General features: G+C 32.8%; 4 protein-coding genes across 8 annotated transcripts in view; 1 reads left to right on the forward strand and 3 right to left on the reverse strand.

Annotated features, from left to right (window-relative positions):
* The window catches only part of LOC133704076 (BTB/POZ domain-containing protein At1g67900-like), a 3,697-nt gene extending 1,353 nt beyond the window's left edge, over window positions 1-2,344 (reverse strand). Inside the window, exons 1-4 of one of the 2 annotated variants that reach the window (XM_062128817.1) lie at window positions 2,155-2,344; window positions 1,348-1,612; window positions 1,183-1,252; window positions 1-1,060 (exon numbers count right to left, since the gene is read on the reverse strand). The exon at window positions 1-1,060 is cut by the window's left edge and continues 203 nt beyond it. In XM_062128817.1, the coding sequence (XP_061984801.1) occupies window positions 1-1,060; window positions 1,183-1,252; window positions 1,348-1,406 (1,189 nt within the window). In that variant the 5' untranslated portion in view covers window positions 1,407-1,612; window positions 2,155-2,344. Of the gene's footprint in view, window positions 1,061-1,178; window positions 1,253-1,347; window positions 1,613-2,154 lie in introns of those variants that run through there. The other variant, XM_062128818.1, reaches the window with a different exon arrangement.
* A 28,546-nt stretch (window positions 2,345-30,890) lies between these two features.
* On the forward strand, window positions 30,891-33,501 carry LOC133705867 (uncharacterized). The gene is made up of 2 exons (XM_062131274.1): window positions 30,891-31,318; window positions 31,930-33,501. The coding sequence occupies exons 1-2, from the start codon at window positions 31,238-31,240 to the stop codon at window positions 33,025-33,027; spliced, it is 1,179 nt and encodes a 392-aa protein (XP_061987258.1). The 5' UTR covers window positions 30,891-31,237; the 3' UTR covers window positions 33,028-33,501.
* Window positions 33,502-54,183: 20,682 nt separating this feature from the next.
* LOC133704071 (probable E3 ubiquitin-protein ligase XERICO) lies at window positions 54,184-54,766 on the reverse strand. Its single transcript, XM_062128812.1, has one exon. It carries the CDS (start codon window positions 54,607-54,609, stop codon window positions 54,193-54,195), a length of 417 nt encoding a protein of 138 aa, XP_061984796.1. The 5' UTR covers window positions 54,610-54,766; the 3' UTR covers window positions 54,184-54,192.
* A 3,445-nt stretch (window positions 54,767-58,211) lies between these two features.
* LOC133705978 (uncharacterized) overlaps window positions 58,212-63,286 on the reverse strand; it is a 7,156-nt gene continuing 2,081 nt past the window's right edge. For all 4 annotated transcript variants that reach the window (XM_062131450.1, XM_062131448.1, XM_062131451.1 and 1 more), the window contains exons 5-15: window positions 61,180-61,284; window positions 60,315-60,398; window positions 60,115-60,230; window positions 59,874-59,975; window positions 59,667-59,780; window positions 59,428-59,484; window positions 59,248-59,314; window positions 59,080-59,133; window positions 58,900-58,974; window positions 58,757-58,792; window positions 58,212-58,526 (exon numbers count right to left, since the gene is read on the reverse strand). In XM_062131450.1, coding sequence (XP_061987434.1) covers window positions 58,413-58,526; window positions 58,757-58,792; window positions 58,900-58,974; window positions 59,080-59,133; window positions 59,248-59,314; window positions 59,428-59,484; window positions 59,667-59,780; window positions 59,874-59,975; window positions 60,115-60,230; window positions 60,315-60,398; window positions 61,180-61,284 — 924 coding nt within the window. In that variant the 3' untranslated portion in view covers window positions 58,212-58,412. The remainder of the gene's footprint in view (window positions 58,527-58,756; window positions 58,793-58,899; window positions 58,975-59,079; window positions 59,134-59,247; window positions 59,315-59,427; window positions 59,485-59,666; window positions 59,781-59,873; window positions 59,976-60,114; window positions 60,231-60,314; window positions 60,399-61,179; window positions 61,285-63,286) is intronic.

The raw sequence follows: 63,286 nt of genomic DNA on the forward strand, positions 1-63,286 counted from the left end.
CCAAGACAATATTCTCTGCAGACCGCGACCTTCTCCTTTCAAACCCCAGCTTGGATCTCGGAGGGCTAGTGGGAGGACTCTGCCCTTGTAACATGAACTGCTCCAATATGGTGATGACTAAGTCTACATCATGCACTGTACTGTTTGCATATGAGATAGAGGGTATTAACAGATCCCTAACTGTTGCTTCCTCCATTTGAAGTGCCACTCTTCTGGCCAATTCCATCTTTGAAGATGAGGAGGCATTAAGAATATTGGCTGCTTTCAAAAGTTTGAGAAGGAAACTGCAAGATACAGCACCTTTCTCAGCCGGGAGTAAGCTTACTATTGATTCTAGAAGCACCCTATGCTTTGAAGTTATCTCATTTGTTGAATCTGAATCCGAGTCAGATGCTACTTGCTTCTTAACATTTCTTTCTCTTGATATGTTAGGTAGCCATCGAGCTGCGTAAATTTTCAAGGCCTCCCCTATGAGACTAGATGGCATCTTTCCACCGGACTTGACTGCTATCATGGTTCTCCAATATAGGTCTATGCCTAATTCTGCCATATCTTCAGCCCACCACCCTTTGCTTGGCGGTTTATGTCTCTGGCTCTCTGCTCCATTACAAGACTCATCATCTCTTTCCCTTTTAGAGTAAATGTGCGACAAACTCACCTTTGATGGATGAGTTAAGACTTTAGAGGCAATCGCTTCAATGCATCTGCTTGTTATTCCAAGGTCTTCTGACCACGAAGGAAATTCTTTGGTGCTCTGTAGAGTGACAATAGAATCTTTCCACCCATGAAGTATGCAGGAATTGAAGAAAACTTCAAGCTTGTATGTTAGGTTTCCCTTCTCTACATCCTCTGTCATCTGCAGGTATTCCGCAGCACATCTCACAGCAACTATGTTGAAGGCACTAAGAGTGATTGTAATACCATAACAGAACTTTGCGCAAAGTTCAAATGCCTCAACCCCACCAGGAAAATCAGGGAGTTGGACTATATGGTGTTGTGAGGTTTCAGGGGATTCAGAGCACAGTCTCTGTAGGCGCAAACACTTGGAAAGCAGAGGAAACTGCAAAAATCAGCATCAGGAATACTGAAATTATAATCCAGATGAATCGGAGGAATAGATGCCACGATCAATATCCTATATTCCAAATCTTTTGTAAAAGAAAACTTATGGACTTTACCTACCTTGTGAAGCAAATATCTACTCCCTTTCACTTGAACTATAAGGTCACTGGAAACTTCAGAGGAGACAGACCTGCATTGCGAAATTAAATTACTGACATCTTTCCTTCAGGATATACGTCATCTGACATTATCTGCAGCCTATTGAATGATTCATAAGTTTTTTACCTGACAGCCTGAGCAGTGTAGAACGTGTCCGGCCGGGATCCGAGTTTCATGAACTTCATGACTAATCCTTTTGATTTTCTTCTTGATTATGTTTTCATCAAATTGCTTTTTAAATATAGTTGAATCAGATAGACCTGACTTCTTCACTTCTTCACCAACGTAAGCTTCCCATTCAATGCATGAGAAGCCCCAAAAGGTCCCTTCTTCAGCAGCAAGCGAAAGATGATCTCAGAAGAAGACAGAACTCAATAAGACAACCTGCTTCCTGTACACAGTTTCACTACTACTTAGGAAACCAGCAAGTTGTTATTCCAGGCAATCAAAACCTTTAATTTTCATCAATTCAAGAAGAGAGAGAGAGAGAGAGAGAGAGAGAGAGAGAGAGAGAGAGAGAGAGGAAACAGATAGAAATTCTTGGAGGAGAAGAGATATACTAGAACAAAGGAATGGATACCAAGAGCTTTTATTGTGGGTGTGATAACAATATCTGAGTGTTATATATATAGAATTACTTGCGAAAATCATCAATAATGAAGCAAACCCAGAAGATCAAACACTCCAATGTCCATGTCCCTTCCGTCAAATTCTATACCCCATATGATTTGGACATGCAAACAAAGAACCAAAGTGCTGCAATGCCGTCAAGCTCAATCAACCCTCAAACAAAAGCTCGGTAAAAAAATATCAAACCCAAGATTGTAGAATTAGAAATTAAGAGTAAGAATGTACATTAGTAGCTTTACTTTAACTAGAAGGAAGACACATGCTAATAAATAAAGAATGGAAGTAAAATATAAAGATTGCAACCTCAAATCTAAGGTTCTTCTTGATATGCTCAAACAAGTATAAACTGCCAATCACTCACAGCAAGACAGGACCTGAAATATTGAAATCTGTGAACTAAAGCACTGCTAATGTATTTTTTTGTTTTGTTTTTGTAACTAGGACTAGAATGTAGAGAGTTTGAGGCATATTTTCCATGGACATGCCAGCGAGCAATGAGAAAAGGCGATGCCCACGTGCTTATCCTGCACCCGCTAGTGCCCCTCGCTCTCATCATTGCCACAACATTTTTTTTTTACTGTACCTCCTCTTTGATTATTTTAGTCAAACACTATTTCAGACGCAGCATCGTACGCCTCTCAAATTCCTTTTTTAATACCCAAAAAGGGAATTATTCCAAAAAAAAATAAAAGTAAAGGAGCAAGAAATGTATTGTGCTTACATTTTTCATACAAGAGCCAAAGAAAACAGGGGCGGGGGTTTTTGCTAAAAGAAAAAAAAAAGATTATGTTCATCACTATCAGTGTTGGGATTAACCATTTTCTCTTCTGTTGGGATTAATTTTTGCATTAAATCATTCGTGCCATGATTGGGACATCCATAAGAAAATAATTCTATACAATCCAAAGACAAATGCCCTTTTGTTTCTAATTTTGAACATTTTTCTAGCATTTATTATGGTCCATGACCATGAAAGATCTGTACATCATTGGTGAAATGAAAAAAAAAAAATTTACTTCATGTATGCAGAGTTATGTTAATGCTACGAGGCGAGGGAAGGCCTTCCGGGTCGTCAAGGTTTCATAAATGAAACGCGAAAATGTTGTCTTTGTGCAGCTAAGGGTCATTTTCAAACCAGTCTTTGCATTGGATTCTAACAGGTTTCCATTTCTTCCTTCCCATCTTTCTTTTATGTTTTGAGTACTCTGATTATTACAAGCGCTGATATTTATGGGAATATGGGCCATCCATAGTTGATTGATCTACAAGCCTACGAATGATGATCAGCATATGATGTTATTAGCATGTCAGACTTCAACACTTGCACTGGTTTGTGTTTCGCAATGTAGTTTTGATGTTGTGGTTAAAAAAAAGAAGTCATAAATTATAGTTTTTTTTTTAAAATTAAGATAGAACTATGGTAGTGTTTATTAATTAATCAAATATTTTTTAAATATACCAACATGCAAAAATACACACACCTTAGTGCAAGTCAATGCAGCAGAAGTAGTGATATTGCTTATCTAAAGTTAGCAACCTAGGAATCATATGAATAAATAATATTGTGATTAATTTTGAGAAATGGGTTAGATTCTAAGCACCCCCATCAATTCTTGGCTAGGCTATGTATAGGCATTAGCAGCATGACTTCGTGAGCTAAGCTAATTAACCTTGATTTCCAGCTAAACTGGTGTACTTGCAATGCTAATCCATGAAATTAATGGAGGGATTTCTTTTCTTTTTTTATTGACTTTATTGTCTTACAATGAGGAGATAGGCATCATCAGTGTTTGAAAATTATAAAAGCAAAAGTAAAATATAGAGAGCAAATCTAAGTCTCTTAAGCACTGCTGCACAAAGCTGATTGATTATAAGATGATCTTCGCAAAGATAATCTAGAATCCTTATCTTTTTTTTAAAAAGCTCACTTGGACAAGAATATCTCTCATCTTGGAAATGCGCACCTAATTTTTTTAAAAAAATGGAAAAGGAAAGAGGGAGTACACACACCTAGGAATCCCAGTAAGCACATTTTCCTCGGACCTTGATTCAATTGCTGGAAGAAGGGTGTCGACTTTTGCATACCGTCCAAGTCTTCTGGTCCTTCCCTCCTTTTCTTTTGGCATTGAGACAATATATAAGTTAGTTAAGTTATGGTCTTGGAGAAATGGACGTGTCATGTAATTGTAGTGTCTTAAAACTTGTCTACAAGATGTAACACAAAATTTGGGCAGGATGGCTAGGGAAATAGGACTCGAATCTGTGCTGGCTTAATCAGTGTCTGCAAGAGGCCTATGTGAAGCGGAAATCTTGATATTTCACAAGGGAGTGAAGGGTGAAGTTTTGGAATTATGTGGCGTTGGATACAGTAAGAAGGCAGTGGGCATAAATTGATGGCAACCCATCGTGACAAACGGGGTGATTCACAAATGCTGCCTGTAATGGTCCTTCTCCGTGCTGCCCAACGGGGTGGCCAGCCGACAGTGGTCTCTTTTATGGGACCCAGCCTCGGGCCCATGATTCTTTTTTTCCACCTCGGTGGACCCTCCCTGCCTCTTGAATACTGGTCGGGACACTTTACAGTTTGCATCCAGACTTGACCTTATGCCCGTCTCAAGTCTCCACCAAGCTAATTATTTTCACCTTTCATTAGAGAAAATTGGTGTCTTGACTGAGATTACATGCGTTTGATCAATAGGAGTAAGAGTTTTTTCCACCCACTCAAAAGATCCAAGTAAAAATCGATAAAAGAAATGGAGAAAATAAATTTGTTAATACTTCTTGATGACTTTTAAAATCCAAGATGTTTAGTAATAAAGTTGACGTGTTGAGTAATTATCTGACCTTCTAGTTCAAGCAATCTGATCCATTCTTTATATTCAAGGTATTAGGTGACTTGATATGAAAAGCCTAGAGGGTTGGTAAGTGGTAGGATATGATGTCTGCTAAGTCAGGTGACCGGTAGCTGTACTAGTAGCAGGCGGTGCCTAAATAGTCAAGGTGACCGATAGCTATGCTAGTAACAAGTGGAAGTGTCTGGTAAGCCACGTGACCTGTAGCTGTGGTAGTAACAAGTGTTGGTGTCTAGTTAGCCACGTGACTGGTACCTGTTGTTTGCAAAAGGTCTTCTTTGATGGACGTGGGGACTCTCTAGTGGTAAAGTCAGTAACTTTGTAGAGAGGTAGACTCTGCAAATATGTTTAGTAAAAATGTTGAGAATAAAGAGAATGTAAACCTTTGACTTGAAGGATTCATGGTGTATTTATAGCCCATGAATCTTATTATTTTGTAGAGAGGAGAGGCCGAAGTGTAATTTTACTCTTATGATATTTTGAGTTGTATTCTACTCAAAATAATATGTATTGAATCAATAAAAAATACCGAGAGACTTGTGTAGGGTCTAAAAAAAATTCCATGGCGACACCTAGTGCATTGCATGGGCATACATGTACTGGGCAAACACCCAGTGCACTGTATGGTGCCCATGTACCCATGTAGGGAGCATGGGCTCAGGCTACCATGCCTAAGCCTAAGTTTCTTGAGTGTTTTTTTTTAGGCTTTTTCCACTTTTAAAGGATTTCTTTAGGTTTATTTTGGGGGATTTTATAGGTCCATTTTATTTGGATCCATCAGTAGCTCCTTATGTCTTTATGGTATTAATTTGTAAATACTTATAAAAATACCTGGTTACCATAATGAGTTCGTTGAATTTCCTTCATATAAGAAGAGAGGTAAAAACCATGAGTAATAAACCAGAGAGCTTGTGTGTAAGATTGTGCACCATGTTTGAAAAAAATTATAAGTATATAAAGGGGAACCATGAATATAAAAGAGGTTATGAGAAATTTAGATTTCATATTTAGAATATTTTTTTGAGAGGTTATGGGAAATTTATGGAGAAAAACCTCATACTTAGAAAAATTTCTAAGTGACTAGTGGAAACCCATAGAGGATAATCCTATACTTAGAAAATATTCTAAAGGGCTGAGGGGAACCTAAGAAGGGTGACCCCTGACGACACCTATATTTAGAAAAATTTATGAAGTGCCAAGGAGAACCTAAAAGAGATGATCCCTGGTGATACCCATATTTAGAAATATTTCTAAAGGACGAAGGGAACATATATATGAAAGGTGGTTTTGTTGCACTAGGAAAACAAATTCATTCCTTGAAGAGTGGTTGCACTGAGTGTGAGAGGTATGTGATCTTTTTAGAATGAAATGAGGCATGAAAGCCTTCAATTAAAGAAAGATTTCACTAAAAAGTAGGAGGTTTGTAGCTCTAGAAGGTCTGTAACCTTATTTGTGAATGTATAAAGGCTTGGGAGCCCCTCATTGAAGAATGGTTAATGATGCGTGAGAGATATATGACCTTTTTATGATGACATGAGACATGAGAGCCCCTACTACAGAGTGGTGCTAATCTAAGACTGCATTGAACAATGAGGATTTAAGATCAACCCATGATAAATTGGTGAGAGGCTCTTTGGCATCACTTGAAAAATATGTCATTCCGATATTGGAATGCAGAGTGATGGATCCGAGATCAACCCCTCATGAATTAGTGGAAAAACCTTTGGCATCATCTGTAAAATGTGCCAATTTAAGACTAGATTAGAGAGTAGGGGATCTAAGATCAACCCATCGTGAATTGGTGATAGGCTCTTTGGCATCACCTAGAGAATATGCCAATTCAAGATTGCACTTGAGAATGGAGAATCTGAGATCAACTTCTGATGATTGTAGGGATATTGCTTTAAGGAGACCAAGTTAATTCCTTTCAGTGAGAGTGGTCAGAAGCCCCCATTAGAGATCTGTAGTTAGGGAATGTATGTCAGAGATACATTATTTTTATTTCAAAAATAAACTTACATTTCATTTGAGGATCATGCATTCTAAGGTTGTTTGAGTGATAGGTACAATGAAGGTTTTTAGGAGTAACATATATTAGAGGTGGCATTAAGGTGTTTTCTTTGACAACCTTGATAACTTCAAATGAGTGATCCTTAAGATACACCAAATGACCATAGGTTGATCCCTCAGAGTTCTTCTTCGAGCTTTCATTCCTACTAGGAGAATGATTTCACTTAAAAGGTCATTGGTTGTCCATGTAATAAGAAAGGGGCCCATGTCATAACAAATTCGCTTATTTTATTCGTATATGATTTTGTATGACTTATCTCACTTTAAGCAAACTTCTATCTAGTAAGTATAAAGTTTTCTCTAGATGGCATATTTCATTACCTCTCTTATCGAAGCCTTTAAAGCTACTGACCTAAATAATTCTTTCACTTTGAGTTTCTCCTTATTGAACCTTTTTAAATATGCCTATATAGACTTACCCTCTTGTTAGGTAACACCGAATAGTTCTATAGAGCTTAACACATAAGTCACTAAACTTATCAAAGCCTTTAAAGCTACTGACTTAAATAATTATTTCACCTTGAGTTTCTCCTTATTGAACCTTTTCAAATATGCATATATAGACTTACCCTCTTGTTGGGTAACACCGAATAGTTCTATAAACCCATCAATGGATCTTAGCTCCAAATTATTGTAATATACACGAGAAAGATTTTGCACATTGTGTCATTGTCCTGAATGACCAAGTCTAAGCAACTAAGTACATTCTATACATGCTCCCTTGGATGGGCCAGGTCATTATAGTTATCTAGACATTTTTTAAAAAATATAGTCTATAGGGAGTCGATTGTTCAATACTCATTTGGATAAGGGAGAACCCTTCCACTGATAAGGGTTGTAGTCATTCTCCTGGGTATGCTCATGTATACATGTTCCCTTGGGTAGGCTAGGCCATTATAGTTATCTAGACTCATTTTTGTGAAAATATAGTCCATAGAGAATCAATTGTTCAATACTTATTTGGATAAGGGAGAACCTTTCCACTAATAAGGATTGTAATCATTCTCTTGAGTATGCTCATGTATCGATCTTCTTTGAGTCCTTTTGTCTAATATGCTATTGGGAGCCTAAAAAGTTTGACATGGAACAATGGTTACGGTAACCGGTGTCCATCTCACGATAGCTAAGGGAGGAAGTTCGGAGTACCAATTTTATACATGAGTATCGCAATGGTGCAAGCGACCCCTTAATGGACTCTCAAGATTGTCATTATGTTTAGTCTCCCTTGAGTAGTGTAATTGTCTACAAGCATTTAGTGCGGCCGATGGACATGGCATCGGGGTGTTGTATATTATTAAAAGAGTTAAGATTTGTAGGGGTGGTAATGTCTGATTTTAACCTTGGGTTGCGAACATGGTCTGAATGAGGAGTTGCACCTGATTGGTGAGTTGTTGAAAGTCTAGCTGGGTAGAAGTGTTCGTGGTAACGGGTAGATTTGTCTTATGTCCTGACTCATGTGTGTCTTGGTCGTGTGCTAAAACAAGTTTTAGAAACTTATGGTATTTTTATCAGTTCCCATAGATGGTGCCAATTGATGAATCCTAAAATCCAAGATGTTTAGGAATAAGATTGATGTCTTAGATAATTGGTTGATCTCTTAGTTCAAGTAATCTGATCCATTCTCCATAGTTAAGGTATTTGATGACTTTATATAGAAAGCTTAGATGATTGGTAAGTGGTAGTGGGTGATGCTTGGTAAGCCAGATGACCAGTAACTATGGTAGTAGCAGGTGATGCCCGGTAAGCCAGGTGACCGGTAGTTGTGGTAGTAGCAGGTGATGTCTGATAAGCCAAATGACCAGTAGTTGTAGCAGTAGCAAGTGATGCTTAGTAAGTCAATCTGATTGGTAGCACGTGATGCTTGTAAGCCAGGAGACCGGAAGCTGTGGTAGTAGTAGGTGGTGCTTGGTAAGCCAAGTGATCGGTACCTAGTACCTGCAAAAGATCCTCTTTGATGAACATATGGATTCTTGAATGGTAAAGTAAGTAACTTTATAGAGAGAGAAAATACAATGATATTTTAGAGAGATAGACTCTGAAAATATGTATACTAAAAATATAGAGAATAAAGAGATTGTGAACCTTTAACTTGAAGAATTCATGATGTATTTATATCTTATGAATCTTATCCTTTTATGAAAAGAAGTGATCAAAGTTTAATTTTACCCTTGTGATATTTTGAGTTATATTATACTCAAAATAATATGTATTGAATTAATATAAAATACTGAAAAATTTGAATGGAGTCCAAATAAATTCCCTTGCAACTATTAGAATAAAAAAATATAACTTATTAGAGATAGCATGTAAGACAAATTATTGCATTAAGAATATGTTGACAATGGGACAAGACCCATCATAGTGAACGACTATTAGAGTCAAAATATCTATCTTCTGCCATGGCCTGCCATAATGGAATTCTTCTTCCCATTTGAAATTAAAAGGTATATGTATTAAAAAAATACATGTTAAAGATGACAAAATTAACTAACTCAAAACAATCACAATCTAAAGATGAAAGGACACAATTGTAAATTAGATGGGCTAAAAATGCCAATTGGACCGTGGTTGGAGCTCATACATTATGATTTAAATGAATTTATCATTCGATATCATTGTTTGTATTCTTTTCTAAGGGTTTTTTGAATTAAACCTGGATTGAATTTTTAAAGTTTTAATGATTTTAATACAAGAATGCCAATAAAATTGAAAAGCATTTTAAAAGAAAAGGAAGTGTCTATTCTTTACCATTTCAAACGATAAACATTTTGTAAAATCAATTACAACTATGTTAGCAAAAAGACATTGTACATACATAAGGATATATAGAGTAAGAAAATGTCTTTTCTTAGGGCTACACATGATACCTTATGATCACTATATATATATCTCATATGTTTAGAGATGGGAATTTTGTACGTATTGGGCCATGCATTTATAGCACATATATACAGTTTAACAACACACAAACCCCACAGCTAGGCTACGCCAAATGGGTCGATTCTGCATGCTTGTTATGTTCTGTGAACTGTATCTTTCACATTTACTGGGACCTCAAACCTCCCCACGAACGATCAGTACCACTGGCCATGAATGATTTAGAACTCACTTTCAGCTTTCCAATGTGGTACCCCTTCTCATTTATTCATACATCTTGTGGGGTCTTTGTGTTGTCTAATGAGTCTAAACTTTGAAAAAAAAAACTAGATAGATGGATGCCATATGCTTTGAGTTTATCTATTTTTTTATTGTAAAATAAAAAATATCAAAAACGATGCAAATGTTTTTTTTATAAAAAATATAAGATCTTGGTTATTGAGTTAGATGAGATTAATAAACTTGATTAATTTAATAATATGATTAAAAAATAAGATATCAACTATAAATAAAGGGAAAAATGATTCAATGCAAAACATGAGCGCTTAACAATATTATAAAAATATATTCATATAATATTTCAATGATCTTATTTGTACATTATTCCTTAAAAATATGAGATCAATTTTTTTTTAATTGGAATGAAAAAAGTTCAGGAAACGCTTATGTTTTAAAAAAAAAGTAAGAGAAATTCAATAACTTAGTTAAATCTTGATTAATTTAATAATATGATAAAAAATATAAGGCAACAAAAAAAACTAAAAAACAATGTCGAATCATGAAAATAAAAAAAAAATAAGATAAAAAAATTCCAATCCCCGTTAACTTTTCAAATTGCATGAATAAAATAAAATAAATACTATACAAGATTGCACATATTAAAAATATTATAAAAAATCAATTTTTTTAAAAAAAATCAATATATATAAAGCTTTAAAAAAAAACTCGCAGGTGAATCATACCAATCTCTTTAAAAACTAAATACATCCACTATAAAAAAATAATCATAATCTAAAAAAAGCTAAATAAGCAAAAAAAAATCACAGAGAAATGGTATTAATTAAATCATATGTCAAAAAATTATTTTAAAAATTCATATAAAATAAGACATCAATTAAAAAAATATCATTTTATTTTTTCTCTAAAAAAAAATTGGGACAGGCGCTGCTGAGCCTGACCCATGAAGTTGCGGCCCTCGTGCGAGCCTGTAAAGCCAGGGACACGCGTGCATGCCCTTTTTTTTGTAAGTATAATAGGGTGGACAATGCATCATCCACCCCAACCATTTTTTAAAAAATGATGTGTTGTCCGCTAAGCTTAGAATCCGGCCACTGGTGTGGCAAAAAAAAAAAACGAGGTTTTTTTTAATCAAAAACTCATCTCAACTCATTTTGACCCAAAATACTTAGAAAACACACTAGGAACCTTGTTAAACAAATCAATGGCCTCTAAAAACAAAAAAAAAACCGGTCCAAAACTTGAAATCAACCCGAAACCCAAAAATCATCCAAAGTCCAGATCAATTTTTTTATGTCTTTTCAAGGTAAAAAAAACACATAATAGTAACCCCCTCATCATATGAAACCATTTGACATAAAAAAAAATGACTATTTTAATGGCTAAAATCATCACCAATAACAATTTCTCTCTCTACAGTAAAATATGATAATTCCCTCTTTCCTCCAATAAAAAAAACTGAAAAATAAAAAAAATAAAGTTCAATATCAAAATGAAATTTTTGAAAATTACAAGGATCGGTAACCTAATATCTCAAAAAGATGGGGGATGAAAATGAACTACCTTAACAAACTTCAAACATGCCCCTTATTCTACTTGCCTTTTTCACTTTAGTCATAAGTTTTTCAATTCAACACTCCTTCCTTAAAAAAATATACAATTAAGAGCTAATTTGAGCTAAACAAGACTAAATTGTACAAAATAAAAGCTTAAAGACCAAATTGAAACAAAAAAAAACACTACTCTAATCCACTGTGTTTTGTGAGAGAGTGAACAATAAAAATAAAAAAACATATCTCTCTTAGTATATTATACTAGATAAATAGCTTATGCTACACTGCAACTCGAGTTAATTTTTTATAAATGTAAAAATGAATGTTTATGTGATATCAATGTTTTAAAAGGAATAAGAAAAATCTAAGAATTTAGTCACTAGAAAAGGTTGCTTGTGCTGTCAGAGTAGTGACCCAAAAAGCAAACAAAAACAAAACATCATGAATCGAACATCTTATGCTTACTTTCACAAAATTAATTTAATTTAATTTAATTTAATCAAAAAATAAAATTCCTTTTAGAGAAGCTAGATTCAACAAAGGTAGAAAAAAAAATCCAAGTTAACACTTGTTGCTTTCAAAACCATAGAAAAATCCCATAAAATGAATAAAAAAGTAACAAAATGTTTGCAGATGAAATTAAAAAAAAACTTCAAAAAAAAGAAAAAAACAAGTAAGCCTAAGTGAACTCTGTAAACCCGAGTTAATCTCTTAAATTTATAACCCGTTAAATTATAGATCTAGGCTAAATTAAATAGCTCAACACATGCCAAATTAAATGCTAGAGAATGAAATCAATGAATTTAATTTAATTAAAAAATAAAATTCCTTTTAAAAAAGCTAAATTTAACTAAGACAAAAAAAAAACCCAAGGTAACTCTTATTATTTTAAAAGTAAAGATAAATCTCATAGAAAGAGAATAAAAAGAATGTTAGAGGATATTGAAATCTAAAAAAAAACAGAGCTTAAAAAAGAAAAAAAACCAAGCAAGCCCGATTGAACCTTGTAAACCCGGGTTAAACTCTCAAACCCACAATCCGTTAAATTCTTGACCCGGGATAAAAATATATTAAATATTGGAGGATGAAATTAATTAATTTAATTCAATTTAAATATAAAATTCTTGCAAAAAAACTAAATTTAACAAAGACAAAAAAAAAAGCCAAGGCAATCCGTGTTATTTTCAAAACAATTAAAAAATAACATAGAAAATGAATTAAAAAATGACAAAATATTGGAGGATAAAAAAAAGCTAAAAAAAGGGGGAAAAAACAAGAAAACCCATATCAACTTTGTAAATCAGGATTAATCTCTTAAACCCCCAAACCGTTAAATTCTAGACTTGAACTTAATTAAGAAGATAAACACTCGGCTAATTAAATGTTGAAAAATGAAAAAATAAAAAAAAATCAATCTAAAAGAATATCACAAGGTAAAAAAAATACAATAATAAAAAAGGACAAGATTTTACAGGAAAAAAAACTAAAGAATGATGAAATTTAAAAAAAAACAATTACAAAAATCATCTAGAAAAATAGTAATCAAAAGATTATGAATTAAATATGATAGACAAAAATATCTTTTGGGGATGGAATTGAAAAAAATAATAATTTAATGTAATAAATTATTCTATAAACAAAAATTACAAAAAAAAATAAGGATGAAATTGAAAAAACCCTTCATTTCATAAATTATTCTAAATTTTAAAAATTATAATAAAAAAATAGAGATGAAATCTTAAGTATAACAAATCTTAAGAGCTAATTTGATTTTTTTAAGATCAATATGAAAATCGAGTACGAGATAGAGAAAAAATAAATAAATAAAATGCCACAGTGTCATCCTAATCACCATTAAACTACACGCGCTATTTATTTATGAAAGCAGTGGATATTATTCATATGTTTTTTATTTTTTTATTTTTTATTTATCAAATTATCCTACTAGTTCTAATGACATTCAATAACTACAAAATCATCACATCTAAATAACAAAAAAAATCCTAAGTCAAAGATAAATTTTTATTATTATTTTCAAGAGCAATAAAGTAAACGTATTTATTTAAAAATTAAGTCAAAGACTAAAAAATCTATTCTCCCAAGTTATTTTATTTTTGTATTTCAAGGGCAATTAGATAATTACATTGGAAAAAAAATACCGTATAACCTCTTCTTTTCTAATAATAATCAATGTGTACTGTGTAAAATACTCTTTCATGTTGATATCTTTTAGGATATGGTATAATAATGCCAAGTCTCTCTTGCCTTACACGTTTCAATTTAATATGGAGCCGTTATTTTTGTCTAATCAATTTCAGCAAAAAAAAAAATATGGACTTTTGGTAATGGAATCTGAGTGATGAATGATTTTCCTATCTTTCAAAGAGAACAGAAAAGGAAAAAGGTCAAGGATTGTTTATGTATAATCTTTTTACCAATAGTACGTACTATGATGATCAGTAGAATATATATATATATATATATATATATATATATATATATATATATATATATATATATATATATATATATCCATTTCAGTTCAAAGTTTATCATCATCATCTCCAAATTTTAGATTGGAAACGCTTGTTATATATATTTTTTATATTTTTGTGCGAGCTATTTCTTTTTCTATCCTTTTTTCTTTCATTACAAGAGAGAGATTTTAACTCGAGATATTTAAAAAAAAAAATGAATAATAATGCTAATTAAACTATAAATTCAAATTAAACTTGGGTTAATATTTAAACTATAAAAGAGAGATTTTAACTCCAGATTAATTTCAGGCAACTTGTTATTTTTTTAGTCGCAAACTAGACTTGGGTTCCGTTGAGCTAGATGGAACTTGATAGTTATGATGTGAAGCGCAAATCGTAAATGATTATAATTTAACAATTTCGTTCATAAGCCAAGCAGGGAGCCTCTAGGAGTGGTGAGAATTTGTTGCATGGCTGTGATTATGTACGTAGAATAGTCTCAAGGATCGATGATTCTTGTGCCAGAGAACCTGCAGATTCCTTGATATAATCGGGAGAGTTACTTGCAGGAGCTTCTTTTGTTCTTGTGTCTCTTGTCTCTCTGTCCGCTGGTTTTCAAGGTCCCCGTTTACTTTCCTTAGTTCTTGGATGTCTGTAAGTTGTTTTGGTCCTCCTGTGCGCCTGCACCTAGGTGTTTTGCATGTATCCATATGCTTGTCAAAAAAAAAAAAACAATTTAGGTCATAAAATGGGAAGGCTTTATTTTTACGCAACGGATATTTTCCTCCTGTAAATGAAATGATGATATATTTACCCTGAAGCAGACTTTTTCCTAAGCTAAACACTATAAAGCCATCCTTTTGTCTCTTCAGTGTCTAATATTAGGTGGGTTAAGGACAAGTAATAGAGGTTTTCCTAGGAAAATAAAAAAAAAGTTGAGAGAGAGCTTGAAAATCACAATTGTAGTTGGTAAATGATAAGAAAACAAAACTTACGCTTCCCTAGGTTATAGTTACACCCACCCACCCTCATCTCCTCCGGTTTTTTCAAAGATTCGAGTGCAATGCATGGAGAAGCCAGATGAGTGTGACAGACGAAATGCGTTGCAGCTTCAGCTTAAATTCTTGACCTTGAAAAAGGAAAGCTGATATTGAGATGGTCTCTGTGCATGATCAGTACCTCTTTGCTTTTTGACGTGCATCTGTTTTCACGTGAAATTAATACATACTCTCTACTTTCATTTTTGTTTCTTGATTCTGTTCCATTTCTTTGTGAATAAATTAAGGATTTAAGTTCGGTAATTATTGTCGCTTGATACATTTTTTTTGGATCTTATTTGTTTTTATGTTTCAAAAGTATTTTAAAAAAAATTTAAAATTTTTTTACTTCAAAATAATATTTTTTGATGTTTTCTAATCATTTTGATGTGCTAATGTCAAAAATAATTTTTTAAAAATAAAAATATATATTTTGATACATTTTTGAGTGAAAAACACTTTAAAAAACAACCACAATCAAACTCCCAACATTATTTTGATGCATTTTCTTTATTTTTTATAAGTATTTTTACTTTTAAAAAATATTAAAAAAAAATTAGTGTTTTTTTAATATTTTTAATATATTTTCAAGTAAAAAATATTTTACATCATAATACCAAACACATATTAAATAATGCATTAAATGATGAAATTAGAATTCCACGACCCAGTTGATAGCATTTAAGAAAAGTAGAATCCTCTCAGCACCTCTCCTCACAAATTTTCTGGTTATTGCATTTGTTTAAATTAAGTTAATTTTGGTATAGGTGAAGAATCCTTGTAAAATTGAAGGATGTTTGGTAAAAAAAAAAAATGTTTTTAAAGAATGTAAAATTTACCCTCAAACTGGTCATGGTTAGTTTTTTAAAATCTAACTCTGAAATCTAAATTTTATAATTTGTTTTCATTCTCTCTTCCTTTTTATCTTGAAATATGTTCTAATTTTATTTCATTTTCCGCAATCATTACCAATATTTAACTATTTCTCTATCCTTATATTTACAATTTAGCCATCAATTTCTTAACACATATTATTGATGCAATTTTAAAAATTATTTTTATATAAAAAAATGTATATTAGCACCCGTACGTCGTGGTAGCTATTGAAGATCGTAAAGGCTCCAAACAGGGTAAGAAACTAAGCATGCAATCTAAAATAGCAATGGAAAAACTCTGGACATCATTTGATTTATTAATCTTTAGTAGCCCAGTCTTTTATACCCTGGATTGTATCTCTCCTATAATTAGTGAAGCCCATTTTATTTTTTTTCTTTTATTTGAGAATTAAGAAAATCCTCAAGTCGAGTTTCCATCAATCAAAACAAAATCTATAAATTTAATTTTCAAATAATATTAAATATTTAAATGATAATGGATAGTTCTTTCTTTTTAAAACAATTTGATTTTTTCCCCGAGTATTTTTAAGATATAATATAACAAAATTAAAGAATATCAATTAATATATCGTTGAGTTCAAGGGTCGAAATTTAAAAAAAAAATGTTAATAAAAAAATCTACAGAATAGGGCTCTCATGCTCGTCCATTGTCTTGATTTGTTTGGGAGTGAGGACAGATGAATACAAGGAAAAGAGAATAAGAGAAAAGAAAAGAACTTGTCTATCCAAGCTTTTTTCTTCTTCTTTTTTTAATGATGACCGAAGCACTTTGTTCTTCCTGAAGTAGGTTTAATCAGAACCAATGAGATTGGAGGTTGTTGCCCCTCCTGTTGAAAGACACGACTGGCCATTGATAACAGCTTGATTTTAATTTGCAAAAACATACACGAACTTTGACCTTCTTCTACAAATCACTGGGTGGATCATATCAGCTTCAATAATAATATATGAAGATAATTACAAGATAAACAAAGAGATAGCCATGCCCTTTGTTTTTCTATTCTTACGTCGGTAGTCAAGATAAACTCTCCCCTGATGATGAGCTCCTGTGTCTGTGTGGGTGTCATTCGATGCTTTTCGGATAGTTTCCGATAATTACAGACGTCATGTCACTTTGCTATTGCTGATATGCTCCTCAATCTCCAAAAGGTACGTAGGATGCAAATTGGTACATTGCCCTTTGTAAGGCTAAGGACGTATTTTTTAACCAAGAGTTGCATTATATTATATCGTTGTCTTGAAGATTCTCTGTGGAAAGCAAGATTGCAACTTGAGTTTTGCGCCTGTTCGGTTCAGCTGCGGGTACACAGGTTTTTGATGAAAATTTATTATTATTATTGTTTGATGAATTTTTTAATAATAAAAAATAATTTGAACTATATTTTCAAATACATCATCGTTTAATATTTCAACAATATTAAAGAGAAGGTATCGTCAAAGGATCCCATCCACAAAGTGATATGTCATGTATCAATAGCGAGGTGCAAATGTTGGTCATCTTTTTTTATTAAAAGGAGGGGCAGAAAAATAAAATAAAATAAAAAAAAAGACAAACATGCATTTAATGGGATTCGTAAGGTTATTAAAATTGATGTGATTCGTGACGCAGCTCAAAGTCCTAGATTATGAATTAAACATGTTAATTTTTTCAATTCAAAATTCAAAATAATGTAGTTTTTATAAAAAGCTAAAATAACATCATTAAAAAATATTATTTATTTAAAATAAATCAACTCAGTTTTTGAATGGATAATAGGTATTGACTCACTAATTCAACCAGGTTAAACTAAATATATTTTATATTAGATTTTTTTAAAATAAAAAAAAAACATGTCTAATAATATATATATCGACAGATAAAATCTCGAATAAAGATAAACCTGTCAATACATAGCGTTATAATAATTGTGAGGATTATGAATGTTAATCCAGGGTCGGTTAAGACACTTGCTTGAATAAATTATTTTTTTTTCTCTACAAGAGTTATTTTTTCTTGTTATTTAACCTAACTAAAGTTACTCTTTTTTTCTGGATACATCTAAAGTACGATCCTCTTAATTAATAACATGTTATTAATGACATTATAAATCCTGTTCTTTAAATCTAAGTTGTTTTGGTTTGAAATCAAATCAACTATTAGAATTTTCATCAATGCTAATTAAGGAATAGGTAGTTATTTTATGCTAAATGAAATTCTAACAAAAAAGTTCAATGAGACTTGAGTTATATAACACAAGGGGTGACTTTCCCTCATTTATAAACCCTATCTCATTCTTATTTGAATCATAAACTTTCGAGTGGAATTGTAGTCGCAAGCTTTAATGGTTAAGTTGTTTCCTTAGCTAGAGATAGGTTAAATTTTCTTTATAAAGATTCAGATTATTTCATATTTAGATAACATGCGAAACAAGCCTAACACCTTTAACCCATCTCAAGTTGGAAAAAATATGATCTAAGCATTGAATTGTTCTTTTCATGGATTTCCTCGTGGTGCTCCCTTTCTTTCTGTTTCATTACCCACAGAGCTTCAAGACAAAGTAGATGACCATTGACCACTCCAAGCTTGCTTGCTTTTTGAGTTTGATCACAGCCTTTTATATGGTATAAGTTAATTAGCTCCCATATTGGTCAAAACTAACATAAATAACAAATCAAAAGTCGGTCGAACGAACGAGAATAAGCAACACTTGGACCATGCACAGGGTTAGAGAGTAAAGTTGAAGCACATTGACGAGGACGGGGGCTCCATATGACAGGAGATAGAACCTGCTGTGTTGGTGCCCCAAAAGAGGAATAGCACAGCCAACCCCACTAGCAATACCATGTTGGCCTTGCGTTTATGAATATGGACAAGTGTAAGTATAAGGACAAGACTAGAACACCCATGAGACAAAGATCATTCCTACAAGCATGTGAAGATTGTCTCTAAGAACTCTTGATTATAGGTTTTAGGCCTGACCATCATTCGTATTAGAATTAGAATGCCTATGATTGCAGACGTGCGTCCTGGTTCTTTCAAAGTACACACGATCCAGGTAGTCTAGGATTGTCAGGTAGTAACAAGTAGAAGGTAGTGAAGTATTCTATTTTATCCCATGTTTAAATTTGATCCAATATACCTTATGTTCTCTAATTTTGTCCAATTTCTTCCTTTTATTTTAAATTTGGTAAATTAAACGCTGATACTGAAAGATGATAAAAAAAAAAATAGACTCTTTTGGTTATTGTCTAGAAACAAAAAAGACAGACTTAGTTATTACTCCTTTATCTTTATATCCTCGTTTTCATCTTTTCAAACAAATAAATTTATGCTTATTTTGTATTTTTCTTCTTTGTACTAAAACACTAACTAAAGGTAACATTACACACAAAATATAGAAGAAAGAGAGAATACTTATCCACATGTTTACTAGGTTTAGAGGAAAGAACCACCTGGACAAAATTTAAAAATGCAAGGCCTAGTAGTTGCCTAAATATAAAATGAGAAAAAAATTGGAAAACACAAAGTCTAATTGAGCAAATTTAAGAGATGGGATAAACGTGAATAATTTGAACAAACACGTTGGTAAATTCAAGGGTTTTGCCTAGTCTATGCGTGTAAAATTAAGCTTCACACTTTACATAAAACCTAAACCAGTGCATGCTTCTTTTTTAGCTAACCAAATATTGGGCTGGGCATGTTTTGTAATCGAACCTTGATAGGAAAACAGACCTTCCTGAAATTCCCAAGACCAACTTAATTTGACAGTGATGGTCCATGCTCATGAAGCTGCCAACGCTTAAGTTAGCCCATTTTCTGATTTGAAACAATAAAGTTGGCCCAGTTGTTTTTATGTGGTGGGCCATTGAATTGATCGCCATGGAAATGGTGTGTGCAGGTGTTCACAAAACATCAGTCTTATCAGTGATTACTAATTTTCTGTCGTTGCTTGAACCTGTTGATGTCAAAGATTGGAGGGGGGAGAAGACTTCTCTTTCCCAAGCCTACTCCTCGTGCTCTGGAGAATCAACAGGACCAAAGGGCCTGACAAAAGTTTGAATGTTTGATCACGCATGGAGTCACCTAAGTTAGATACCCCTTCAAGTCCAAAAATGGTACTCTAAATTTTCCAAGGATGCTTTATTCAAATTTCCTTGTGTATTGGTGTTATTTTTTCATGATCACGGGCTTATATTTATTTTTTGGATGATAATAAACATTTACGGTTGAATTATATGCTATTTATATCTAAATATGAACTTAAAATAACTATCTGAACCCGATATATTATACCTGAACTCGACCCGATCGGGTTTTGGGTAATCATTGGGTATCTATAACCCGAACTGGAATGTTATAATTTACAACTATTTAGTATACAATTAGTTTGGTATACATGTATTTTTTTTCAAATATTTATTTATTTTGAATTTAGGTAGATCAAATTTGATTTTTTGCTAATGAGTTTTACCAAAAACATTATCAAGTATAAAAATATTTTATTTGTTCAAGTCAATTCAGGTCATTATCTATTAAATTCCGATAAATTTATTCTCCACTGCTTTTTAGGATGAAAGGGGTAGAGAAAATGTTAGCTTGTTCGGCCAGATTTTCATTTTCGTTTCCGAAATATAAAATATATGAGACTTTTAGTTGATCAAACTTGATTTTTTGCCAATGAATTTTACCAAAAACATTATCAAGTATAAAAATCTTTTGTTTGTTCAAGTTCATTCAGGTCATCATTTATTAAATTCCGATAAAAGTATTCTCTAGTGCTAGTGCTTTTCAAGATGAAAGTGTCAGAAAATAATATAAATCATATTTTGAGGCCTCGTCTAATAGCTTAAGCTTTTGGGTTGAATTGGTTCTTTAACATGATATCAGAGCCTTGATGATCAAGCAGTTATGAGTTCGAATTTCATCATCCCTATTTATTTGATAAAAATTAAGCACAAGGTAATATGAGTATGTACAAGTTTCAAGCTCAAAAGACTTTCACTTAAAAAGGTGTGTTAGAAACTAATATAAACCATATCTTGGGACTTCACCTAACAACTTAAACTTTTAAGTTAAATTGGTTCTTTGACATAAGAGAGTAGAGAAAAAGCCAAGTTTTCATTTTCATTTTCATTTGCGAAATGTAAAATTTATAAGATTTTTAGTTGATCAAACCTAATTTTTTGCCAATGAATTTTACCAAAAACCTTATCAAGTATTAAAATCTTTTATTTGTTCAAGTCCATTCATGTCATTATCTATTAGATTCCAATAAAATTATTCTCTATGTGCTGCTTTCCAGAATGAAGGGGTAGAGAAAAAACCAAGTTTTCATTTTCGTTTTTTGTTTACGAAATGTAAAATTTATGAGACTTTTAGTTGAACAAACCTGATTTTTTGCTAGTAAATTTTATCAAAAACCTTATCAAGTATCAAAATCTTTTATTTGTTGAAGTCCATTCATGTCATTATCTATTAAATTCCAATAAAATTATTCTTAGTGCTGCTTTTCAGGATGAAAAGGGTAGAGAAAAAGCCAAGTTTTCATTTTCATTTTCGTTTGCGAAGTGTAAAATTTATGATAGTTGAGAAAATTGTGTTTGAAATATTTGCAAATAATCTGTGCTATCAATAGTATCATAAACCATTTATACAATCAATTATTTAAATATATATTTTATGTATGATGATATATCAAAGAGTACTTAATTATATTTGTCGTACTTATTTTATCATCATCAAAATAATATATTGTAATCAAACTCATGGCTAGTAATAATATTTTTGTAAGAAAATACATTATCAGTTACATTACGTACGTTGTTAATTAAAGAATATTTTAAAATTATTACAGGAATATTAATCCAGTACTGTATATGAAAATACTCCTGTCTCAATTTAAGTAATGGTGAATTAAACAGGAAAATCTGTTTCGTTTCATTACACATTTGTTGCAACCATGTATGTAATCTGATAATATAAGAAAATATTTTACAAAGGCAAACCCTATAACTAGGATCAGTGCCTGTTACAACACACCATTAAGACAGCAACACATTGACTTTGTTTCATAAGAAATAGACTGTCTAATAACTTCTGCAATGGAAACGCAGTTGCTTTACTGTCATTCTTTTCTTATCTTTAATCTGCCGTTTTAACGTCGTTCCTGCAACCTACGGCAAAGGGCAAATATTAGCCGAATTTGTTTGAAGAAGAACGCATATATATAAAATAGACGTCTGTGGAAGCAGCAGCAGCAGCAGCACATTGCCTTGAGATACCTTGCAGACCACATCGTAGGATCTGAAATTGATTGAATGCACGTTAGAGAGATTAGGAATTCATTGTCTTGTACGCGTGCCTAATTATACATATATTAAAATCATTTAATTCAAATAAATTAATGATCACTTCTTGACGAGGACTACGAGGATAATCATAACCAAGTGTTTGTTGCTGGGGCATCTAAGATATTTCTATCGATCTTTCTTTAACAAAAATATCAAGACTATACATACAAAGAAGTCTCCGTCGCTGTTTAATCATTCTTTTAAGCCCCTTGTTTCGGTAAATGGAGAGGAAATGAATGCATTTTCATACTCTTTAGTAAATAAAACTAAGTATAATTATCTAATATATATATATATATACACACAGCTTACAGCTTACGTAATAATTAGAACAAAGACAAAGACACGTAAACGTTACAAATTTCGATATAGCATCAATATGCATGTCCAAATCAGTAGTCCAAGTCACACGCTACCATAATCCACACTTTTCTCTTTAAATAATTCATTTCAACTATTTAAAATAAATAATTCAATAAAAGCTGCATCCATTTTACTGGTCTATTTTGATTTAGATTATTTACGTCATGAAGTCTCATATGAGCTTCAACACACACGCAAAAATACAGATTCATGAACAAGACCCGCTTCAGAATTTGTTAGCCAATCTGTACAGGAATCCGTCTCTCTATACAAATGTAATGTGACTTTTGAGTTCCTAAGAAAATAAAATTAAAAATTAAGGGTATTGGTAAGTGTAGTTACCGTAGTACTAATTATTTTTTAAAATATTTTTTACTTGGAAACATATCAAAATAATATTTTTTATTTTTTTGAAACATCCCCCAAAATAACAAATTACTTTTACTCTTCCTCTTGATATATAGCTAGATAAGAGCTGCTCAGCAATTTGCGAGCCAAAATCTAGTTGTTGAATACCCTTGCTTAACTACAAGCCAATCTTTACAACTAGCCCATGGTTTAGCTGTGATAGCATTTTTGTTACCAGCACTCGCGGTAAACCCTGCAATAAACCTGACTATATCATCTTTCATTTGTTTTATGGCAAATGTGTCAAAATATGAACATATAGCATATGCTATCACTTCCAAGCTTACTGCTGATTGACCTCATATATATATATATATGATTCTGTCTTGAATCCTCCAAATTAATTTAATTTCTCGTATATATTGCCGCGTTGAAATTTCCACAAACACCACTAGGGCTAGGTATGATATTTTTTTCGTAAATCAACGGAGCGCGGAGGCTCCACCTTACTGGTTAAGGCTTGAACGTGAAAGGGACCTCCATGTGATGAATCCACACTCAATTTAATACTGTCAACCATTGTGGTTAACTTAGTAGTTGCTTACTTTGACCAAATCACCCACTGCAAAGGACACAGCGCCAATTCCATTAAGGCATCATGGAACTTGCTAATGAATAGCTGGCCTGTTCAATGTTTACATGGAATTGACTTCGTCTTCCTGCATTGAAGAGAAATCATTCAATTGAACCACCTATTTGTCTTCCATATGTCCTTCACAGCTCAGATTTGTTTACATGATAGGAATTTGAAGTTTCCTAAATTAGTGAACTTGAAGGTTCATAGAAAGACCTACTTTTTGGGTTATTTAGAGTCCTAAAAATGAACCAATGTTCTTAACTTTGTCAAAGTTGTAGTGGATTTAAAGGGAGTATTTAAGATTTTAATATAAGTTTTTTTTTTAAGAGTTTTTTTATTTGAAAATATATTAAAATAATTTTATATATATATTAAAATTTATTTTTAACATTAATATATTAAAACAATCGTAAAATACTTTAAAAATTTAATTTGAAAAAAAAATTTTAATAAAAAAAATAATTACACCGCAACCCCACGAGGTATTAATTGGCCACAACTATTATGGGTTGACTTTTCATTTTTTGAATAATCATTTATCAATTAATTAAAATATATCTTTGATTACTAATTTTGAGCTCAGAAAATAGCATCCTATAGGTTGAAGTTCTTCGTAATAATTTTGGTTCATCTTCGAAACAAGGAAAGGATTGATGAATTAATCTAAACCAACCAAACTCAAGCATTCGTCTCCTCCTGGCCTCCGAGAAAGTGGAAAAACCACAGAATCAACACCATTTTACATGCCACGCAATCACAATATATATGGAATATTGAGATTAGAATATGGATTACTGTAAAGTTTAGAGGTCATTTACAGAATCTTTTCAAGAAATATCGAATTACTACTAGACGGATCCAAAAACTTGTTTTTCAAAGTAAATTTTTTTTTTTTTTATTAAGGCCTTTTTACGACTCATCCTCTTTTGGGTTAATTAATTTATGGAAACAAGTAACTCTCACCCTTGATTGAAGTGATGTCATGTCACCATGATGTTCACATACTTGGTGGCCAACTTGGACGCCATGCAGATGGGGGCATGTACAAATTCAATGATAAATTAACTTGGATGGGCAGTGTTATTTGACCTAATCCTCAACACCAAGTATTTGATTGGTTTTATCTTGGCAACAATTGAATTTGATATAACAAAGATAAAATCAATTGCAGCCTCCACCGATTAATCCAGGTTTTGGACGAGGAGTGTTAGCAATCCTGATTTTCTCGCATCCTTTTGCCATTTTGATGAAGCTTTCCTGGAAATGGAGCTCGAAGACTTCATCAATAGCTCCATTGTTCCATTCTTTTTCCTGCGTGCATATTTCTATATAAGATAGCCTACTACACAGTTTTGAACAAAAACCATCCGTTCAACTTGTTATTAATTAGATAGCAACACCAGGTCAATAAAGACTTCTTCTCTTGCACTCATACTGTGTGTCGTAATTTTTTTTTTATCGTGGGGTGTCCGGGTCAGCTTACGCGCACCACGATTATTCCTCACGCCCCGCTAGACATCCTGCAAGCCCAGGAGCAGGTAAGGCACCGCGGGAGTGACAAGCATACACATAGAGGGTCGAACCCGGGACGGGGGCGGAACAAGTCACACAAATTGACCACAGCAATTAAACCCTCATGTGCTGGGTACACACGAGAGCTCGAACCAGGGCACTCAGGCAGGGCAAAGCCTGCCAAGGCCACTGAGCTACAAGCCTCATGTGTCTGTGTGTCGTATTTTATTAAACTTGGTGAGTGCGTTTACTTTAAAAAATAAAGATACGGAGTGTAATTTGAGTTGGAATTTTTTAAAATCTAATAAGATATTAATATGGTAAATTTTAATTAATCTGAACTGATTTTTTAATAAGATATAATTTATTTAATCAAATCCAATCTAAACTCAACTATGTTAAAAAAAAAACAAAAACAAATTATCATTTTAATAAAAAGCTTGCAAATCTATTGATAATTAAAAAATAAACCTCAATTCTTTTCGGACGAGTCCACAAGTTATATCTGACATTTGCCATGTGCTGCTTCTACTACTTAAAAATTAAAATCAAGATCAAGTCATTTTTTTTTATAAAAAAAAACACAGCTCCAGTCCAAAATTACCGCTGCCTCGAAGGCCCCCGAACTTGCCATGTGTAACAATAGCAAAACAAATCCATTTAAGCCAAAAAAAAAAGAAAAGTGACACGTGTCTGAGAGCCAACAAGATAAGTAAAGTAACCTTAAAGGGGTTTGCTCACAGCAGTCGTGCCACTATGATAGAGATTTCAAGCCAGTCCCCAATCTATTACTGAATGCAAATTTACCATTAACCAAACATTCAAATCTGGAAAAGAAAACGACATAAATTTACTTCCCTCTTAAAGACAATGGTCGGAGTATGTTAAGTTTACTGTATTCAATAACATGGTTGTGTTTTGAGCACAAAAAAAGAATTTCATATTACTGCAAAAGCACTAAAAATGATTTATAAAATTGCAATTAAGGTAGTGGATTGGATATCTAAAAAGATTAGGGTTAAAAGGCATCTTTTATCCTGGGTGAATTATATTTCCTTTGAATTGTTCATCATTTGGTCTCTTGGTCTCCCAGGTTTCAGGTTGTTTTTTAAATCAACAATTCTTCCTCTCCATCCGAAAAATTATTTTAATTAACTACATATTTCAATTTATATTATGCTTGATTGATTATTTTTTTCTGATTAATTGTCGCTACTAATAATTTATGTTTGATTGGTCTTGTTTGCTTTTCTTAAACAAATTTTATTACAAGTATGCAACCGAAATATATTGTTCAAGTTACATCGTTGGAATGATTTAATTAATTTTTCGATCGAAACCTGTTCTTAAAGGCAGTTACTTTTTTCTTTTAGAATTTTGATAAATTTTGCATTAACTCATGTGTGATGGAGCTTTGTTTGTTTGATTAGTTTAGGTTACCTGGGTTTCGCTTCCTGTAAAATGACTGTTTTTTATTTGGGTCCATACCTAGATTTAGCTGCTGCTTTTGCATTAACTCATGTGTGAAGGTAATTATGAATTCTGACAAAGCTATTTCTTGTAAACTGAATGGATAATAATAGAACAGCATACAAGTAAAAATCTAGAAAAAATGAAATCACAGAAGAATTTTAAGTGTGTGTGTTGTTTTAAGTTACTTTACAATAAAATCTCAATATAAAAAGCATATTAATTAAGGATATAAAATTAATTTTTATTCAATCTCAATCTTAACTATATTATTAACCAAACACTTTAATTTATTAAACTAATCTCAACTAAAATTAATTATTATAAAATTATATTTTCAAACCGTAACATAAAAGTATTCACAATACCAAACACATCATAAGTTTAAATACATCATAAGTTTAAATGTATTTATGATTATGTTTTCTTTGTTGATTTCAAACTTTCCTGTAAAATTAAAAAAAAAAATTTGTAATGGAGAATGATTTCCAATATTTTATGTGAAGATTGGTGTGTGATTGTTTATAAGCGTGTTCGGGATTGTTGTAGATGTTATTTTTTAAAATATTTTTCGTTTACTTTAAAATAATATGTTTTAAAAAAAATTCATTTTTGACATAAGTATATCAAAATAATTTAAAATTACAAAAAAAATAGAGATTAATTTGAAAAAAAAATTAAAATTTTTCAAAAACACGGTTGGATTCCAAAAATAAACATAATTTACGTGTGTGTTTGGTATTATGGTGCAATATGTTTTTTAAAAGTATTTTTAATTTAAAAATAGATAAAAAAAAAATTTAATTTTTTTTAAATTAATACATTAAAACTATAAAAAAATATTAAAAAACATATTAATTTAATATTTTGTTTTTAGTGAAACACGGCTTTTAAAACCCACAAATAAAACTGCTTGAACGCTAGACGTTTAGTAGATTTAAATTTTAATAGAGTTGATGTGATAAGAAAATTGAGAGGGCCTTTGGTGTAAAAATTTCATGGATAATTAAAAATAAAAATCGAAAGCGCTTCAAATAGTTAAATGATATGTACAATCTGATATAAAAATTTTAAATATTACTTGATAAAGAAATAAAAAAAAAAGTGCTACTTTTCTGCACATAATATTTATGTAAAAATATTAATAATTAGATTTTAATTGTCTCAAGTAAATATCAAAGTAATATGAAGAAAAAACAATTTTAATAGGATTAGTCACCAAATATATGGCACTATTTATACCATAGTTTTGAAACCTGGCCCGGTAGTTGACCCGGGATCCGGCCGATCCGGGACTGAAACCGGGACGGGTTGAAGACAAAATAGGAGAAGAAAAAATTCGGTGTGACCCGGTTGACCTGATGGGTTGACCCGGCAAGATCCGGTCAAAAATCCGGTTGCAACTCGTTTATTTTTTTTTTCTTTTACTAAAACAATATCGTTTTGATTTTTAATGATCTAGTAACCCAATTAAAATTCAAAACTTGAATCTTAAACCGGATCGAATCTGAAAACTATAAGTTAGACCCTTCATCGACCAACTTCGTTAATTACTTTGTCCCACCATTTCTCACAAGTTTTGGCTATACGATAAATGAATGAAAGCACTTTACTAGTTTGTTACAAATGGAAAGTATCTTATTCCTTATTCCTTTGCTAGGCATTAAAAATCTCTGACATTTGGATGTTCTTTGTAGAGTTTTTAAACCTGAACTGTTAACTAACCCGAGTGAATTCATAAATTAAATGGTTTTATAAAAACATAAAAATAATATTATTTTAAACAAAATTACTAAGTTTTAACTAGGTTTTGTTGAATTGATTGAATTATAAATTAACCAAGATTTTTAAACGAGTTATTTAGGACATGTTTAGGAGTATGATTACGGTTGTTTTTTAAAGTGTTTTTTATGTTGAAATATATTAAAATAAAATATTTTTTTATTTTAAAAAAATTATTTTTAAGATTAGTGTATCAAAACTATTCAAAAATAAATACAATTTAATTTTTAATAAAATAAAAATAATTATTTTAAAAAATTAAAAATTAACCCGCGTTATAAACCATCTTAGTCGAACGAGGTAGACTTTTAAAACAATGCTTCATCGAATGTGACTGCAACAATTACAATTTGTAAATTACAAATAATCGGAATATTTATTACATAATGTTTGGGATTTATTTTGAGATAGAATAGAAAAGACACTGCGACAGGCGATTGCTCCTTTTCATTGAAGTAGGGTGGGGCCGGTGGGCCTCCCTTACATGAAACATGGTTTTAAAACCCGGCCTAGTTTAGTAAGTCGACCCAGAACTCGGCTAACTTGTGGCTGAAACCGGGCCGAGTTGAAGAAAAAACAGGAGAAGAAAAAACCCAGTGTGACCCGGGAATCTGGCTGATCAGGCAAGACCCGATTAAAAACTCAGTTGCAACGCGTTGACTTTTGTTTATTTTTTTTTACTAAAATAACGTTGTTTTAATTTTTTTAAAAAAATTTAACCCGGACGACCCGGTGACCCAGTCAAAACCCGAAACTCGAGTCTTGAACTGGATCGGGTCTGAAAACTATGCTGGAAAATGTTCATTTCCCTTTTCTAAAGTGCTAATTTTTTGTTTGAAAAAAATATATTATATTCTTGTATCCAAAACGAAGAAAAGAAGAAGGAAAAAAAACACAAGTAGCATTGAAAGATAAGAAAGAAATAGGATATGGGTGAGAAATGAGGAAAAAAGGATGTTTTGCTTATAACAAAACAAAAAAGACTCTTTCGTTCTAATGATAATGATAACAAGAAAAAGTCTCTCTATCATAAGATAATCTATCAAATTCTCTCTTATCAGTGTGTTTATATATAACATATTTGAAACCCATGATTTTACTATTAATATACAAAGATAAATTATAAATTAAATATTTATTTTACTATTCCATGTAAAGTTTAAAAAATACTCATTGAATGTATTATTAATTTATTAATTATTTCAATTTCAAAATATCATTAAATAAATATATATAGTCTAGGTAGTTTGCCGACAACCATGTGAAATCATATTTTTTATTTTTCTTACAAAAAAAGATAAAAAAACACAAAGAAAGCACACATTTTAACCTCCTAAACACAAATTTAACCTTATGAGTTTTAAAGTTTTTAGATCTAAATACTCTCTTTTTCCCCTCTTTTCTTAATTTTTTATTATTAAGTTTTCAGATCAAATAGTTCATACTAACGGTTATAAAATTAATGGTTCAGATCTTTGGAATGTTTAATGAGATATTAATGGAAGAGAAAACTTTATTACTTTTGTCTTTGAGGCATGTCTCTTCATCCTTTTTTTTTTTTTTTTTTAAGGATAATAATAACTAAACATTACTTTGTTTTTTTTTAACGTTCCAAACAACACTGTTTTACAGTTGCCTGAAGATGTTACTATAATTGTAGTTATCAAACAACATTTATTGCTCATTAAAGATAATTTTTCTTACACGTATATATTTATGACACGATTGTTTTTTAAAATATTTTTTTATTTAAAAAATTATTAAAATAATATATTTTTTTTATTTTTTAAATTTATTTTTACTATCAGCGCATTAAAATGATCTAAAATATTAAAAAAAATATTAATTTAAAGCAAAGAAAAAAATATAAAAAATTAATTTTTTTAAAATTATTTTTGAAAAGCAAAAATAAACCGAGCTTAAAATTTAATTATTATGAATTAAACCAATTGATATATATATATATATATATATATATATATATATATATATATATATATATATATATATATTTGGATCAAATATCATGAAACCAAATCGATCACAAAAGAGGATTGTCTTGCAGACAGCTATACAAACTCTTGATGTCATAATATGAGCAGTCCAAGTATATATTCAATTAACATAAAATAAACTATAAAAAAACCTAATTATAAGATATAGAACTTATAATTGTAAAGCATTCAAATAAATATAAAAAGTGCGATACAAAGTGAAAAATACACTATCATAAATAATCCAAATAAGAATATAATATTTTTATTTTTATTATTAATATTATTTCTATACTTTAATTCGATTGTTGAACCATAAAAAAAAAAACAAAACACTTGAAAATTAGAAAATTAAGAAAGACAACGACTTGGCCGTTCGCAGTTAACGAGTTTTGTTAGTTTAGAGTTTACAAAGTCAACAGACGCGTTGGGAAGGACCGAGCCCAACGACGACACTCTCCAAACCGAAGCCCAGATATTTACCAAATTCCTAAATTATCCACAGACAATTTTCTTCTACAAGCAAACAAGCCAAAAAACCGATGGTGACTTTGGTCATTTAATAATTAACCTCTCTCCCTATATATAGAATAAGAAAACAGAACTTTTCCTTACAACTGCCTGCCACCCAATTCACAGAGAAGCCACATTACTTTAATTTTTTAAAAACAAAATATTAGAAAAAGACGCTCCTGAAGTTTAGAGATTGTTGAGGGACGGCTGACGCTATCTGCTTGGCTGATTTTTTTGGGAGAAAAACCCATTTTTGGAGAGAGAAAGAAAGTGAGAGAAACGGCTAAATTTACTGGTTTTGCTGCTAGCTAGAAACAAGCGGAGATCGAGGAGGGGAATTTCAAAAGAGGGTTGTTCCGGGGTGTGGATAAAACCCATTTTTTTGTTTTTGATCTGAGTTTTAGAGCAGAAAAAATAGAAAATATTTAGTAAAAAAAAATGTGGTGGATGATGAATGAAAATGGCGGCCATTACTGCTCCAAGAAGAGTGATGATATCTGTGAAGATATTTGTGGCCAGGTAATTTCGAACCCATTTTGATGTGTGCAAGATTTCGTTAGCCTTCTCTCTTTTTTTACTGATATTCGTTTTTTTTTTTAATTCTCGTTATGCCATTAAATAGATATTATGTTGTTGGAATTGGGATTTCATGGATTTTCATTTTCTTTGATTGATGAGTTTTTGAGGTTTTTTATTTTAATCTGGGACTTGTTTGAGGATTTGAAAAAATCAAGGATGAGGTTTTTTAAGTTTGAGCATCTGAAATCAGACCTTTGTTTTTGTGTTTAATGACTAAGATTATGGAAGCAAATTAAGATGTTGATTAATTTACAATTTGGGTCTTCTCAATTTTTGCCGTCTGGAAACTCTGATCATGAAATGTCTCCAATTTTTATCTGGTTTTCAAGGATAAGTTTTGTGTTTAAGAAGGTAGTAATTATTTAAGATGCGGATTTAATGAGTGATTTTCGTTACATTCTCTCTTCTTTACTGGAATCAAACAGGGCATTACGCTTATAGGAGAAAATATTTATTTATTGATTGATCAGTTTTCTACTAGTGATTGGCTTTGTTTTGTGTTTCTTCTTGAAATCATTTCGACTCATATTGTGAACTCCATTAATTTGCAGGACTCAGGGCGAATTTTGAGCATGTCCAGAATCCGGTGTATTCTTCGTGGCATGGATTTAAAGACATATTTGCTTCTGTTTATACTCGTGCCAACCTGTGTCTATGGTATTTACATGCATGGACAGAAGATCTCATCCTTTTTCCGGCCAGTATGGGAATCCCCACCAAAAACGTTCAATGAAATCCCACACTATTATCATGAGAATGTGTCGATGGAGAACCTCTGCAAACTCCATGGTTGGGGAATTCGTGAGTTCCCGAGACGTGTTTATGATGCAGTGTTATTCAGTAATGAATTGGACATCCTTGCTTTGCGATGGAAAGAATTGTACCCTTACATTACACAGTTTGTTCTCCTTGAATCTAATTCAACCTTCACTGGGAAAGAAAAGCTTCTCTATTTTGCCAACCATCGAGATCAGTTTAAATTTGTTGAGCCCAGGTTGACCTATGGAACTATCGGAGGGAGGTTTAAGAAAGGAGAGAACCCATTTATCGAAGAGGCATACCAGCGAGTAGCATTGGACCAACTTATCAAAGTAGCAGGGATTTCTGATGATGACTTGCTTATAATGTCAGATGTTGATGAGATACCGAGCAGACACACTATCAATCTCTTGAGGTGGTGTGATGACACTCCTTCAGTTCTTCATCTCCGGCTGAAAAATTATCTTTACTCTTTTGAGTTTCTCAAGGACATTAAAAGTTGGAGAGCTTCAGTCCACAGATATCAGACAGGCAAGACGCGATATGCACATTATCGCCAGGCAGATGACATTTTGGCAGATGCAGGGTGGCACTGCAGCTTTTGTTTCCGCCGTATAAGCGAGTTTATATTTAAGATGAAAGCTTACAGTCATGTTGATAGAGTCAGGTTCAAACGTTACTTGAACCCTGAAAGAATCCAGAGAGTAATTTGCAAGGGTGCTGATTTATTTGATATGCTTCCTGAGGAGTACACATTCAGGGAAATTATTGGGAAAATGGGACCAATTCCTCACTCCTATTCAGCTGTTCATCTTCCATCATATCTTCTGGAGAACGCTGACAAGTATAAATTTCTCTTGCCTGGGAACTGCTTAAGAGAAAGTGGGTGATTCTCTTGAATACTTCAGTATCTGTTTTTGTAAAGGTTAGGTGGAGATGCAGCTTGTGTAACTCCTTATGAAAGCTTCAACTGAACATTTTCCATCTGTAGCGAGTGACTGATACAGCATGAGTGACTGATACAGCATGCTAGATGTCAAAACTGAATATGGGAAATGTTTGAAGAGTTGGGTAATTTCTTGAGTTTTCTAATGTCACATTATGTAAATAGCTTTCTTCCGGAATTTGGGTTTTATTCAACCTGGAGCTTTACTTTACTGGATGGGGAACTTGCTGTGATGCAAACAGCCTATTTGTCACCGGTTTGTTATGTACTTCCTAGCATTCATATAACCTGACTCTCCAAAAACTCGATAAATATTTTGAGGTTTCAGTGATTTTCCTGTATTGGGAATTTTTGTTCTGATACATTTTATTTTTTTATGACTTTAATTTCTTGATTTATACCATCTCGTTTTTACTTAGATCACTTATGTGTTGACTCTCTCATCAGATTTTCATGTTTGTTCTTTATGGACAGCTCTTTTTCTTACCTGACCTTTGTGCAATGAATTAAAATTTTCCATCTAGAGCAGTATTACTTTTTTGCAAGTTGCTATCGCATAATAAATTAATAATCTTCAATTACTTCCCACATAACTTTCTGAGTCCTTGGCACGTATTAGCATCAAAAGACGGACATGCTGCATGTTTCCGTTTCCATATGTATGCTTACCACCTACTGTCATCTTTTAGATATAATCGTTAAGCTGTCGTTTACTTTGTGTTCATGAGACATGTAGATACCCTTTACTTTTGTCGGGGTTTGCCTTGTAACATGGACATGTCTAATATCTTTTTTCCAAATCTCGTTGATCTTCGAAAGAAACGCCATGCCTGTCTGGCATGGAGGCTGGCAGTTCATACCAAGTTATTCCTTCTTTAGATGCTTGATTAATTATTTAGCGGATATACTTATTAGTGCAAATTGCAAGGCCTGATCTTATGTCAACCAACATGGTTGTCTTTGCGTTGCATCTATATTTAAACATAAAGAAATAAAAAATAGTTGCGACTCTGCTGTGTATAATAATCAATATTTTGCTGGACGGCCAAATACAAAATTTGGTTTTGGCCTCCCGGCCACTGGGATTTAACTGCTGGAGGTCAATGACATCGACATATTTCGTTTGATGAGCCATATTCATTGTTAAAATAACTACATTGGAGGGAGTAGATTGCCTTGAGCAATCCAATAAGATATGTTTGATTTTTTTGTGGTGAGGTAAAAATATCACGAGTGTTGTGGAGGTAACATCAGTAAAAGAAATTTGGACAATATTATTCCCAACTTCTCTAAAATTGCATTTTCTCTAACAAATTCGTATTTCAAAGCTTTTTATTCTTAATGTGATGTTCTTATTGTATGGAGTATCTTTTATTTTATTTTATTTTATTCTTTTCATCTTTTCTTGATTCAATCACAAAATCGACCCTTTTGTTCTTAAAATTTGGAGAGTTTTTGGTAAAATTCTTTTTTGTATATTGTATGTCACGTCACTTTTGCTTATGGATAACATATTTGCGATCAAACTCCATTGCAAATTGTGTTTGCAATTAAAAAACTTTCTTGTAGTGCAAGTTCCCATTAGGAAAAAACATTGAAGGAAGAAAGATGTATGATACAATCAAAACCATATCCTACCTTTTGCTTCCTATATATTTTCCTAGCTTTAATACCCCTAAAAGGTAAAATCTTGTTTCCTCAAATTGGGAATAAAGTGGTGAGTGGTGAACTTGCATCATTCAACAATCAACATCCATTATTTAGACCTGCATATATATTATAACAAAAATTAAATGATATAGAGAAATCATTGTAAATGGAGAAAGCTTTTACTTGAATTGTAATAATAAATTCATTTTAAATTTATTATCTTTTCGCGAGCAGATAAATATTTTTTTGGCTTTCTTCGACAAGGATATTCAGGTTTTTTTAATTTTCAAATACAGTCAAATAACGTTTTTAGCCTCATAAAAGATTAGAAAAAAAACTTTTGTCTTTGGAGGTATTTTGATATTTTGATATAGGTATTTTATGTAATTAAAAAGACTATGGAGGCGTTTTAGTATTTTCATGATGTTTTTGTTATTTTTTTTTATTGAAAAGATGTGCGCATGTGTTTCTTACGCCCCAGCGAGTGGGCGGCGCACATGTCATTAAGAAGACAAATCTGGCCATCTGTCATCTAACTGGATGTGCAACCGTGTATTTGTTATTTTGATATAGGTATTTTATGTAATTAAAAAGACCATGGAGGCGTTTTAGTATTTTCATGATGTATTTGTTTTTTTTTTATTGAAAAGATGTGCGCACGTGTTTCTTACGCCCCAGCGAGTGGGCGGCGCACATGTCATTAAAAAGACAAATCTGGCTATCTGTCATCTAACTGGATGTGCAACCGTGTCTTCTTCCATATGGTGTAGCGCGTGTAGACAAATAATTGTTGGATTACCGTCAGCGATCGATTATTCTTTTTTTTTTTGTTATTTGTCAAATCTGGCATGGTTGCCAAACCTATGCGTCTGGGTCTGCAAGACCCACACGCTTAGGTCAAAAAATATAAATTTTTTTCAAAAGCGTAATTGGACTCCAAAAACAAACACTACCTCATTCAAGCATGATTTTTCATTTATATGCAATAAAATTTAACTGCAAACTCCTTTTTTTTGTGCAATTTATTTTATAAATTTGTTATATTCGAAGAGGAAATAATTAAAAAAAATATTGAGTTCTAAGTGATTTATTTCAAGTCTTCAAAAATAAACCTCCCTTTTTTATATGCATTGTGAATGAAAATATTAATTTTATATTTCCATCCACGTGTTGAACAATTTTTTAAAGTGTTCATGTTTTTTTTTTTAAATTTGAAATGTTGTTGCATGATCTATGTAACACCCCACCCCACTAGCAAGATATTGTCCATTTTGGCCCACGGACCTCACGAATTTGTTCTTGGCAGCCACGCATGACCCAAAAACGCGTCTTACTAGTCAAGGTGAGCATGCTCATATAAGACCCTCCCTCTAGTCCTCACCCGCCAATGTTGGATATTACAATCCATCCCCCTTAAAGAGCCCGACGACTCTGTTGGCACCATCGGACAGCTAGTGAGCCAGGCTTTGATACCAAATGTAACACCCCTCTCCACTAACAAGGTATTGTTCATTTTAGCCCACGGGCATCATGGATTTGTTCTTGGCAGCCACGCATAGCTCCAAAACGCATTTTACTACTCAAGGTAAGCATGCTAATATAAAGTCCTTCCCCAAGTCCTCACCTGTTAATGTGGGATATTACAATCTAATTATCAAAGTTTGTTACAAGAAGAGTTTATTCTACATTATAACTATTAGTATATACGAAAATTTGAAATATATGATCATAAGAGAAAACTTTTGAACTGATATATAATGTTTTTGGAAAAGAAAATATTTTATATGTAAAAGACTTATTATCCTTTTGACTATCTTAATTTGTACAATTTTGTAGATGATTTCTTCACTATGATTAGAGATTAATAAAAAAAAATTGAGTGAATTTTAAAAACACGTCTTACTAGTTAAGGTGAGTATGCTCATATAAGGCTCTCTCCCAAGTCCTCACTCGTCGATGTGGGATATTACAATCTAATTATCAAAGTTTGTTACAAAGAGAGTTTATTCTATACTATAACTATTAGTATATATGAAAATTTGAAATATATGATCATAAGAGAAAACTTTTAAACTTTTGAATTGATACATTATGTTGTTGGAAAAGAAAATATTTTATATGTAAAAGACTTATTATCCTTTGACTATCTTAATTTGTACAACTTTGTAGATGATTTCTTCACTAAGATTAGAGATTAATAAAAAAAAATTAAGTGAATTTTAAGGATGCGTGTGGTTAATGTCCCAAAATAGAAGAAAGAAATATAGAAAAGATAAAAATATATTTAGTTAAAAAAACAAAGATGAAAATACAAAATAAATATGTTTTTAGAACAATTATAAGTGAATTTCTATATTAAAAAAAAAACGCATGAGTCTAGCATGGCTGCCAGACCCAAGGCCTGTTGATTTGACGTTGCTACCAAGCCTAAAGTGTTTGGATCTGACAAAGAGTTGAGTGGAGTTTTAAAAATTAACTCACTTGGTTAGGTTTAATAACACTATTAAAATATTCTCAATACGCTTAATATTTTTTATTTTAAAAAAATTAATATTGATCCACTGCGAAGCGCGGGCCAATAAACTATAGTATGTGTGGGTGTCTATATATATATATATAGTTTGGTATATGTTATATTGAAAAACATGACAAGATATCCATATAAAAAATATAGTATTTCAAAGGACTTGTTAAACGGGTTGACTCAAAATAAAAATAAAAAGTTTTTTTTATAGCTTGTTGGACAGCACTATGCTACAGGTCGAATCAATTTTTTGTAATGTAAAAAAAATATTCAACCATTGCTAATGTTTTTTATAGTAGAAAAAAATTTAAAGCCACATGTGGGTTGACTTAAAGTGATTTGGTTGTCTTGACAAGTCCAAAACAACTCAAAAATCGATAACACCATAAAAACTTTTTAAGTCATGTATGGGTTGACTTAATGTAGTTTGACTAAAAAAATTCAAAACAATATTTTAAAAAAAAAATATTGAGATGACAACATAGTAGATCGACCCGGTTCAACTTGAGTTTAAACTGCCAAATTCACGACATGCGTCATGAGACTATGATAACCTCATATAAATCAAATAAAAACATATTATGAAGCTCAATTTTCAATCAACCTAATATTGAAATATAAAATGAAAAAAAATAATTAAAAAAAAAGACAAAATAAACAACCCAAATTAACTTGTCAAATTCATGATCTGAGTTATGAGACCAAGATAACCCCATAAGGAAGTAAATCAAAATAAATTATAAATATCAATTCTCAATCACCCCAATGTTAAATGATGAAATTGAAAAAAAATCAATTAAAAAAATGACAATAAAAACGATTCGAGTCAACTTGTCAAATTCATAATTAAGTCACGAGACTAGAATAACACCATAAAAAATAAATCAAAGAAAATTATGAAGCCCAATTCATAATTAACTCAATTATGAAGTATAAAATTAAAAAAAAATAAAGATAAAAAAATCAAGTTATCCCGAGTTAAACTACCAAACTCATGGTATGAGTCATGATATTAGGATAATCTCATAGAAATCAAACATAAAAAAAACAACCTAAATCACCCTAGGTTACCCTATTTAACCCATGTCTCAGGTCATGAGACTAGAATAACCCTATACAAAGTAAATTGAAATAAATTATGAAGTTAAATTCTGAATCAACCCAATGTTGAAGGATGAAATTGAAAAAAATCAATTTAAAAAAAGAATAAAAAATGAATTGAGTCAACTCAGATTAATCCGCCAAACTTGTGATACATGTCATGATATCGGGATATCTTTATAGAACTTAAACCAAAAAATGAGTCGGTTCAACCTGATTTACCTTGCCTAACTCATAACATGGATCATAAGACTGAGATAACCACATATAAAGCAAATCAAAACAAATTATAAAGTACAATTCTCAGTCAATCCATTATTGAAGAATGAAATTGGAAAAAAAATCAATATAAAAAAGAAAACATTAAAACAACCCGAGTCAACTCATGTTAACCCGCAAAACTCATGAATTAGATCATGAGACCGAGATAATCTTATAAAAAGTACATTAAAACAAATCATGAAATTTAATTCATAACCAACCTAATCTTAAAATGATAAAATTGAAACAATTCCAATTAAAAAAAAAAAAACCAAGTCAATCAGGTTAACTCACAAAATAGGTTATGAAATTATGATAATTATATAAATAGTAAACCGCAGCAAATCATGAAAATTAAATATTATTATTAAATTAAATATTAAAAAATAAAAAAATATTATTACAATAAATAATATTTTATGAAGTGATGAAAAGTAAAAATACAATCTTTAGTTTTTATTAATAATTAATTAAATTAAGAATGAATCTCGATAAACACGTGGTATCAAGGGGCCAAGGCAAGCACGTGGCAAGATGTACACTTGGTGGACAATCACCTACCTAGCCAGGCTAAACTTGCCCAGGACATGACTTATTCAGCCCGCAACGTACTTGCCCAAGTACTTAGCTGTACAAGCCAGCCACCATGAGGCTCTTAAGAGCCATACCCCAGGCGGGATCTCCCCTGGTCACCCTTTCTTTTTTGATTCGCCAGCTAAGGAAATAAATACAGCTCACATCTTTCTCTTAGAATTGGCTTAGATTGTCTCTCGTGTTTCGCAACCGGTTGGATTTAAAAAAAAAAAAGTTTAAAAATATTTTGAGATTCAAGTTATTTATTCAAATAATAATTTACATAGTATAATTAAACAAAATACAACAACAATGAATAAATAAATTTCTAATAAATCAAAAAAGAACATGATAACTCCATTAACAAAAAAAGTAAAGCTCAATCTCTAGTAAATAAAATATTGAAAGACAAAAATTAAGAAAAACTAATAATTTAAAAGGGTTGAAAAAGCTTGATCTGAGCCCATCTGGGTCAAGATGCAAAATCTTTGACCCAATTATGATACAAGGTGACCGCGTTCAAAAACATATTGAATAAAATCATGAAGTTTCGTTATCAAACAATATAAAATCGACAGATGAAAATGAAAAAAAAAATTAAAAAGCAATTGAAAAAAAAATGAGCCAACTTAGGTTAACTTGCAAACTCTGTGATTATGGAAATTGTGAAATCCTTGAACTGGGTTGAATCAAGAATCTTAATTCCTAGTTAATTTAATTTTAAATGATGAAATCATGAAAAAAAAATCAATTTAAAAAACTTGTAAAAAAAAAAGATAGTAATAAAAAAATAGAAATCAAATTTGATAGAAAAAAAATTATGTAGGATAAAATTGTAAAACAAAAACAACCTAAAACATAACTGGGATAACCCAATAGAAAGAAAACGAGAAAAAAAGTATGAAGATAATTTTTAATAAATCAAATGTTAAATAATAAAATTAAAACAATTCAATTTAAAAATAAAGGAAAAAAATCAATTTGTGTTAATCTTTGAAAGAATGACTCTGATCATGAACCTTATATTAATCTCATAACAATGAAAAAGAATTGAGTTAACCTGTATTAACCTTCAAACCTCGCAATTATGGGCATGGGATCGAGATAACCCAATATAAAAAAAAAAATTAGTAAGGCCAATTTCAAATAAATTAAATGTTGTAGGATGAAATTAAAAAAAAATTCAATTTCAAAAAAGGACCCAAAAAAACAAAAGTCAACCCACGTTAAACTTTTATATCAGTGACTCTTGTCATGAACTCGAGACTAATTTCAAAGAGGGAAAAACATAAAAAATAATAAAGTGAAATTTAAAAAAAAATGATAAAAAAACATTAGCTTTAAAAAAGGAAAAGAAAGAACCAAGCCAACCCAAACAATCTTCCTAAACCCAGTCTATTCTCTAAAACTCGTAACCCATGAAATTCTTGAACCGGGTTCAATCAAGAAGGTTAATTTCCAACCAATTTAATTTTGAAGGATGAAGTTATGAAAAAAAATATCAATTTAAAAAAACTTGTCGAAGAAAAAAGAAAGATAACAATAAAAAGAATAATAATCAAATTTGATAGAAAACAATCCTATGGAGTATGAAATTGTGAAAAAAAAACCTAAAAAACGATCCCAAGAAAAATAAACAATAATCAAAATAATAGGGACTAAATTTGAAAGAAAAAAATGAAAGGGGTGAAATTGAAAATAAAATATAATTTTATAGCTTATTAAAAATAAAAAAAAATTAATCAGAAGAATGGAGACCAAATCTGAAAGACCAAAAAGTAAAGGGGGATGAAATTGAAAAAAAAATTATAATTTTATGGCTTATTGAAAATAAAAATAAAATAGTAATCAAAAGGACATAGACCAAATATAAAGAGAAAATAAATTGCAAGGGTTGGTCTAAGTTTTTGAAAGGGCTAGTGAGAGGGAGAGAAAGGGAAAAAAAAGAAAGAAATAATCGATGCATATTAGGGGCACACGTCGTCTCATTGCATCGGGGTGCCGAGATCTTTCAAGTGCTGCTTTGGAAGGCGGTATTTGGTGACTAGACAGTCCTATCACATCACTCAAATGACATGGGGGCCACTACACCATTAAACAGTTTTACCGACGAACTAATTCCGTCAGTGACAGGAATGAACTCCGTCGGTGAAATAATTACCGATGGCCTCACCGACAGAACACGTCCATCGGTATAATAGTCGTCGGTAACTCCCCTTTTCATCGCTAATTTTATCGCAAATAAAAAAAACTACCCACCGACGAAACACCAACGGTCTTACAGACGGATATACGCGCCAAAAAAAAATTTCCCGCGGGAGCATTACCGATGGACTAAATCCGTCTGAATTTTCAATGATAATTACCGACGGATAATCCATCGGTAATTATGGCATCGGTGGTAATTGTGTGGCTCTATGAAATACCGATGGAAATTAGCCATCGGTAAAGCCGTCTGTATGTAATCACCGACGGAATATGTCCGTCGGTAATTATGGCGTGGTAGGTAATTGTTTGGCAACTCTCTGTGAAATACTGACAGAAATTATCTGTCACTAAAGCCTTCGGTATGTATTTAAAATATATAATAATAATAATAATAATAATTTATTAATAGTAAAACTCTAATAAACAAATAAAATTGGATTAAACATTAAAAATATAAAAATAATGTTAAATAATATTCATCCAAATACTCATTACAAATTTAATGTGTTTAAAAAATAAAATTAAACTAGAATAGCAACGGAGCTGGAGGAGGAGGAGGAGGAGGAGGAGGAGGAGGAGGTTGGTTGTTCCCGGGACCGTACGGCCAAAAAGGAGCTGCACAAGTATCATCACCCATCTTTGATCTCATTCCATGACTATGTGACGGAGCTCATTATAATTCCTCGAGAGATGTAAATATTGTTGTTTCAAGGCAATGAGCTCCTCAGACTGGGTGCTCGATTCTGATGGAGAGCTCCCAACGGTTGAGACACTACGAGTCGAACACAAGTTTTCAGCCGTAGTGTTGGAGAGCCTGTAGACCCGATTTTTATTGGGTCTGTTGCTACCCAATTTTTGACCCATATTTTAATAAATTTTCAAATAAAAATAAAAACTAATAATAAGGGTTTACATGTGGCGATAACATAGAGCATCAAGGCTAATATCAAGGAAGCAATGTGTCAAGGAGATAATTATTGAATCATATATAATTATTGCAATATAAAATACCATAGATATATGATTTGATTCGTGCTGGTTATGGAAAATAATCACTGCAATAAAAAATATCATATATATAGGATTTGTTGGTGCTAGTTATAGAAGACAATCTCTACACTAATTATTGCAATATTTTCTTAAATAGCACGTGTAGAGATTTTCTATATAAGTGAACATCCAGCCATATTTAAAAGGAGGGGGAGAAAAATTTAGGAGGGGGCAGAGAGACAAACAAAAATTAGAGGAAACACATAAAAAAAAACCCTGCTTATCTTTAGCAAAGAAACCCTAACCCTATTTCTCTAGCAAAGAAGCCGTAGCCCCTACTCATCTTTTAAAAATAAAAACAACGAAGCAGCCCCATCCCTTTGAAGAAACTAAGGATCTCTCTCTGGCCATACATTGTCCCCTCTCCCTTTCACCACAACCCCCATTCCCCTCTCGGTCGTTCCACCATTGCCATCTGTCCTCCAAAACGCAGCAGTTCCCCTCTCTGTTAGTCCCCCATCTCCATTATTCCCTTGCAAAAGAACCCCATTAAAGCCACAACCCCTTTCTCCTCTTACCCATAGCCAACCATTTTCCCCTGGACCCGTCATCTCCAACCATCCCAGCCTCCCTCAACAGCTCTGGTTGTTACTCAAACCAGCAACCCATGTACACTCACACCATCTTCCCCAAACCATGACCACCATCTCCTCCCGAACTTGTCTCCCTCTCACCGAGAGCCCCCGTAAACACCAGCCCTCACTCCCTTTTCTTACCGTGAGAATGCACCAGCCATAACAGCAGCAACCATCTCTTCTCAATAGAAGACGAACGCGAGTGAGAGGAAGGACAAACAGAAAAAAAAAAAATAGAGGGAGGAAGATAGAAAATATAGAGGGAGAAATAGGGAAGCATGGGAAAGAAAACCAGAGAACAAACGAACGAAGAAGAACACAACAGGGACGAGTAGAAGGAAAGAACATAAACAGAAGAAAACACAGAGGGACCAACCACGCCATCGCCTTCGTCCTTTCATTTCCGTCTCCAGTTTCTTCTCCTCCGATAGTGCAACGTTTTCTTCCATAGGTATTAGCCGAAGCAGCAGCCCACAAGAAAACAGAGAAATAACAAGAAAACACAAAAAGGAAGAACATCCATTCTTCCGGCACATCACACCTTCATCATCGTCTTCGTTGTCTCCAGAGAAAGCATCTGCAAGAAGAGAAAGACAGAGACCAACACCAGTTACCAACGTTCGTCATTGTCTTCAGAATCAATAATGACTGGTTGTGCGCAACAAACTGCAGCATCATCATCTTCGCCCGTTTCAGCGCCAGGTAAGTTTCCATGCATTCTCTTCACTTTGCATTTTAATTACACACCTATTGTGCATGCCTTTTGTGTTTACTGTTAAAGTGAATTATAATTCACTTGAACAGTAGCTGAGTTTTTTTGTGTCCAGCCTGGTCTTTTGCTTAAGCAAGTGACCCAGCCGAATCTACTGGTTTCACTTTTTTTTTCCAAAAAAAAAAGAAAGAGAGAGAGATTAATGATTTTCTAGCATATTTATTTTAAGGTCTGTATTTTTTTATATTATAAAAAAATATATATCAATCTCGCATTTAGAATACCCGGTTTTCAACACAAATGTGACAAATATATATATATATATATATATATATATATATATATATATATATATATGTTTTCATGCATACGGCTAATACCCTAACATGTTTTGAACGTCTTTTTATATATAAAAAAACAAATATTTAAAGTTTTGAAAATGTGTTTTCGCATGGATTTCTTAAACACAACAAAAAATATATTTTCTTGCATTTCTGGATTTTACACAATGTTTGTAAAACTTTAAAGGGTATTGGCCAATATTCCAAAAAATACAAAAATCTTATTTTGGAGAAATTCATCTATTATTCACCGTTAATGTTTGGATAAAGAAATCCTAAATGGATGAATATCCAAAATATTATTGGGAATAACTTATTATTCACCATTAATGTTTGGATGAAGAAATCCTAAAAGGATGAGTATCCAAAATATTATTGGGAATAACTTGTTATTATTTACTGTTAATGTTTGGATAAAGAAACCCTAAGTTGTAAATATCCAAAATATTTTTTTAGAAATAATAAGTCATCATACATTTTTGAAAGAAGCCTCGATTAAAATCGAGGACATTTCAATTTTTAGACTTCACGGTTTACGAGCCATGAGTATGAAACACTAAGGCAAAAAGAGGCTTTTAAAGCGCTCTGAATTTCCTTAGATTTCTGAATCTTTGTCTCTCGTTCTTGTGATTTACGAGTCGCAAACTCTTGAAATACTAAAGGAAAAATGAGCTTTTAAAGCACATGGAATGTCCATGGATTTCTACCTATCTCATAAATCATAGGTTATAAATTTAGTCTGAATCAAACATAAATTTCAAGAGATCTGCATTGGTTCTCCTTGGTACTTTATAGACATATCTAAGGGTGTGATCCATATTGACCAAGGGTTCTTTCTTATTAGACCTCGAGTCCAAGTTTATTCATCATAGTAAACTTATCCTAGGAAAACTGATGGGATTAGAAGACACCAACACCATTAGCAATTATAAGGCAAACCAAATACCAAGCAGCTTACCTTAGGTAGGGCGTATTAGGGGTGCTAATACCTTCCCTTTACGCAACCAGTCCCTTACTTTAGAATCTCTGAAGGACCAGTTTAGGTTTTCTAGTGACCATAATATTAGGTGGCGACTCCATTATTCATAAAACAAAAGACCTCGAAATCAATCGAGGATCGCCGCGCTCCGCTCGCGAGGGTGCGATAGGGTCCACCAGACAATCCCACCTCCATCCACAAATCTGGATCGAAATCTGGATGGGTCAAAGGATTGTCCTCATATCTCTCCCTCAACCGGCTGTTATAGGTCTCTTAAAATTTTTTTTAAAAAAATCATCATATGCAATTCAAGATGCAATTCAAGAAAATAATAACTTACAAAATAAAATGAATGAACGAACATACCACAAAGAGTTGAGCACGGTTGTCCACAAACTGATGCACCCCCTTATGGCTGTCTTGACTCCGGACATGCGTCTCTACAAACAGCTTCATTGGACTCGGCTCACGTCTATGAGACGCAGCCTGTAAGGAAAAAATAGGTTGAAAGTTATTTAATAAGGAACGAAAAATTAATTAACGATATATTTCATTAAAATTAATCTTACCATCCGCTTCGCATGTGCGCTGAATAGGACGGACCCGTCAGTGTGCATGGTCACTGAACCATGAATTTACTGTTTTCGGTTGTCGGCACCGGACTGTGAGCGCCATGAGAACCGCTCTGGGGTCACGTGCTCAACATATGACGTCCATATTTCCCCCGAGATGAATGGCAGTTTGAATTCCCGCCAAACCGCCACCTCATTCCATCCTTCAAGACCGTTATCCCTAACGTTTCTTTTTTATTTTTTTTTAGTGTCATACCAAAAATCATGCAACCTACTTCCATAGTAACAAATTAGAATTTAAAACATAAAATTATAAAACAAAAATAAATATTATCTTCAATTTTACCTAGTTGTCACGTGATTCTCCCATACCCTCCTCACAATATTGTTGTTCGCCTTATCCCACTCAAATTTGTTCTGTGTATATAAATAATTCATATAAAATAAAAATATTACAAGATATAAAATTATAAAAATTATAAAAATTATTTATTAAAAATAAGCTAAAAATTAAAAATTAACACCGACCTGAAATCGCTTAAACCATGCATCGATATTAGGTTTCCACTCAGGATGTCTGGAAACTTGGCTCCATTGAAACAATGAAATCTCCATCGATGATATAAATGCCAATGTTATAGCCCTTGCAGCCTCAATGTTTGTGAACCTAAAATTAAATAAAAGTAATAATATTAATTAGTTGTTCATAAATTATGTTATAAGTATATATATATATATAAAAAAAAACTAAAACCTAAACAAACTTACATTGAGAGGTCCTCCTTCCATTGTGTCTGGTACTTGCGGGTGAATTGACCCCACTGTGAAGGCACACCGCTTCTGCGCTGTGAAATCGCCTTAGAAGAGGCAGCATCACAAGTTGGCGTAGATTCCTCGTCACGATCAGCACCTAAGGATACGTCCTTCTCGCTACTAGAAGAACTAGCTGCAACCGTCTTCTGACAACGTGCTGTATATTTCATTCTACACATCTACACAAATTTATACGAATAATTACATAATTAACTTCGATTATTTAAAAACAAATCTACAGAGTCTCCCCAATACTAGGGGGTCTCAACAATTATAGCAATACAAACAATAATATCCTAAATTAAGATAAACTAATTAAATGTAATTTTATATATAAATTAATATTTTTAACATAAATTCAACAATAACAATTATAACAATACAAACAATAATATCAACAAATTAATAAATAAAATGAAAAAACTAAAAAACACTATACAAAATAACCTAAACACAAAACAAACAATACACAAAACTAAAAAACACTATATCAATTCAAAATAAATTTGAGAATAAAAAATGCTTACCTTAATAGTGTGTTGAATTTAAGATTTTTTCTACAAACAATACACAAAACAAAGAACACCAAAAAAATAATCATAATTAAAAATATGGAAGCAACTCGGTATGGTTCAACCAACTCACTAGCTTGAAAGACTTCATCTATCACACTTGTGTCTTCGTTCTCATCCTGAACAACCTCGACACAAACCTTGGGTTTTGTTTTTAAAACGGATAATCAATCAACTCTTGATCGGTCCTTTCTAAAGGAAGGGGTGTATGTGTAATAAACTTGTTGGCATTGCTTTGCGGAAAAAAAACGTCGTTTACGTTGCGGTGTCTAACATTTGAGTTGATTTCAACAAGACTATAGTGAGGATCTACTCTGATTCATCTGTCAATTGTGTCATACCAATAGCATTTAAATAAAAACACTTTATTCTGCTCGCTATGATATTGCAGTTCGATGACCTCTTCCAATCTATCGTAATAGTCAACTTCAAACTCACTAGAAGTCGATCCCTTAATACAAACACCGTTGTTGTATGTCTTTCTTCCATGGCCATATTCTTCAGTATGAAAGACATATCCATTGACAAAATACCCGTTATAGAACTTGACTTTTCTTTCAGGGCCCAGGCTTAGTAAAGACAGTAAAATAGCAGGCTTAGTAAAGATAGTGAAATAGCAGCACTACCTTCCATTTGATAAACCTTGTAAATTAAATACAATAATAATCAATAAACAAATATTATATAAAATTGACATACAATTAATTACATTGCAAGCGATAATGAGTTTGTGATAGGACTTACATGTGTTCTAAATCATGTGGCAAATTGTTCATCTTGTAATTGAAAGATCTGAGATTTAGTCAGCTGTGAGTTATTGGATAGTAAGTATCGTCGATGTTGCCTGCAAGGTTGTTCCAAATTATATGAGTTTATGGTATCACAAAACATAAATAATACACTCTTGACAAAGTTTAAGTCGAACATTTACTTACTTAATAAAAGGTCTCAGCTCATCACAGTTAAATAGGACATAATTGTGTTCTTGTCTGAACTCTATTTCAGACAAATATCTTCCCCTCACAGTATTTTTAGGTGTGGGTCGTTCAGGATTGGAGAATATTGACAAGTTCCCACTTGAAGGCACTTCACCACCATCATCATGCCGTGGAACATGGTTGATCCTCATTCTCAAATGAGGTTCGAAATAGAATGAGATAAATGTTGAGATCTCTTCAACAATATAGGCCTCACATATTGACGCCTCAACATGCGTCTTGTTCTTAACCTTTTTTTTAAGATTGAACAAGTACCTGTATATATATATATATATATATATATATATATATATATATATATATATATATATATATATATATATATATATATATATATCAATTAAAAAAATAAAAACAAAAACATTTAATTATGAATTACAAAGCTCTTGTAATATCTAACCTCTCGAATGGATACATCCATCTGTACTGGACCGGTCCTCCAACTTTTACCTCAAACGATAAATGTACGGGTAGATGCTCCATTGAGTTAAAAAATAATGGAGGGAATATCATCTCAAGTTTGCATATTGTCTCGACGATATTCTTTTCAAGCCTTTTAATGTGATCAACATTCAACTTGCTGGAGCATATATCTCTGAAGAAATGACTGATCTCCGTTAGTGCATCTCATATCCCCTTTGGCAACAAATCATGAAAAGCTAATGAGATGAGTGTTTGCATAAACACATGGCAGTCATGACTCTTCATTCCATATAATCTGCATTCTTCCGTATTAACCAGCCTTGATATGTTTGAGGCATGTCCATTGGGGAAACGCAGACTCTTAAGCCATTTGTAGACTAGTAGTTGTGTGTTTTTCTCTAGCATGAAGCTTGCTCTTGGTTTTGCGACCCGTGACCCATCACAAACCAACTCCATATTTTTATGGTTACAGAACAATGCTACATCCATTCTAGACTTGATGTTGTCCTTTGTCTTCCCCTTCACATTCATGACGGTGTTGAAAATGTTCTCAAACAAGTTCTTTTCAATGTCCATGACGTCAAGGTTATGGCAGAGAATATTGGTCTTCCAATAAGGAAGCTCCCAAAAGATACTTCGCTTCATCAATTATAGGTCAAACCAAAACCAGGAAACTTCTGCTTACCTGATTGGAGATCAAACTCAATGTCACCGTACTCTGACACAAATATCAAACAATTCTTCACCGGAAAGACGCAGGGGTGCAACATCCTTTTCAAATCTGCCAACAAGGAAATCATTTTTGTTCTTTCTATACGTGTGATTCGGCGACAATAAATGATGGTGACAGTAAAAAAAAAAAGCTTTACCCCTGTTTGTTAGCGTGAATGCCTTGTTGTTCTCCATACAATATGGATATGCTAGCTTTCCATACGTGCTCCAACCAAAAACCATTCCATAAGCTGGGAAATCATTGATAGTCCACATCAAAGTCGCTCTCATAAGAAAATTATGTTTCCTCGAGATGTCATAAGTCAAAGCTTTAAAGGACCACAACTGCGTCAACCCATCAATCAACAGACGAAGACAGACATCTATATTCCATCCCGGACTGCTCAGACCTGGTATGACCATAGATAAAAACATGAACTCCAGCCTCATACACATCCCCGGTGGCAAGTTATAAACCATCAATATGACCAGCCAACAAGAATAAGGAGCAGCAAATGACCCGAATGGGTTGAATCCATCTGTACACAACCTAAGACGCACGTTCCTTGATTCAACTAAAAAGTAAGGATGCACACTGTTAAAGTGTTTTCATGCTTCACCGCCAAAAGGATGAACCATCACTCCATCAACCGCATGGTGTGATTGGTGTCATGTCATGTGCTTAGCAGTCCTTGGTGACATGAATAACCTCTGTAGTCTAGGTGTGATTGGGAAGTATTTAAGTTTTTTCTATGACATGAGAGTCTTCCCTCTACCAGTTCTGTGTTTGTAATGAGAATGCTCGCATGTCATGCACTCAGTATTCTCAACATTTTCAAGGTAGTATAACATGCAGAAGTTAGGGCATATATCAATTTTCTGGTATCCTAAACCGAGGGGTTTCTACATGGACTAGGCAACATAGAAGTTCTCTTTCAGCCTATTCCCTTCAAGTAAAATGCTTCTCGCCCATTCAATAATCTTGTCATAATCGGCCTCACTCAACCCGTGATCTTACTTGATGGTGAACACCTGTGCTACGACTGATAATTTATTATGGTTTGTGCAGCCATCCCATAATGGTTTGTCAGAATCTTTCAACAGATCAAAAAACCTTGTTGCATTTGCATTAGGTTTTTCTTCTATGATTGGAAATTCCCTGACATTACCTTCACTCATTCTCATTGCATCCATAACCATATTCCTGTAAGGATTACTATTCTCGTTTCTAACTTCATGCATGTTGCTAGCACTAGAAGTTGACTCAACCACCTGTTCTTCCATGCTCTTATCAGGAACAAATAGTTCTCCGTGTGCATACCAACACAGGTAATCCTCCATGAACCCTTTGGTTAGAAGATGCATCGTTACAACATCTTGATGCAGACACTTTAAATTTTTACACTTCCTGCATGGACACCTAATACCGCCATCAGTAAAATTCCTCGGAATAGATGTTGCAAAATTAATAAAACCCTAGACACCGTTACAATAATCCACCCTCCGCAATCCTTGGGGTGAGTCCCGATACATCCATGAACGATCATCCATGACTTCTATTGAACCTCTATAAAACATAACAAAAATATTGGTTTTCCCCGACATTATCAAACAAACTAAAACAACACTTATGTTAAATATTCATTATCAATTATCAACTATCAACGTTCATACATACAAATTTATACATATATAAATTTACAGAAATCACAACTTCGAAATAGAATTGATAACAATTAAAAAAGACCCATTAAACAAGCTATTAATTATTTATTTCATCACAACACATTTAATTTGGTGTAATTCAAACAAATTTTTAATAATTTACAAATAGATATAATTTGACAAAATCTAAAACAAACTATAACAACTACAAAATTATACATTCATACTACAAGTTTCTTTGACAAATAACAATCAAACAAGTACATACGTTAACAAAATACATATACTAAAAAAACAATAAAATTCACATTTAAATGTTAAAACTAAAAAGGATAGATTTACTTACAAAAAAATGATAAAATCCACAAGAAACGGATATTGTGACCACATACAAGGTATAAGAAACTTGAGTGCTTGTGTTGAGAATAGTGGAGAGTTGGGATGGGTGGTTGGCTGCAGTTTGGGAGGGGAGAGGTGGGATGGGAAAGAAGAAGGAGAAACAGAGGAAGAGAGTGTCGACAGAGGGGATGTATATAATGGTTTTTACCGATGGAATCCCCGACGGATACATTCCGTTGGTGATTCCATCGGTGACAGTGTCATGTCACTGTACAGCTATCTCAGTTTGAATCCCTTGATCATTCCATCAGTAAAATCCTCTGAAAAAACTCCACGTCGTTACATCTTTCAAAACAAAATGTATAGGCCGTCGGAGATACGGTCGGTATATGCCGACCGTATCTTCGACAGAGTTAGTCCGTCGGTATATACCGACAGATTTTGAGATGGAATTTCATCTGTCGGTAATAATTACCGACCGAATATTTTTTGTCAGTAATTCCGTTAGTTTTCGCCGGTTTTCTGGTAGTGCGTCCATAAGCTGATGTGTGTTACGTACACCCCAACAATGTTTTTTAATTATATTTAATTAATATAAATTACAATAATATCTATGAGTAACCTTAGAATTTACAATAAAATCAATATAAAATGATTAAAAACAAGCCCCTTGTATAAGAGTTATGTTGAGTTTATCTTTAAAGACATCAAAGTAATTATACAATTCTAAAAAAATTGGAAGGAAAAAAAATTCTTGGTATTATATTATTTTATTTTACATTTAAATTAGTAGTTTTACCAATTAAGTTTTTTTAAATATAGATTAATTTTTTATTTAAATTCTTCTATCTTTGACTTCCATTTCTACATGTGCTAATTAACTCAAGCATCGCATAATCTTTCAAGAGACTTGTTTTTCTAGATTTTTCCTGCTCTAAAACACTACCCTTCCATAACTGTCAAACCCAGCCTCAAGATTCAGACTTTTCTTTGCAGGTTTTCTACAACCTCGTCACAAAGCTTCGGATTTTTTATCCATTCCTGAAATGGAATTATTCGATAGCAAAGGTGGTTGGATATTCCATTTTAAGATTACCACAGGCAACTTGCTCTTCAATATCATTTTCGAGGCATGTACTCAGTATGCTGTCTTAAAGTATTGCGACTTGTCCCAAAAGCTTAATTAACCTGATTGCTTGTCATACAGACAAGCCAATTCATCCAAGTTATGATCGACCATTGACAATGAGTTTGGTAAAGAAGCTTTACCAGAATTGACCGCCTCCTTAAATGCATTGAACTAGCTGACCATTAATTAGAAGCAAGCGTGATAATTGATATACTTCAAGTGATTTGAGCAGCTGAACATTCTGCGCAAGGAATCGAATAAAGTTGCAACTGGTTTTAGAGGTACCTTTTGCGCCCAGTACTGACTCATCTACGTAGTTGATCATATTTATTTCTAGATTCTTTAGCACAAGCTAAATGATAGTTTGGCCCAACATTCCTATTATAAATGCTCGATATGTCACGTCAAAGGTAAGGGCATCGGATTCAAACTTATCATTTAAGAATAAAAATGGGCTATAAATGTGCGAAAAGATGATAACGGTGATGTACAAGTCGATTAAAGATATATACCTTCAAGATGCCACTCACAAACTGTCCCAAACACACCAACCAACACCGTGCCAAACACCATAGAAACAATCGGGAGACCATGAATGATCGGTACCAGGATCCAGCAATATTCAACTACAATAGGCACAGCCAAGCTGTCGAGCATGAGAGAGGCGCCCAAGTATGTGTTAAGGTTGGTCATTACGTGGTTTGTGATGAGAGTGTTGATGAAGTAGCCGAGGAGTATATCAAGCTAAGGCATAAGAAGTTTGAATTAAGCAAGTCGATGTCTACGAAAGCTGGGTGATAGGCAAAAGGGCTTCTACAGGACCACATTAATTTCCCCATCATACTCTTCTGGTCCTTACATATATAGTACAATAATCTTGCCTGTTGCTAATCCATGCGGTGGCAGGCATATTTCGATCGAAATGATTTCCCATATACATAATATGTATTGTTCATCTTTGATGATTTCTTAAATAAACGTTGCCCTTGTGTTTGTGTTTTAGTCACTTGCTCCGATCCTCATGCCTGGTTGAGTTTTGTTTTTGACCTCCACTCTTCACTTCTTTTTACATAGAATTAATTACTAGCTACTGTCTAATAAAAAAACATCACGATTTGATATAGGAGTATGTATGTTTCAAGGAGCAATATCCATGGGTATTTTGTATTGTAACTCGTGTGATTTTAGTGATTTAACCCAAGTTACCAAGGCAGAAAATTTGTGTCACAAAAAAAAAAGTACTAATTTGAGGCTAATTCGATATCGTTGTAGTTGGTTTTTTTTCATCGATGCCTAGCTCATTCGATACATTCTGATAGATTGCCGTGCGAAAAATATATAGTTCGGCAATTAATAGATTAGTTTTCAATTTTAAAAATACAAGAGGCCTCCCCGGCAGCTTTTCGGATTTTATGTGTGTGTATATATATATGAGAATATTCTTATTTGAAAAGGATTCAAGTTATTAAATTATCAGTTTAATTTACGAGTTAATTACACATTCAATTAGTTTTAATTTAAAATAATAATATTTTGATTTTTGATTTTTTTTGTAATTTTGATCCATTTACATTAAATTTAAATGGAAAGATTATCCAAATTTAACCTAATCATATTCAATATATTTAAATTAAAACTCGATCCAAAGTTAATCCTAGGTTTTCGATCTTCAAATTCTTCAACTTGGGAAAAGTAGCATGAACTGATACAAGGCATTTTGGCGAATAATTGTATAGGATATGTACGAAATGCTTCAAACCCACTTGATTAATTTTTTTTTTGTTTTTGTTCTTATAAGCTCTAACAACATTCTAGCGTTGTGCATAAAGCAAGATCATAACAACCCTTGTCTAATTTTGCTCAAAGTGATAACAAAATATTCCTCAGAAATTCCAACACTCACGTAAGAAAATTTATGAATCTAATAAAATGATAGATCGACAAAGAGGGCAAGTAGCCTGTTTGTTATCAAACCACTTGTCTAAACAACCTCTGTGGAAGAAATGCTTGCAATGCAGCTCACTCACCTCTTCTTCAGCTTGAAATCCACATAGACACACACAACATTCCATTGCAGTACTAACCCTATAGCATGTGCCATCATTCTGCTGCAAGCTCTTGAACTGGGTTATTGACATTCTTCTCTCTCTTGCATTTTCTTGTGGATGTCCATCTGGCTCTTCCTCGTAATCTGGAGGTGTCCAGTTAGCACCTGCCATCACTTGCAGCACTGACCTCACCGTGTTTTTCAGTAGAGCCACTAATAAGATTGTGTTCATGAGTAACTCTGGTAGCACTCCTGCTGCACCAGGGAAACTTGAGAGCCCCATATCCCAGTAGCCCACAAAAGCAAAACAGAAGCACTTCTGTAAATTATGGCGCTCGGTTGGAGCAAGAGGATATATATTGAGACCAAGCAATTCACCTCCACAGACCAAGCATAGATAAGAACGTGTCGTCCTTAAACTGGGCTGATCCTGGAGATAAATACATAGGATCATCTGAGACCACCAGTACATGTTAGCCCTGGTTATAGCCATGATGAGCTACACGTGGCTACACGTGTAGGGTTTCTATAAGATACTGATTGATGATTGATTGTATAGTGGATAATTTTATACATGTAGTCCCTACAGTTTCAGTGTCTTTGCATACTAGCACCTATATTCGAACTGTTGGGAAACCGGCCATCCATTTTCAGGGCTTGTAACAGAGTTAGGAGTAAATAATTAAGTAAAATAAAAATCTAATAATTCATTTTTCCTTATTGAACATGAAGCCAGCAAATTAATACAAAGATGGCACAAACGTAAATAACAACAACAATAAAAGACAGTTTGACGTGACAAACATCATCTGTCATATTGGACTTGATGACAGTGGGATCTCCACTCAATTTCATAGCTTTTTTTTATTGGTATATATGGAGATTTTAAATTGTGGCGTCTGTGAATTATCCAGCTGCTATGACAATCAAGGTTGTCAATTCCGTTTCGGTAAGTATTTTATTTTTTTAATTGGAACAGAATGTTTCAATTTCGGAGTGTTTCAGCGTGCCGTTTCGGGGTTGTACTGTTCATATATATATATATATATATATATATATATATATATATATATATATATATATATATTCAACAAATATAATTCAAATTCAAGATAAATTAATTATAAATTATGCAATACAAATACAATGCCAAACAAATATAATTTCAAAATTTAAAATATTTCTAAATAGTCAAGATTAAATAGATCTTTAACTTAAAGTAATTCAACTTAAACAAAATATCAAAATATTATGAAAGTAAAATGTTTTAACACAAATATTTTAAATATAAAGTTAGGTCAATGTTATTAAGACTAATGAAATCTAAAGCATCCCTTGTTTTGCTCAAATTTCTACAAAGTATAAACATGAAAAAAACAACATGAATATAAACCATATATATTAGTGATAAATCTAATTTTAAAAAATTAATATCATTGTTAATGAAAATAGTAATAATAATTTTCAATGTTATTATTAATATCATTGTTATAGAAAATAGTAATAAAAAAGAGCTTTTTATAATTGGGTGGTTTAATTAATTAAATTGAATAAAGTTCAATTTGATTCAATGGCTTTTCAAGAGCGGAACGGAACATGTGGAATGGAACAGGAACGTTTCGGGTGGAATTTAGCCGAAAAATCCGGAACGGACCGAGATTTAAAATGAGATAAAATTTGTTCCGTTTTGTTCCGTTTTTTGAATTGGTATGGAATGTTTCGGCCATTCCGGGTGGAACGGAACGGAATTGACAACCTTGATGACAACTTCTACAATGATAGAGAAAGGTTGAAATTTCTTATCAGTCCTTGTATTTTATGGAGTTTACATATCAGCACAAGACCTTAGGTCATCTTTTATATTTTACTTGATTTAAACATTAATATCTCCTTTAACTCTTTGACTTTAACTTAAGTTCTATATTTATTATTTCTATAATGTTATATTTAAATCCCAATTCAGGGTAATTCTATAATCTCAGTTTAAAAATCTAAAAAAATAAATTATTTTACTTATTTGTTATTAAACGAGTCATTCGAGATTTAAATTGATTTTTAGCATGATTTAAACCAATAGCATTAACCTGTTAAAGTAAATTTACCTAACACATAGTAGTCAAGTATTAATCCTAAAGTCATTATTTCAGGACCATAGAAAAAATAATTTCACTACACCAACAAATTCTTTAATACCTAAGGGATAATCTGACCAAAATTCAAAACTCGAGGGACCATTTAAGTAAATTAAACTAATAGAGGCATGCAGGGATCGAAAATGGGGGAGGGGGGTATTTTTCCCAGGGAGAAAATGGGTCCGTTTTGATGAGTGACACGTGTCTTTAAGCTTTTTGTGGAGGGCCAAGAAGGTCTTGCCTGGTGGCAAGTTTAGGGACCTCTGAGTGTTTCTCGGAGTGATGTCTTCCTCCTTCTTGGTCCGGGTACTTGAACTGGGGCCCACGTTGATGCGTGACGGTACATACGATTGAGACTGACTGGATGTTGTCTGGTTATCTCTTCGGACGTTGGAGGTAACTTTGAGGGATATATCATACAAAATTTAAAAAAAAAATGATGAATTGACTAAGAAGCAAAAAAACAATTCGGTGTTATATCGTATATTTTTTAGATGTAACATTCTAACAGTGACATTTAATTAAATATCATCCTTTTAAATTATAATAAAATTTTAATTGATATTATTATTTATAATTGTGATATCAATTAAATTAAGTACTAACCGGTCGATTACTCGGTAATAATCATTTAAATTGATCAATCAGTTTAAAAATAATAAGAAAAATCATAACAACTGCCAAAAAAAAGCCCTGATATAATATTTTTAAATCTAAAGATCTGACGATCAAAGTAGTTATTTCATATATAGCTACTTTAAGAAAAACGATCTCTGAAAACTCTTGTAAAAATTCGAGCGCGATCAAAAGTTATAGCTCTTTTAACTCATCATTCTAGTTTGGCCGAACCAAGCTTTCTCTTTAGCTTAATTGTCCTACTGGTCTATAAATATATCTGCTAGGCCATCCACGTAATTTGTTCGGGGCATATCATTATCAAATTATGACAAATTCACATCTAACTGTTCAGAATCATTCATTATCATAAGCCTGACTACATCATTGACACTTATAAAATATAATCGGAAAAAAAGATTCATAAAATTATAATTTTTGTGTGCATCAATCAACCGGTTCATACAATTAAATCAATTAGTTGATCAATTGAGTTAGAAAATTAACAATAATATTACATATTAAGTTGTCGCGCTTCTGAAACGTGATATATTTAAATGTTGCTCTTTAGAAGCACGATAACTATCTTGTCGGGCTTAAAAGCACAACAAAATATAAATGTGTTATTTCAATAAAAAAATTTTAAATGATGTTATTCAGCCAAAAATTTTAATTTGTCTTGCCGAGCTTAGAAGCGCAACAAAATATAAATGTACTATTTCATCAAATTTTTTTCAAATGATATTATTTAGCCAAAAATTTTAATTTGCTATACTGATACATATATATATATATATATATATATATATATATATATATATATATATATAAACCCAACTTTGAGCTGATCGCAAACTTTTTCAAACAACATTACTGCTGCAAGTGAAGTAAAACGATTATAAGCAGCTGGACGTGCACAAAAATTGCCCTCCCACAGACAGCATGGTTCAATCTTGCAGCTTATTTTCTACAGCGTTCAGCATCACCAAAAACATGTAAGCGAGGTTTCGTTACAGGGTGCCCAATTTTTTTATATTGGCTATAGCCCTTGAAGAGGTGGAAAATTTATGTTGGTGCAGGACCAAAGCCCTTATTAATTCAAAACAGAGGTCCTACACCTTCACCATGATGGAGAAAATTTAAGAAACATGAAACTAACTTCTTTCTCCTGCACAACTCTACTAATGTTTAGGATGTTTTTAAATTAACAAGTGAAAAATTGCGATTCACTAATACAAAAAAGCTGTCATACAGTGATGAATTCTACAGATTTGTATCAAACCTAATCTGTGTAGTCGTTATATGGTAGTGTACACTAAGCTTCTATAATTGCCCTTCTTTAGTGACCATTAGAATTGGAAGGATCAAGCCCTGCTGCCCTAAAATATGCATTTTCTGCACTGGTCAGCCGGGTCTGAAACATTGTCCACTCCTTCCTGCACCTCTCCCTTACCTGGGACCAGCAGAAAAGGTTAGCATGTATGATCAAAAGACCAGTTTGCTCTGGCTTTGTAGAGCAAATTTGGGAGACAGAAAGGTGAAAAAAGTACTCTTTGTACTTTTGCATGATAACTCGACAACAGAATATTGAGCGTTTGGATGGTTAATAATAGCAAGGGATGCTCACGCAAACAAAATGAAATAAAATAAATTATACTGATAATGAAGAAACACTTTGCATACCCCTTGCCATGGTGCCTTTCCATTTTGTGACTCGCCCTAGAGAAGCAAAATAGTGGGGTAAGTATTTCATTCCAGCATGTATTTGGAGTTTATAGTGGGGTTAAAACAGAGGAAATGAGCTGAGGCCAATCATATTCATTTACCTGGCTCCCAAGAGAGGGAACACCTTGATGAACAATCCACTGGGAATCTACAACTCCAATCTTTTCATGGGCAGGCTGTTTTTGAAAGAGAAATTTTAATTGAGTTTCGTGTTGATGTTGCCAATAACAATTCAAAACACAGCAGAAATAGATCAATGAGGGTGGAAGTAGGTCAGCTACCTCTACACATTTTCTAAGAGCAAAATCAAGACCCCAACCATGGATCAAGTCATTCTGCAAATTCCATAATGCAGTCAAACTCTAGTGCCATATGCCATCAGAGAAAGGGTGAAGGAAACGGATTCTTAAAAGTGATAAAGTGAGCAACAGTAGCACAACAATCAATACCTGAATCATATACCACACACAGCGCCAAGCATCTCGTGAAAACACTGGAGCCATGATTTCAACAAACCTAAATCCAGAAGAGGATAATCTCTTTAAGCTTTTACAGCACAGTCATATAAGGAACAAGAGAAGCAAGGCATAAAATAACAATAAAAAAGCAACAGTTAAAGATGTTCGTACGCTGCACATGGTGGCAGAAGTGGGTCAGCGCACCAGCCTGGTTTCTCATCTGTTATTCTAATATAAATTCATGGAAAGAGATAAAAGGGTTAGTTAATAAAGCAATCACAATTCCATAACTGTTTTCCAAGATAATATTTTAATCAAATAAAACAATCCTTAAAAAATGATATGGGCATTCCATAATTCTTTTTTTTTTTCAAAGAAAACTTTTATGGGGACTATTCCGTCATTCTTACTTGTGAACTTCACGGTCATCTCTTCTCTTTGTCATCTGCCATGTTAATCCTTTGCTAGGTTCCAAACCAGGCTGTGAAATCTCCAATCCATGCTTCTTCACTAGTTTTATATATCTTAGATAAAAGTGTGTACAAGAAACGTGGCAAAGTTTTTAGTATTGTGAACTAGCATAACCATAAAATAACTATTTTATATCCAACACCTACTCTTCTGCATTGAAATGCTCAACTCCCAGGTCTTCGTCCCAGATAAATATGTAGTCATATGGTGCCACAATATCAGGATGTAAAAACCTCTTAGCATACCACCTAAGACAAAATTTCAGAGTTTATAGTTACAAGCGTGGGTCAAATAAAGACTGAAGCGATGAGTTAAACTGTATTCTCCCCCACACAATAGTGAAGGGGAACTTTAATCAGTGAGCTTCTGTTTTTAAATAGAACTCACCATTTAGTCTGTCTCCGGACACTCACGTGAATAGCACGCTTGGACCACTCAAATTCATCCCATTCAGCAATTCGTCCATCATAATGGAATAGAAGGATAGTAAAGTTCTCTGAAAACTGTGAGATAGATAGAGACAAAGTTGTTCACATACTCATACAGGTTACCATGAGCTCATAAATGAAACACCACACAGGACCAACCTTTTTAACACATGCATCAATATTCATTCTCTGATCGTAGCCAACAGTGAAGGTTACAAGATATTTTGGTGTGCTGGTCAAGTCCTGCAAAGGCAACTTGATCAAATATATCAAAATTGCAATTCAAGAGCACTACACCACTACTATTGTTATTTCAGGATGATTACTCTGTTATTGTTATGAAACAATGGTGGATGATGTTTGTTTCACAAAAGAATGAAGTCAGCAAAAGTAAACAGTAGGCCATCTAGTTATCAACAATATCATTTAATGGGGCAATATTCTAGAGCATGACATTAACTACGTGAAAATAAGAAGAAAAAAAGAGAAAAAGGAAGATGAGAGGTAGAACACTTGCCCTCCCAGGTTTTCTTTAGAAATGGTATGTGTGGTAATAGTCAGCTTGTTGCTTCAATTCAAAGTTACGTATTCACTTGAATAAAGATTTCATAAATTGCTATTCAGAATTTCTAATATCTAACTTAACCTCAACATATTCTCAAATTCCATTTTTCCATTGAAACTGTCTTAGGCAAACAAACGATCCAGGGACAGCCTTCATTGGAATCACCCTTTCTTTTCTTTTCTTTTCTTTTTTATGGAGCGCAGTTACAATGTAACTATATTAAATGAAACATTTTCCAGCTAACTCCCTTTTCTTGACAATAAAATTAGCATGTACCCTTTTAAAAGTTAACTAAAATTACAATCAACTGAATCACAACTGTTGAGTCATTCAAAACCAAAAGAGCAGCCTGTTCATTCTGCAGCTAGGCCAAGCTGGTATGCTATAGAGAATTGCATGTAGCATATGAGGAAGTTTAAGGTTGAATGTTGCATATAAAAGTGATTGTAGAATGCGCACCTCATTGGGATTACCCCACAATCTGCGCAAATACAAGTCTGACTCAGCTGCAACAATTCTTGGTGGTAGTCGCTCAGCACCACGAGGATTTGAAGGGACCCAAATCTGTGAATAGAATAAGGCAAGCACAAGGTAAGAGTGTCAATATATTACTTGTGTTTTTCCATATACAAGGACAGTGTTATTCAAGTTATGCAAACATCATCTTAGCCAAAAAAAAATCCATTTAGTAGGCAAAATTGCATATAATGGATCAAAAATAGAATACAACAGTTGTACCTATGTTGCTTGAACTTGGACAGTCAGATACAAGTCCATGTTCACATGGCTAAGTTCAGTTTTTTTTTTCTGTTTCTTTTTTTTTCAAGTTCTTGCTTATAATTAAAAGATCATACTGAACACTGAAGTATCAGCTCATACTAATGAGTTTTGTGATGATACATTGTTCCACGGCAAAGGAAGTAAATATAATGCATGTAACCCAGCTACTAATACTAAATTGAAAATGCTCTTTAAACACCATAATATGGGTGCCTGTAAGAACCCACCCACGTCATTTAAGTTAAAAGTGCACCCCGTTTTGCTCCAACAGAAGTATAGATGTTGGAAACTTAATTACAAACACAAGTAGAAATCACAGATACATTTAAAATTTTCCCATACATTTGAAGGAGGGCAACTAAGTATCCAAGTCCATTTGTGTCCAGCATGAGAATATCACAGTGGCTTGAAAACTCCGGCCATAAAACATCAGGGCAACAATGGACAAAATGGTGTAACATGTTTTGTTTGGAGCTAGATGGTGGTTCAATGTTAGTTAAAATTTCAAACAAGGATGGAGCCTTTTTTTCTGATGTGATCAAGATGAACTTCGTATAATGAAAACCTCAAACTGGGATTTTTTGTAGTCTCTTATACAACATTAAATTACAATCTTCATCAACATGAAGTAGAAAAAAATATAAGGCTAAATTACATGTGAGAAAAGTATCAATGAACAAACAAGTTCATCCCTCTCTCTCTCTCTCTATCTCTCTCTCTCTTATTTTGAACAAACATACAATTCTCTTATTCATAAAAGTGACATTTAAATTAAACTTTCTTGAGAAACTGAAGGTAAAGAAAGACAGCATCTAAGTGCACTGATGTCATTTGTTTTGTTGCAAACAATAATATAGAGGAAGGAAAACTTTAGAACCAAGTGGTGATGTGTTATTAGGGGGACATTCTGATTTCACCAAATGCATCCGCATATCTAAATAGGGGCAGGATTTTTTGGTTACTAAGCAGCGGTTCAAACTCAAGACCTCTTAGCAGAAGGGGGATATTAATGCCAACTGAGCTATGATTCATTGGCAGGAACAGGGGAGTTTGAGTTGTATTTTTTTCACCTTACAAAAATTTAAGGTACAGGACAATTTATCACCAGTACTACAAATTGAAGGGAAAAAAAATTAACAGGGTAGATTATATTACTAGTACTACAAATTGAAGGAAATAAAAAATTCCAGAAAACAAGAAAAGGAAAAGGTTTCAAAGACAGATGATGTGAGATTTGGAAGACTAATCTTATTTTATTAATTTCTTTGATTAAAAAGGCAATTTACCTTATTTCTATATAAACAGGTTTATTCTTTTAGGTTCAAAATTTGCCCTGGTTACCTGCCACCTAATATATAAATTCTTTTTACTACAAATCCTTGAATAATAGTAGGGAAATATTTACCGAGAAGAAAAATAATGCAATTTACTTGATGTCAAACCAAGACAAGAGCTTCGTATGCCCTCATGGTTACGTACGGTATGGGGAGAAAAATTCAAAGGAAAAATGTTAAGGGGGTAAGATTACTACGAGTGTAAAAAGATGAGGTATTAAAGATGTCTGGTAAGAGTTGAAAGTAATTGGGAGTAATAATGCATCCCAATAGAAATCATATCAAAATTTAAATTAATTATTAAAATAATTTATAGTTGTGGTTCAAAGTGAGAAGTGTAAGAAAAAAAATAGTATTAAATTGAAAATAAAAGGCAGGGAAGGCATAAAAAACAAAACTTCTTCCTCCCTACAAATTCCTTTACCCCTCCCCTTGTAAGGTTAACATTTAAC

This window comes from Populus nigra, chromosome 10 (assembly GCF_951802175.1).
Source record: "Populus nigra chromosome 10, ddPopNigr1.1, whole genome shotgun sequence".
Taxonomy (NCBI): domain Eukaryota; kingdom Viridiplantae; phylum Streptophyta; class Magnoliopsida; order Malpighiales; family Salicaceae; genus Populus; species Populus nigra.

What these genes read in the sequence shown, in the direction of transcription:
- LOC133705867 (XM_062131274.1), top strand. Translation starts at nt 31,238, where the DNA reads ATGTGGTGGATGATGAATGAAAATGGCGGCCATTACTGCTCCAAGAAG. An exon ending in GTGAAGATATTTGTGGCCAG is followed by an intron (nt 31,319 to 31,929) that starts GTAATTTCGAAC and finishes ATTAATTTGCAG; the next exon opens with GACTCAGGGCGAATTTTGAG.
- LOC133704071 (XM_062128812.1), bottom strand. Translation starts at nt 54,609, where the DNA reads ATGGGGCTCTCAAGTTTCCCTGGTGCAGCAGGAGTGCTACCAGAGTTA.